Source organism: Lactuca serriola, chromosome 3 (genome assembly GCF_051521515.1).
Source record: "Lactuca serriola cultivar US96UC23 chromosome 3, Lser_US96UC23_V15, whole genome shotgun sequence".
Taxonomy (NCBI): Eukaryota; Viridiplantae; Streptophyta; class Magnoliopsida; order Asterales; family Asteraceae; genus Lactuca; species Lactuca serriola.
In genome coordinates, this window is record NC_136410.1 from 265,450,097 (window position 1) to 265,522,185 (window position 72,089).

Here is a 72,089-nt window from a genome sequence, read left to right on the forward strand (position 1 = left end):
CCTTACTTGTGCCAAGGTAAAGGTGGAGTACCAGAAGCCCTCGGGGTTATTACAGCAACCGGTGATTCCCGAGTGGAAGTGGGAAGGGATTTCTATGGATTTTGTGACCAAGCTACCCAAGACGTCGGACGGATTAGACACTATATGGGTAATAGTTGACCAACTGACGAAATCCGCCCATTTCCTGCCAATCAAAGAATCCTACAAGATGGAGAGACTGGCGCGTTTATACATTCAAGAAATCGTGAGACTTCATGGAATACCAGTGTCTATCATCTCAGATAGAGACAGTAGATTCACTTCACGTTTTTGGCAATCACTTCAGAAAGCTCTTGGAACCCATCTCGACATGAGCACCGCTTATCACCCACAAACGGACGGTCAAAGCGAACGAACCATTCAGACGCTCGAAGACATGCTTCGCGCATGTGTGATAGACTTTGGGAAGTCTTGGGACATCCACTTACCCTTAGTTGAATTCTCTTATAACAACAGTTACCATTCGAGCATCAAACATGATCCTTTCGAAGCACTATATGGACATAAGTGTAGATCACCGTTGTGTTGGGCTGAGGTGGGTGACACCCAGCTAGCAAAGACACTAGCATCGGACAAGGCGCTAACGGGACCGGAGATCATTCGTGAAACCACGGAAAAGATAGTTCAAATCAGAGCTCGATTACAAGCATCGCGCGACCGACAGAAGAGCTACGCTGATAAACGACGAAAGCCCTTAGAGTTTCAGGTCGGGGATCGAGTGTTGTTAAAAGTTTCACCTTGGAAAGGAGTCATTCGTTTCGAAAAACGGGGAAAACTGAACCCACGATACATTGGACCTTTCGAGATCGTTGCCCGAATAGGTCCAGTGGCGTACAAACTGCAGCTACCCGCGGAGCTAAACATTGTACACCCCGTGTTCCATGTCACCAATCTAAAGAAGTGCCTATCAGATGAAACACTCGTCATTCCCCTTGACGAGATTGAAATCAACGAGAATCTCCTGTTCGTTGAAGAACCGGTTGAAATCATGGACAGGGTGGTGAAGCGTACTAAGCAAAGGCGCATCCCGATCGTGAAAGTACGGTGGAACGCGAAGCGTGGACCAGAATTCACGTGGGAACGCGAGGACCAAATGAAGCAAAAGTACCCTCACCTACTATAGCATTCTTAAATCTAGCTTTCAAAAGAATTTCGGGACGAAATTCCCTCTAACGGGGGGATGATGTAACAATTAGAAATTTTGGTGCCTTGTAACCAACACTTCAACCAAATTATGAATCTAAAACATAAGAGCATGTATGATGCATACTCTATAACAGCAAAACTTCAATCAAACACTCCTTGCGAGCAATTCAAATAGTCATTAAGCAATTGGAAACCCTAGAAGTTCTTGTTTAAGTCCATTTTGGACTAGGACTTCCTTATTTGGGCACATTGGACCAACAAGCTTCCAATTTGACCATCTTGGGTTTAGAACTCTTAAATAGGCTCTAATTGGACCCACTTCCATTTAATTCAATATTTTGGGCCATATTGGGCCTATAATGAAATAGATTAATTATATGAACCATTTTGGACCATAATTAACCTAATCTAGCCTAATAGGTCATAAAAATCACATTTATATTTTTTTAGGGCCAAAAATTATCTAACCTAGCTATAATATGGGCTTAAGGCAAAAAGCCCAAAAACCTCCTCCCACCCTCTCCATTCTCGGCCCAAGCCCAAAAGAGTGAGGGGTTGAATTTGTGAGTGCCACCTCACAATTGTTCAAGGGACTTCCATGCAAGAAGACCCAAACATCCATGCACTCACATACTTCCATGCTAGCTAACTATTTTTCTCCCTCTCTCTCTTACTCTCGGCCGAGTCCAAGCACACACACACACACATTTCACTCTCCTTTCTCTCAAGAAAACACTCTCATATCGCATCCATATTTCGAGATCTAAGAAGGATTCAAGGGGGATTCTTACACAAATTCTTCATCTAAGGTAAGATCAAGTGTGGATCTATGTTATAGGTTCTTTGTTTTATCAAAAATCTCCTTCTAACCCATGTAAAAATCATGATCACTCTCTTAGAAACCCTCTAAGTTCGAGATCTTCCAAGTGAGGACACTAAGGCCGAATTTCTTCTCATTTTCTTCCAAAAACCGAAACCACACCCAAAGGTGAGCTTCATACCCCCTCTTTTTCGGTTTTTATAAGTTTTGTGGGGGAGAATACAAGCAAATGTGTAGATCTATGAGTAAATGTATGACTTGTGTGATTTTTATGCTTATATGTATGATCTTATGTGATTGTGATGTTTATATTAGTCAAAAGAACTTAAAAACCGAGATCTACAATGTGAAGAATGAAATAAGTATAACTTATACCATTTCACACTAATCAAGTCTAGGAAAATAATTTAGTTGGTTAATATGAACATTTTTGGACATAAAACCCATTTTTGGTTTCAAAATGCCAAAAATACAAAACTAAGGGGCCCAAAACGACAAAATATAAATTTTGAAGGTTGATATGAGCCTAAATAGTTTCTAATATGTATTTTCTGAATATCAATACTTTTGAAGGTTTAAAATTGTGAATTTTAAACATAATGGGCTAAAATGGGCTTTTCGGCCTAATAAAGCCCCAAATTGCGAGATATTTGAATTAGAGGGGCTGAAACTGCACATTTCTGTAAAACAGGGGATTACTAGTATACTAAATCTATTTCAATGTTCAAAAATGCTTTTCAAATTAAAAAGGGACCAAAGATGCAAAAATTTTCCATTTTGGGCCAAAATTGTAAAAGTTGCGAAATGGAGGTTTCAACCGAGAAAATTTCATTTTTGAAGGACTTAAGCTGTTTATCAAGTAAATTTGTGCTAAAAATGTCTTTCCAATAAGTTTTGATACTAAAGTGTCAAGAAAAATGGTTTAAGGACTAAAATGGAAATTCTTTTATACACAAAGGGTTAAAAGTGTAAATTTTATTCAAGAAGGGGCTTAAAAATATAAACTCTAATTCTTAAAACAACAAATCCCTTAAGATAAAAATACGAGTACTACGCCTACCGGCGAAACGTAATAATAAATACACTTTCAACACCAATATCGTTACCAAACAAATTGATTCGGTCTCGAATCAATAACGAATCAAAAATCAATAAACAATGATACTTCAATACACACGCGGAAATTTACGAGAATTCAATACACAATCTTTGGGCTCGAAAGTTTCAAATCGTGCTTGTTGGGCCTAGTTAGCCCAATGACATGATCTTTAGGCCCGAAGGGAACGCGCTTACATGTTATTGGGCCTACTATGACCTAATTCCGTGTAAAAGGACTTTCAATAGCTTTATTGTGCTGTTGGGCCCCAAGGGTCCTTTGGTACTGCTAGCAAAGTCGAGAAGTCAAATGCGAGTCGGGTCAAGTGCCTTTCGCATTCACGATAGCCTTGAACGACTTATGGAAATAACGGGGGCTTCGTACCCTCTTTTCTCCACGGTTGTGGGGCTATGAGAAGTTAGGGTGGTTGGATTAAGTGAGTAGTACAGACGACGCCTAAGGGATCGTTTGTATTTGGTAGTTGTAAACTAGTCATTTTCATTAATGCGTGATTATAACGACTCACACCCCATAATTAATCCAATGTCACCTGGAATTATCGAAAACAAACGTCGTATCGGAATAACACTAAATAAGCCACGTAATTTGATGTATTAGGAAAACATCGGGTTTTCCTGGGGAATTCAACACTCTTAACTATGTGACGTATACAAAGTCTAACAATTATTCACGTTTACTATAATCAACAAGCATACTTACAGATCTTCACACTTTTTCTTATATACAACATTTTTTTTAGAAAATATCGGATTTTCCGTGGTTTTCAAAATTATACAAATCATTTCTTTTCAAACCTTACTTATGAACTCACCAACATTTCATATGTTGACGTTTTTCCAAAATACTTGTATTCTCAGGTAACAGGTAAATCGAAGAAAAATGTATCCAGTGATGTCATAATGTTTGTTTAATTAGTATCGAACGGTTTATGTTTTGGAAATGTAATGTTTTGAAACAATGTACTGAATGTAAACAATATCGGTTGTAATATTTCAATGCATGGTGATGAATGATGTTATGATTCATGTATAATCATTGTGATGGTATTCAATAGAGTCATAATATCCCTCGGACGTTTCCGCCGTCTAGTTCGGGGGTGTGACAGTTGTTAGTCGCGTGACCAGCTTCGTTAGAAGCAGCAACGGTTGTGTCGTTGATATCGAGTGGACTATGGTTCATGTAGTTCGTGGTTTGAACACCATTTCTGATGTTATTTTCATCAATATTTTGGAAGGGAAAGACACATTCCACGAATTTCACATCTTGTGAGACAATTATTCTTTTGTCTTCGATATTAAGAAAACGGTATCCTATTTGCCCTTGTGGATATCCGATGAATACACAAGGCCTCCCCCTTTCTTCAAACTTATCCTTTATAACTTTATTTTCTTTTACATATCCCAAACAACCGAGAATCCTCATGTGATCATATCGAGGTTTACTTCCAAAGAGTATTTCATATGGGGTCTTAGTTTGTATAGATCGGGAAGGTAACCTATTTACAATATAGGTGGCTGTGAGAACACATTCTCCCCAGAATTCGATGGGGAGACTAGCTTGAAACCTCAAAGCTCTAGCAATTTCCAAAAGGTGTCTGTGTTTTCTCTCAACAACCCCATTTTGTTGTGGGGTATGCACACATGTAGTCTTAAGTAAAATTCCATGTTCTTCATAGAATTTCAGCATATTATTTGAGACAAATCCCCCCCCCCCCCGGTTATCACTCCTAATCCTTTTGATTTTCTTTTCAAATTGTGTCTCAATCATCTTATAAAAAAGGACAAGGTTAGAGCTTGCCTCAAACTTATGTTTTAACAAATAGACCCAAGTGGAACGACTATAATCATCAACAATCGTTAAGAAGTATCGTGCTCCAGAAAGTGAAGGAACACGATAATTCCCCCATATATCACAATGAACTAGATCAAAAGGAGCAATGGTTTTAATATAACTATTTTGAAAAGGTAATCTGGTTTGCTTTGCCTTAATACAAGAATCACAATGTTCTATTTCTCCTAAATTATTCAAAAAACTAATATGTTGAAGTCTAGAATTTGAAGCATGTCCCAACCTTATGTGCCAAATTTCAGTATCAACTTTAACCGCCATTGCCTTGATGCTTGAATCCTCTTCCTCCACGTTGTAGAGACCATTCCTACACTTCCCCATGCCAATCAGCCTCCTCGAATGTAAGTCCTGTATGTAACAAAAATCCGGGAAAAAGGTTACAAAACAGTTGTGATCTTTGGTGAATTTACTAACCGACAAAAGATTGCATTTAAAGTTTGGTATGTAAAGAACATTATCGACACTCAAATTATTTGGCAAGCAAGAACTTCCTATTCCTTGGACAGGAACACTATCGCCGTTTGGAATTTTAACAGGAACGCCATCAGACGATTCCTTCAAGTCAGATAGAATGGATTTGTCACAAGAGATATGCTCAGTGGCACCTGAGTCGATGACCCATGGCCGATGAAAGTTAATCTTACCAGCCATATTTACTTCATGTTTGGTGTTGCTGCTTAACTGTTGCAACAACTTCTTATATTGTTCAGCATTTAGTCTGGGTATTGGACTGACTTCGATCCCTACAGCAACATCTTTCGGTTTTGGTTTTAATGTTTTCTTTTGGTCATTAGTTGTCTTTCGTTGTCTATTCTCCCACCAATCCGGATACCCAATCTTTTCGAAGCAGCCGTCGATTGTATGACCAGTTTTGTTGCAATGTTTGCACTTCAAGCTTTCACGACTAACTCGTTTATCAAAATAATTAGGTTCTAGATTTGATGGTGTTCGTATTTGATAAGCCGCTGCTTCTACCACCGGTTTCCTTGCAGTGCTGATGTTCCTCTGTTGCTCATCTTCTGCAACCAGATGATACACAGTGCCAAGACTTGGCAAAGGTTTGGTGCTGAGAATCTGGGTTTTAATAGTTCCGAAGTTGTCATCGAGACCCATCAAGAACTCGTATATTCGTTCCTTCTCCTTTGACTCCACAAGCCTTTTTCCTAGATTGCAAGAGCAGTTGTTGCATGTGCATGTTGGTAAAGGTGAGACGGATTCAATCTCATCCCATATGCCCCTCATCATGGTGAAGTAAGATGAAACAGAGTGATTTTCTTGCCTCATGGTTGTTAGGGTTCATTTTAACTCGTAAGCCCTTGGGGCACTTTCTTTTCCAAACCTTTCTTGAAGGTCTTCCCAAATTTGTCTAGCGGTTATTGCGTATTTAACGTTGTTCCGAATCTCCTTATCCATGGCTGTAGTGATCCATCCTTTGATGATGGCATCACTATGCAGCCATGTCTTGTACTCTTACGAATCTTCTGCAGGTTTTGGAATGGTCCCGTCTATGAAACCAGCCCTATTCTTGGCGATGAGGAAATCACTCATCTCCCGAGACCAATGAGCATAGTTATTGTTGTTTAAGCTGTCATTCACATGCATTTGACAGGGATAATCTGTGGGGTGAACATAATATGGTGAATCTGGATCAGAGGAGGGGGTTTTGGCTTTGTCTTTGCCACTTCCTTCAACACCATCTGTCGGTCCAGCCATGGTGGCCTTCGAACTGTGATTTTAGCGGATCAGAGGACCCGCTCTGATACCATATAGAAAACGGGTATTAAGCTAACTGGAATTGATTCCAGATCTCATTCATATAATTCCGATCAGGAGAGTATATATACATCTATCAAATAAAAGGATAAGGTAGAATCCTTCCAGGAAACTAGGAACTAAGAAGATAAACATAACAAGATAAACAAGTAGATAAAAACAATTTCCTTCGGTTGATGTATTACGATACTTAACTTGATGGAAACAAGTAAAATAATTTTGGTCGTTTGTTGTTTTATACTTATGGGTTTTAGCGGTAATTGTTTTTGCCTCGTTTATGATTTTATAACATAACTAAATGCTTAACCATTTAAGATTTTATTTTTTATATAAGTTGGTATAAGTTGGCGTATGTTCGTGTTTAGTTGTGTTTTTACAACTTCAATTGTTTGTCTTGAAAGCTAAAACACACAATGTTTAAAAAGATATAATCAATTAAATAACCTAGATTGTAGGTGTTTTATTATCAAATGACCAAAATTTTAATGTATCGTGAAATAATCTTTTGTTCAAGTGAGAGAAATCAGCTGCAGAGTTAATTTGAGAAACTATTTTTCTGGCTATTAACCGAATATTGACAACTCATTAATGACTTAGTGTAACTTTAGGTTTAACAAACCTTTTGTAAAATCTAATTTCTTAATCTTGAATTCTGACATCTTCTATCTTGAGACACATTTTTTCAACAAAAAGTGAAATCACAAAGTAAACAAGTTAGAACTTAGTATATTTAATTATAGTATTGATACATTGAGACGTCACAAGAGATGAGGATAATTGTGTTCGAGTAGCTCTTGTCGTCGAGTAGAGAAACCTTTTATTTTTATTTTTAGTTTAGAGCTAAGTGAATCAGTAGCACATTTTTTGATAACCCTCTAATTTTCGGTTTCTTGACCCACTAAACTGGTTCCGGTCCATTAAACATGGTTCCAGGTTTTTTTTTTTTTTTTTTTTTAAATCCGGTTCTAAAACTCGAAATACCCGGACCCGTTAGACGATACCCGGAATACCCGGAACTCGGATAAAACTAATTTTTAAACCCAATACCCGGACCGTTTAAGCATTTTCCGGTTATACTGGTTCCGGTTTCGGTCCGGTTTTCCGGTTTTACAACTCATCCCTAACAAACATGATCAATAATAGAAATAATTGTGCTTTATATTGAAATATATTTAAGGTAATGTAAAAACATAGATGAAAAAACCATGCAAAATATTATAAATTTCATATAAAAAATGAGGAATAAATATGTATTATCATTAATAAATACTTGACAAAAAAATAAACAAACTTTCATGTCTATTGAGAAATTAAAAAATATATATTTTTTTATTTTCATTTTAGTTTTAACCTTTTTAAACGTCATGTGGTACGATGTATTTATATACTCAAAATAAATATTGATTTTTACTTTTCGTAATGATAAATAATTTTTTTATCAAAATAAATGAAAATGCAATTACATTTATCTAATGACACATAAAGACGGTATTATGAATTACTTGACAAAATAATTTTCAAACTTCGATATCTACTTTGAATTTAAATATATTTTTTATTAGGTTTTATTTTTTGAGTTGCTTTTACAAAACAAATTATCTGTATATTTATTTAAATTAAATAATGTTTTATTAATTTGGTAAGGAAAAAAATTGATCAAAAAATTACAAATATATTATAATTAGATTTATTTGTTGACATATAAAGAATGAATTATGACTTACTTGACAAAATAATATTGAAACTTCGATACATATACTTAGAATTTAAAATAATTTTTATTAGGTTTTATTTTTTTAAATTAGTTATGTGGACCAAATTGATTATATACTTATATTAAATAATGATTTATTAATTTGGTAATGATATAAAAAAAAATTAATAAAAGTAAGAAAACTAATATAATTAGATTTATTTGTTTGAGACATATGACATATTTGGTAAAATAACAATATGTAAATGTTGAGTTATTTTCTATTCAACTATTAACAAAATAAATAATTATTAAATATTAAAAACATATATATTAAATTTTCTTGTGTTTTTTTATCAAATTATGTAATGTTATATTTATAAAAAAATTTAAATTATCAATAATTTAATGTGTATGTTGAATTGTTGATAGGTACAGATATATAAAAAACTGAAAGGGCTAAATTGGTTTTGCAAATTTTTCATTTTTTCATAAACCTAAAAATAACATAAAATAACATAAACAAACATGAAGATCCAAATACCTATCGTTCACCGGAAAAATAGAAAAAGAAAATACAGGACACCGGAGATAGTGGAAATGAGCACAAAATTGGCGCATATGACAAAAATGTTGAAGTAACTGATGCACACAAACGACGAACATAAAACGACATAGATTAGCCGATATATATGAGGGAATACCAACGTTCAGCAGAGGACGGAGGTTGTGGACAGCGCAGGTGTTGTGTCGAGCAATATAGATAAGTACCCAACAGATGTTTATGGTTTTCCCTTTTGGAATTCCCTGTTATTTTTTTTATGTTCCGAGATTGTATTTGAAATCATTTGTGAATGTTAATCAAACTAGGTGTGAGATCCGTATATTATACGGGTTGATTAAAACAAAATGTTAATATAAATGATTAAATGGAAAATTTATTTGAATTTGAAATTTAAGATAACTGAAAATTATGAGAAAAAAACATGCAAAAAATAAATAAATTAAAATTATATGTTTAGTTATCAAATTTGTATCCTAACGGGTAATTATAACAAAATGCTAAACACAAAGGTTTAAACTGTAAATTTATTTGAAATTAAAATTAAAATTTAGAATTTGAAATTTGAAATTAATAGTCATTATGGTAGGTTTAATTTATGGAAGTTATATTAATGATATATTGGAAATAAAAAATGAAGTAAATGATAAATAGAAAATAAATATATCTCAAAATAATGACAAAATGACAAGTGGTCAATTGAATGAGAGAATGACATGTGGCAAAATCATTCTTATTTATTATGGTAGATAGAATAGATGAACCTCCTAAATTACAGGTAATAATTCGAAATTTATATCATATATAATATATAATGTAGATACTATTTTGAACGAAAGCACTGATTTTGTATTGTATTTACTGATTTTAACAAAATTGTCCATGTAGGTGTTTGGTTATTTGTGAATTTAATTGATGAAAAAAGATTGCCGACTCCCCAAATATATAAAGAGCTTATTGTTGCAACATATCTGCAGGCACTTAGCTCTTCTGTTACAAAACCAAGGTAATTTTTTGTTTGAGTTTGAGTTTTCGTATTTTTAAGAGACTAAATGTTTTTTTTTTGCATCCTTCAATATGAGATTTCTTATCACCAAGAATTTTATAATCATAGAATATTTAACCTCTATATATCTATATAAGCACATATGTATTCTATGACATGTAATTTTTCTGCTATCTCATAAGTCTTTAATTTAAATAAATATGGTTCCTAAGTTTAATTATTTAAATACCATGGTGTAGCATAAACTTTAGAATTTTTTTTTTGAATTAAGAGAGAGAAGTATACGTAGGAGCATGTGACTTTTCAATATTCAGAAGAAGCTATGATATAGTATATCAATCATTCATAAATCAAAGAACTTCTAAATTTGAGAGACACTGATCTCATCAATGCCCAAGCCAAATAGTAACATGATAAAAATTATACAAATAATAAATTATTAAATATTAAAAATTATGTCCTTATTCTGATCTTTTGTTCATTATAATCGAATGGCAGAAACTCCTTTTTTCTTCTCAAAATTGAAGAAAACAACTTTTCTTTAACTTACCACATACATCACCCTATTTCTTTTGTTCATTTGCATACTTCCTTTTCATGGGATCTTGATGTTTTGCCTAAATTGCTAATTTATAAAGCAAGGGGCAAAAGAGTCATTTTCAAAAGTCAGATTGAGGAAAAAAAACTACACCACGAGTAAAAAATTATACACAATTAATTTATGTTCCACTTTAATTTAAAGTGCAATGTAGTATTTCATTCCTTTTCATTACAACTATGTGTAATGTATGTGGCTATGTATGTGTATCAGGCACGATGCATATATAAAAACTACATTCCCATTTTTTTGAAAAAAAAGTTTGTAATCCTAAATTCCAAGATGTATAATCACTGAAACTTATAAAATGATCAATGGTTCCCAGTTATAACAATATACTTTGAAAGTATATTGCTATTTGTTGCAATGAACTTTAGGTTTTTATGTTTAACCCTAAAAAACAATGAAAATATGTTGCTTTCTTATAAATAGCAAAAATATATTACACAATTGGTCCCTATAATAAGCTAAATAGAGAAATAGTTCCTTCATTTTAGTATATAAAACATTTATGCTACTTGAATTAATACAAACACACACAACACACGCAAAAAATAAAATTATAAAACAGGTGTGAATGGTGCTTGAATCAAACTAATGTGACAGAAATTGTCTGTAACCATAAATAAGCATGTGTCTTAACAATTAAAACCGGGAAAAAGAAAATCATATAATGGCATCCAATTTATAGCAAAGTACTTTTAAAGTTCATTGCTATAATTGGTAAAACATTCATATGTTTGTATTAAAAAAGAAGCAAAAATATGATGCAAATAAAACACACAGAGAGCAACACACATAGATCAACATACTTGTTTCTAGGATGCTTTATCAGAATTGTAATAGAAGGAGAAGAAGATAAAAATAAACAAAATAAAAGAAAGTATGGAAAAATTATTTTGTTTTACACTAACCTGATGGATTGAAATGTATGAATAAAGATGGTAGTTTGCAGAGATGAAGAAGCAGAAAGACGCCAAACATATAAAAAAATTTAGGGGTTCGGTATTTATAAATGCAATGAATAGGCGAAGAGAATATTGTAATCGTGATTTAATTTCTAATATGATGCATATATATTTGTTAAAAGATCAATTAATTCAAAAACATTGCTGATTATATGGGATATAAGGAGATATGAAATTGAAAATTCAAATCTATTTAAATGTAGGTACAATCTGGTAATCAAATAGCTGATTTATAGGAGATGATGTCGATTCCTAAAGTAAGAAATGGGCGGGAAAAGAATTGAGAATAAAGCTACAAGATTGACACGTGGATTGATCATAAATATAGGATTCATATCAGTCTTTATTTATTTGCAGGTAATTGAAAATGTTTGAGCTGATTTATAGGAGCTGATTTATCGATTTTTTGGTGTAAAGAATAGGCGGTAATTTGAGGCATAAGAAATCCCTGGTAATGACACGTGGCAAGTTGGAGGTGCAAAAGAGGGACACGTGGCGTGCATAGTACTCTTTTATTAAGAATAGATAATTGATTCTTCATTTCAAATTTCACATTCTAATTACATAAAATTAATAACATTAGAATAAAAAATTAAAATAAAATTAATATATATTATAAGATGATATAATTTCATGTATTTATTTAAATTAACGATTATAATTTTATATAACTAAAAAAAATATCTCTTAATTAATAATTTATTTGAAATAATTGATTAATAATTTTAAGTTTTTACTATAAAAGTTTAATTAATTTTATAACCGTGATTCTTATGGGTTATAAACTAGTACAATAATGATTTCATAATACACATCTTTAAAATAATGTTTTTTTTTTTAAATCAACTAAAAAATGATGATCATATGAATTTTGTTAATATTGTCACTGTTTACATAAAACTGAATTCAACAATTACATTATTATATCGTTTGTATATTTAGATTTTCAGAAATAAAATTTAGTTTGATTTCGAATTAGCTTAATTTATAAAATAAAAATCAAATAATAAACTACCATCTATTTATTTTTATATATTATTTTTAATATATATAACTTTATTATATATTACTTCACTTAATTTGTTTTAAATTGATTAAAAAGTTTCACTTTATTATACAAAACCTTTATGTATATATTATTCTTAAAAGTGTTTATATATATAACATTAAATTAAAATATATTTTCCTTAGGTGTTGTTTATGAATATTAATTCCCGATAATTTAATTTTTTATAAAGTTAGCTAATATTTAAGTATGTAATTTTTTATAAAGTTAGCTAATATTTAAGTTATATAGTTTAAAATGTTCTGATTTTGAAAAATGAATTGTACAAAACAATTCATCTGAATTGTAATTAGGATGGTTCAGATAAAATTTGAGTTGTTTGAATCCATGTTTTGAAAACCAAAATTAATTTGAACTTTGTTTGAATGGAGCGATTATCGGGCCAAATTGTTTCTCCCAAACAAACATCCCTTGTTTTTGTAATTTGAGGGGCCTGAAATTTGATTTTGCCTTATGACCTAAGGCTTGGACCGACTTTTCTACAATATAAATCAAGAGAAAAAAAAAAAAAACACTTTAAGTGTATTTGGTTGGGGTGCTTTGATACCAAAGCAGTTGTCTCTTTTTATAAGCTTGGAGCTCTCCCGAACTTTCATTTTTGTACCAATGTGGGATGGGGAAACCTTCTTTTATATGGAAAACTCAACAATCTTTACATTGAAAAAAAAAGACGAAAAAGGAACATTTTCTTCAACCAATAGTTATGGCCATAGAATTATCAGACTCCACTATGAAATATTGTTGTCATTTAGAATAGAGCATTCTAAATTTCACATTCGCACATGTTGAAAAACTTGTTGAAAGTTTACGGTGCAACTTCTTTGACATACATGGAAGTTCATAAGCCATCAACATCGACTTTCAGCACACATCTTGCATTTATGTCAATCCAATGCTTATGTATAAATCTGTGAACCTGATAACAAAAACGCATCCCTTTCTACGGTAACGAACATACTATGAGGATTTCATAACTCAAAAGAAGCCATCGTCGTCAATAACAATGGAGAAATTGTTAGCTATTTTAGAGTCTTTTCACCGAATCTGCTCCATGTGGACAATTTCTCTAGACAAGAACTGTCCATAATTCCAACATACCATATTCTTCTATGAGTTTTTCTTCTTCTTATTCCTACACATCAAAATCGTTCATTCTGATGAAAAATGTTTTTTTTCCAGTAACCTTTGGATACTTCAAGGTCTATTTCTCATACATCATAATAAGCTTCATATGATCATTGGATTATCTTCAACCTTCGCATGATAGCTTCTAGTTCCGACATGATATTATTACGAACACTTATATCACATTTCATGTTGCAACTTGTTTGTTTTTTAGGTAGAACACAAAATTACAATGTTTTATCTCATTGACATTGAACTTAGTAGAGTCTGGGTACAAAACATGTCAAACTGTTATACTTACAATCTTATAGTCTTATACGCATGAAACATTGTATATGTTATATTCTTAGGTCATGTCTTATGCTATGTAATAAAGAAGGGTCTTCTCAAAATCATTCTATCCATCATAGGAATGACAAATTTTGACTCATTTACTTATATGTGACGACTCAAATAAGGGAAATAAAATTCTTGAACTTAATAGAAAACAAGTTGAACGACACCCAAAATCTATTCGAATAATTAAAACCGTTTTATCCCCAAAAATAATGGTTACTATAGTGAAAATGTTGTTTTATGTAATCATAACAGATTAAACAACTAGCCCATTTTCGTAACTATAAGGTCAGATGGAGCGTCATCAAAGGGGGTGCGGGAGTCGTTCCCACATATTGGAACACCGCACTCTCCTTGCGGGAAAGGAGGTGCATGAAGGGAGGGGGGGATAGAGACCTCACATTCTCTCTCCTGTTTTGATTGCTTAGACATTTCTTTTTTATTTTATTTTTTTCAGTTTTTTAATATTTATTAAATTATATATCTATTAAAAATTATATAAAAAAATATATATTAAAATTCATGATTTGTAATTGCCTACAAAATGAGTAATAATATTTGTATGAAATATTTTTTTTAAATAAAAAAATAGTGAAAGATCCTTCCCATACACACCCTGAGTTTTGATGAGGGAAAAAAAAAAGTAAGGAAAAAACTGACATAACAGACAAAAAGAGAAAGATCCTTCCCGCACACACCTTCTAGTCTAACTCATACAAGGGATGAAAAGCTAGATTAGTTCAACCTATAATTCCTTATTATAAGGATAATCACAAAATAACCACGTAAGCTAAAGAGATATAGGAAATATGACCCATCTTTTCATTTTTTGCGAAAATGACAACCTATTTCCATTTGGCTGGTTCAGATTTCAATAATATATAATATGTTCTTGTTATCGTTTGCATAATAAACACTCTTCAAAAACTCTCTATCCCTAAAATTCAAAATGTCCAGTATCATCAAATTTTTCAATAAAATGCTCATGTATCGTATCTACTTCTGCAATATTTAGTTGAACTTTTTGTTTGATTTTATTTCAAAAGATCAATATATATTTTTGAAATTTCAATTTGTTCGTCGGATTTCAGAAATGTATGAAATTTTGGAATAGGTTTTTTTATGTCCTTTTTTTTGGAAAATTTAACCTTTTTATTACAAAAAGTCAGTCCAAAATAAAATGTTGGTCATTTTGTAACACCAAAAGAAAATATGTTATTTCGTGATACTCCCAAATTTCCGATGGACATTTTTGTTATTTTTAATTGCCCAATTTGTTGATTACAACTGCAATAACATAATTACAATAAATTTATTGGAAGCACTTTTATTACATTTTGAAAAGCACATAACATGAACTAAAAAGCATGTTCGCGACAGAATACAGTAGACTTTAATAAGTTACATCTCCATGTCGTGATCGATCACTGTGTGCTTCGCTTGCGAGCAATCTCCCGAGCCATTTCTCTTAATTCCTCTGGTGATTGTGGCCTTGGTCCCTCTGGAGGGTACACAACATATTGTCGCTTCAAAAGAAATACAAACGAAACATTTTAAAATTTTAACCAAAATGTTATAATCAAAACCATCTACATTTGGTTTCAAGGATTTTTATACTTTTTTTTAAGTGTTAAAAATGAAAATCAGTAGTTGTCATTTTTTTTTCTTTTAAGGATATGTTAAGTAAAGGGTTAATGACATAATTGGGTAACCATTAACCAACTACCCAAAGTGTTTTAAAAAATACCATTATACTAAAAAAAATTCTAAGGTAACCAATTTTTTTTAGTACAATGGTATTTTAAAGCACTTTAAAAAGTTTGTTACCCAATTATTTGTTAACCCTAGCTTTTTGGAAGTACAATGTTGTAAGAAAAATGCTATAATAATTAAATCAATGGATAACCGTCACTATTTTCTTTCATTTAACACTAAAGAGAAACAAGAAAACGTTTGCATTTAACAAGAAACAAGAAATTTCTTGCATTTTAGCCTAAAGAAAATAAATAATTTTCAGGTATATTCCTATGTTTCCTATTGAGAATAACTAATGTTTTGAACTTCAAACTATTCATGGGTATTCATTATTATTGTCATAAAACACACACACACACACACAAAAAAAAAAAAAAAAAAAAAAAAAAAAAAAAACATATAACTTTCACATCTACTCATTCTGATCTTATTTTCTCTTTTTCATCAATGTGTCGAACACAAGCTCTCTTAAATTTATTTTTTTGTTTCTGTTTAGCCAACTTTTTTAATTTTACTTTAATATCTTACCATTACAGTTACATGTATTAAAGGATTAGTGGGTGAGCTACATTCTGAAAGGAAATTTGATAACAAGCATATGCTATTTACACATATATATGATCATCACATTACAATATAACGAATATCAGGTTTACAAGATTTCATTATTTATGTTAACTTATGTAATGGATTTTATGATTATTTGCTTTATAACATGGTTTCAATTTAATGTACATTATCTATGTTAAATCTTACTCAGGTTAACCCAAAACCACTGGAAGTTGGTATAAAGCTAGACAGGAGATATTTGGACTGAAACTGATATTACTTTATCTATTTATTTTCCTATTCGAGTGTCTGTAGCCCAATTTTGAGTGAAGACATTTGTAAATTTATCCTATTACTAGGTGTGAGACCCATGTATTACATGGGTTTATTTTAAAAAAAAATTAAATATAAAATTTTAACAATTTGAAAATTTTGAATTTATAAGAAAAATGAGAAAACTTTTAAATTATTAAAATTAATGAGACTTTAATGTATTGAATACATTACATATATAAACCATTTCTAATAAATACCTTACATATATATTACCTTACATATTAAATTTAGAATTTTAATTTAATAAAATGAAAATTACAATAAAATGACAAGTGGAAAATAAAAAATTTAAAAATTTTAGAAAATGCCATGTGTCAAAATGAAGGAGAAGAGGACATGTGGCAAAAAAACCTTCATTTATTATAGTAGATTATTATATTTAAGGTGGATGTCGAGTCCTTTAGAGGTAGCTAGAACTAGAAGTTTCATGTTTTTTGTTTCTAGTTCAATGCAAGAAATTCTTTGTTTCGCTTCAGGGTTTAAATGCAAGAAATTTATTTATTATAGCATTATACTTTACTTTGATTCATAGTCATAGAAGTTTATTCTTTCTCTTTAGGGTTAAATGAAAGAATATAGAAAAATCCTTCCATTGATTTATTTATTATAACATCATATACTTCTATTTTGTTATTACAACTGTGTACTTTGAAAAAACTAGAGTTAATGATTGGGTAACCAACTATCTAAAATGTTTTAAAAATACCGTTGTACTAAAAAAATGTTGTAAGAAGGTAAACAACTTTTGGAAACATGCTAATTCTGATTACAAGGGTGTTTTAAAAATAAAAATTAAGTTGGTTACCTTCTTACAACATTTTTTTAGTACAAGGGTATATTGAAAACACTTTAGATAGTCAGTCTGCAACTATTTCGAGTTAGAGCCCTAATTTGCATCTATCTTCTAATTATTCTAGAAAGCTGAAAGCATACATTCGCCTATAACTACACAATCAAGTGATCAACAACTACAAGTCTAAAAAGAACACCTATGTTAACTCCACTATTCCAAAAATAGACAAGTCTTTGATTTCATTCTTGTTAACTTCAACATTGATATGATCTTTGAACATTCAACTAAAATTACCAAGTAGATCAAAGATATGTAGCAAATACCACGACTGAATGCTGTTTAAAGCTAAAATTGATGAAATTTTCATGAGATACTTACAGCGCCCATGAATTTGTGAAGATTCTTAGTGTTGTTGGCGAAGAAATACATAAGACCAATCGGAACTGTAACGTAAACGGCGAACTTTGCAATCTCCAATACACCTTTAGACGTCCCCAACGATGTCATTGTAAAGGGTTCAGGGAACTGAAATCAAATCCGATTTGAAATAGTGGTTCTTTTAAGCTCAACGAAAACCCTAACTATGTGTGTGTGTGTGGATTAGGATTTTGCAACGGGGCACCGGCTCACTCAAGGTATACTTGTTTGGTCCGACCGGGGACCGGTCCGATTTAATGAATTAGACCTCTAATAATCGGATTGGAACACTTCGATCCGGTTTTTCTCCTTCCCTTAAAAAAAAGTTTACTTGTCTGGTCCCTTAAAAAAAACAAAAGACAAATCAACCAAATTTTATCTTTAGTGTAAATTATAGGTATGTGGTCCCTAGTTATTTTTTTTTAACCTCAACCATCTTTATAGTTTGAATTTGTTGTGTGTTGGTCCCTTACCGACTTAAAATGACATATTTACACTTACCTATTATTTTAATTTTTTTATTTATTATTTACTTATAAAAGAAATTGATTAATAGATGTAGGTCCACCTACACTTTCATATCTCTCCCAGAAATGCATCCTTTTTCCCAATTTCTTCATTGTCACCGACTCTTCTCTATCTCCATATCTGACCTTCGGACGTCACCAACACTTCCAACGCCACTGGTACTCGCAACTATATCTCTCCTATTAACCCCATACACACCAACCCCTTATCCATTTCATCCCTCGTCAGATTCAATCATCACCGCGTATGTCACCAGAGTAAATTACCAACACCTCTGTAACTGGAAAAAAAAAACACCCCACCAACCAGAAATCAAACAAAGAAGAGAAATCGAAAATCAAACTTAGAAATACATCCCAACCAAAAAGGAAATCCATAAATCGAACTTATAAATCAAATATGTTCAAACTCGTAAATCAATAGATATGTTGCCAGCTTTTTATAGCAGAAATCAATTCTACTTTCGACAGAGACGAGATGAGAGTAAAAGAGGTTGATAGACTTGTGAAGGTTGGGCATTGGGTTTTGTTCGTCGGATAAAGCCAAAGAGACAGTGATTTCTGTTGATCGGTGTTCCAATAGGGTAGGGCTTGGGTCTGCCTTCTTTCCTTCATCTTTAATCATCCATGGGGTAACATAAGCAAGAGTTGGGCAAGAGAAGGGGTGAGATGGGAAACAGAGTGAAAGAAGTATTTGTCATTGAACCCTAATTGCTGACTCATGGTATTGATTAGAGAGATGCTAAATGTAGCGACTAAGGATAAAGAATAATAGAGGTGATGTTTGTGTGTTCTTCAGGTAAGGCTTGCCTTCTCCAATGACTTCGTAGTTCAATATGACGACGATGTGTGTGGTAAGGTGAGGTAAGTGGTGCGACATGAGATTCTAGAATGAGAAATTGAGTGGGAAGCCATAAAGGGGTGGGGTGGGCCCATTTTCACTATCTTTATGTAACACCCGGATTCCCAGGTATTATTTTTATTCTTTTATTTTTGGGTGATGTGAGGAGACTCGGCAAGTTGGAGTCTAAACTCGCCGAGTAGGATCGCGGTTTTGCACACGGGTTCACGTCTGGACTCGGCGAGTCCACGTTGTTTAATGAAACCCTAATTTCCAGGGTTTGAGACCTATTTAAAGGGGCTTATGGCCGTCATTTGCGGCCACCAACCCCAGAGAGAAACCCTAAAGAGATCTTGAGCATTTTGGGAGAGAGAGAGGAGGCCATTGTTAACCTTTGAAGCATTGTTTGGCAAGGCAAAGGAGGTTCTAGCTAAGAGGAGACAAGGGAGGTGGACATCCTTCGAATTTGGAGCTCAGAGCATCACTTTGGAGGTAATATTTTGGCTCCCTTTCTGTTGTTATGATGAACATAGGGGTTTAGGGTTTCTTGACCCTTTTGTTGGTTAGATTTGATGTCCATTTCGTCCCTATTTGTGATGAGGCTTGAAATGGGATCCATAGAGGTCCAGAGAAGCTTTATTCCTTAAGCTTTATGAGGATTCATGGGAGTTTTGACCAAGGGTTATGAGATATGGGACTAAAACATCATATAAGAGCAAATAGATGTTGTTTGAGCATCAAGGTTTGGACTTTACGTGATTATCATGCTTGGGGAGGCCAGATCTATGATTGTATGGAACAGATCTGACCTCAGAAGTGGGTTTGAGTTTATGCATGGCATGAACTCGCCGAGTCTGAAGAACAGACTCGGCGAGTAGTATGAAGTTTGCCCGTAACCACTTAGTGAGTGGTCTTGTCGAGTTGAGGGAACGACTCAGTGAGTCAGGGTGAGTCGGGGGAACTGAGTCAAGCCGGAACTCGCTGATTTGTTCTTGAGACTCGGCGAGTTGAGTCGTGATGGCCCCGCGATTCATGCCAAGTGGAACTCGTCGAGTCAGGGAGGTACTCGGCGTGTCAAGAGAGGATCCAAGAGAGTCAGTGGACACGTATAGACTCGCCGAGTTGCCCTAGTGCACTCGCTGAGTCCGGTCAAAGTTGACCGTTGACCTTGTTGACTTTTAGGGTTGAGTGTAGTTGTATTTATGAGTGTATTACTTTGTGTGATTAGGCGGAGGCTAGATCACATTTATTCCAAGACAGATATTCACCGAGACATCGAGGTGAGTCTTCTCACTATACTTACCTAGAGTGGTATATTGTGTAGACCAGAGGGTCTTATGTGTTATGTATGAGATTATGTGCTATGTGTTATGTGTATGTTGTATGTTGTTATAGACCGGACCGAGGGGTCCAACGATACAGACCGGGCCGGAGGGCCCAACGAGCTATGACCGGACTAGAGGGTCCAACGAGCTACGGGACTGGAGGGTCCCGCTGAGACATATCGACCGGAGGGTCGTATTATAGCCTTGAGTGGCGTATGTGTTGTATGCGGTATATTTGGGGAACTCACTAAGCATTTATGCTTACAATTGTTGTGTGATGTGTTTCAGGTACCAGTGATGAGCGCGGGAAGGCGCCGACATGATCCGTACACACTTGAGGAGTTTATGTTTTGGATTCTGGGGAGATGTCTTTGTGATAAATACATTTGAAACAATATGTTGATGTTATTTTGTGAAAAATGATTGTTTTGAAAATGAAAATTTTGTTTTGAAAATTTACGTTGTTACACTTTATTATAAAAAATAACATAAAAGAAAATCAAAAGCAAAAATAAAAATAAAATAACAAAAAAGTTATAATTGTCTCTCTACATCGATCAAGGACCAAACACGCAATAAAAACAAACAACATGGATGGTCCGAATAAATAACATCTGTTAGGGACCAAACACGTATATTACCCAAACCATAACGACAAAATCGGGTAATTTAATGTATTCATTATTTATTAAATTTAAGAAATATAATAGTTTTAAAAGTAATCAGGAATTTTGCAAAAAAAAAAAAGGTGGGGGGTAGAAATTGTTAACTATGATGTGAAATTGTAAAATGAGTTTCGTAACATCCCAAAATTTGTAATAAATTTTGAACTTTTTAAAACAAACGTAAGTATAATCAAAATCATGACATTTATTAAAGAAAAATTTCAAAACCAACCCCCAAGATCAAAGTAATTCCAAAAATATAAATTCTAAAATCAAAAGAAAACATAATCCAAAGTGCCATGAAAAGTCTATCGATTTGACCCAAGTTAATGTGTACTGTCACACCTTACAATCTTGAGTACCTGTTGATCAAGAAACATAATTTTTAAGGGAAAATGGGTAAGCACAAAGCTTACTAAGTTGTGACATCCCCTAATTTTCTAACCAATTAAAACTTTTTATTTACTCTTTACTTGATTGAGATACGAAAATACCCAGTTAATTAAAACCTATTGAGTTAACAAAAGTTATTTTGTTATATTAAATTCCGAGGATGTCATCGTTCATATCGAAACATACATAACAACGTAAATATACATAAAAGCTCATGAATACTATAACATACACATCTTTTATTTCACTCGACATCCTAACTAAGCTTCAACAGCCTTACATCCACTACCTGTGATGCACATAAAATGAGTGGGTCAGGTTTGGAAAACCTGGTGAGATACATAGGGTTTTCAAGCCCATAATAATTTAATGATAATAAATCATAATATCATTCATGCAAAACAATCATTAATAGATAATATAGGTATATAAAATCTGAGATAAATATCCTTAAAGACATTATACCCAGCCCAACTAATTCTCACGAATCCTAAGTCAATAACTATCTGGAGGAATCACCCTACCTAATAAACCATTTGAGTGTTTGGTTGACTACACAGCTAGGGGAATCCATGGCCAGTGTAAGTAATATAATGGCAACCAATGTTAAGAGTTATTGATAAATATTTTATCTATGTTTGTGGGTTATAAGTCCATATTAGCAACGCACTTCACTAGACCGCCTAGAATAGTCAAGTTTTGTCATCTACTCTAGTTGATGAGCCATACATACTTGCTAGCTGTCTGATTTAGACCCACCATTTATGGTCATCCAAAAAACAGGAGGACACTCCGCTCTGATCTCACACTCTACCCCAGAATGAAACCTAAATAATGTCCAACTTATTGGGAACTAAACACCTTATAGAAGTCTTATTATAACTAAATTAGACTCATACTAAAGGAAAACGGATGTGTGTGAAACGAACTAGTTTTAATCCTACTAACTTAAACACAAAGACAAACACACGAAAGGCAGTGTACCTATCGATTAACAGTTTAGTTCAAGTAAGTAGGGTATCGAACACAAGGAACGGTAAACAATTAAAATAAATGTTAATATTATCTAAAGAAAACAATTAATAGAAAGGTGGTTTTCTCTAGTTTTTCAAGACTAGAAACTTAAACAATTAACTAAAATTTAAACTAAGAAACTAAGAACTAGATAAACAAAGATTCAACTAAATTCAATAACGAAGGGAACTTCTGTTTAGTTCAACTCAATTGATCCTATGGTTGATATTATGGTAATAGTGCAATGGATTAATTCTTCTATTGGCTACCGATTCAAGTGATTAGATTCACGTTCGCTGCACTAATCCTTAGAGAACAAACTAACTCAAACAGTGGCCAGTTGTCTAATTTAATTCAATTCACTAGGTTATTTATTCGGGTTAATTTAGACTTGTAATGGTTAACTAATTTGGTCCTTTAGTTAACCTCTTGTTGATGGTCATCACACAAGCTCACACATGAATTTACCTATCTTTCTTATTAATTCTAGTTTCATGTTCATTAATCCTAGACATATGATAAAGTGGTCACATAAACATATGAGGTTGACAATTAAAAGATGTTCATACTATTTAATTATCTACCTATTAACAGAAAAATAGTTATCATTCACACATAAGGTTCTTTAACAAGCTAAAATCAACAAAATCACCAATATTAAATCAATCCTACCATAAATCAAACCATAATCACAAAATCATCTATCCTAAACAGAAGTTATGAGTTTTTAGCTCATATCTACAACAAATAACAAAATAAAAACATAATCTAATGATTGAAACATAGTTTATGCAAAAGATTAAAGATAAAAGTAGTGTGTTATTGCCTTTGATCTTCTTCCAATTTGATATCTAGGTTGAAATCTCGAAAACCACAGCTTCTAAGAACCCTTCTGGCCTCCAAAAATCGTCCTAAACTTCCCCCATTCGTTTGGGTTCGAATGAGAAGCGTTTCTATATATATTATGAAAACAGGGGCTACTCGGAGAGTCCGGTGACCTACTCGCCGAGTCCATCACTTAAAATCCCGTGTACGGCAAGGCAAAGTCAAGAATCGCGAAACTCCTGACCAACTCGTCGAGTTGATGGCCTACTCGCCGAGTTCGTTTGGAATCAGCATTTTCTCAAAACATGAAAGTCGTATGAAATTGTGTATAGTTTTCAGAACATTTTGAATCTCGTCAATCAGAGTTACGGTTCATGAGATATGGCCAAAACACTGACGAAGGGTCAAGCTGTCCAACAACATCATTCTTTCTTCAAAATCCAAGATCCAAGCTTCCAATAGCTAGTTTCGCTTCCTTTTCCATCCGAGCATGTCATTTTTGATGGAAAAATGAAATTATAAACTAATTAAGCACCTTTTTTTCATTAAATGAGACAACAACAACATAAAGTATTAAGATAATGCATGAATTATATGACTAAATATGCCCATATCAAAATACCCCACACTTGACCTTTGCTTGCCCCCAAGCAAAACTGAATTTTAGCACACCAATATCACATACGATAATCCCAATCGAACCCAGTTATTATGCCAAGACCGCAACGCATGCATTTGTGTCTAAAGTTTTTCCTAAGGACCCCCCTTAATCCTAAATACTCACAATCCTCATAAACACTCACCCACTTCTTTTGAACAACGCTCATTTTATGCATCCCTCCGAATCCATCCGCAGAAAACTTCCTAACCTCAAGGTATTTTTGGTCAAGCAACCCAAGCATATATAATCTAGAAAATTACAACTTTTCGATACCACTATGGAGCTCTTTGGAATTCTTCACTTTCTTGATAATTTGATCTTTGATTTCTTTGAATTCACCACCTTCTTTGATTTTTGGTATCGTCACTTTTTTTCTATAGAATTTTGATCTTTTGATCTTTACTTTGATTGCTCCAAAATTCTTCTAACTTTTCTTGTAATTCTCTTTTTTTTTTATATGTAACTCGCTTTTTTTTCACTCAAAACTTACATGCTTAAGCAAGGGCGCTCAACTTCAACCTTTATTGGCTAAAGATAATAATTTTCCTGGATACATTTCTGGTAGACGATGTTAAACATGTTGCGTCCCTCAAACTAAGCGAGTTTGTGTTTTTGTCCCATGATTTCACTAGAATAAAGGGGGCCACAAATGCATTATAACGTGTATAGGCTCAACTAAACATTTAGGTCCTCAAGGAATCATCAAACACAATACTAGCATGAACCCTAATTGCTTTTACCAAAATTTTCTAATTTAGCCCTAGAAATTTTAATGCAAAAATTTCAAAATTTTCAAAATTAACTAAAATTTTAACTAATATAACCAACCCCTTACCCCATACTTAATTTATGCAATGTCCCCATTGCATATTACGCATGATAAAGAACAATAAAATAAAGAGGGAATTGGAACAAAATCCCCTGGTATAGTAGTTGCGAGGTTGATCTTCTTCATTTAAAGCTCAATCTTCAGCTGCCTTTAGACATGGGAACAGCTCATCCATGCCTTCGGTGTCATTCGTCTCGTGTGGTGCAGTCTTTATAAAAGCTCCAAATATAAGGGAAAAACTCTTGGAAATGCTCAGAAAATGATCTTCAAAGAATAGAACCAATGCCCATATCAAATGTCATCAAATCTTCAGCTCAAAAGTAAGAAGAATGAGTGAATCGTCGAGTAAGTATGTAGACTCGCCGAGTTGAAGCGTAAATGGTAGAAGAATCGTGAATTTTCACATGGACTCGGCGAGTCCATAAGATGCACTCGGCGAGTAGACCGCTGTGTGACAAAAATTTTATTCTGCCCAAGTCCGTTTATGATGTATGGGGGTTATATAAACTAATAATTTCCCTCATTTTTCTTCAGGGAATAAACACTCTATAACCCTTCTATCAATTGGACTCATAGCTTGACTCAAAACTTCGTTTCCTCTCTCGCCTAGACTCGATTTCTCACTTCGTCAGCCTTGACTCTAGACCATCACATGCAATCCTAAGCTTCAAACTGAAAAGATCAAAACAACACACAAAGTAATAGAAAAACAAAAACAAACATCAAAATTAAAATCCTAGATTACCATAATAAACTAGAAGTTTAAAGAAAAAGAAAAGCAAACTCTAATGACGGGTTGCCTCCCGCAAGCACTTCTTTTTGTGCGAGTCTTTAGCTGGACTCCCAACTTAATAAACTTCTAATAAATTCGATGCCCATCCATCCATTGCATTAAATATTTTCTTTGGACGAATTTGTAAAATTTGGCTCTTTTCTTCTAAAATTGGCCAAACGAGCTTGAATACATAAAACCCAAGAATTCTGACAAGGGTTGGGACCGGTCGGGTACTAATTAGAAATGGATCGCGCTTCAGAACTTTCTCCAAAGTTGGAATCATCACCCCATGCTTCGAAACACAAACCGGAAGAACAGGGGACCATGTCGTGGTAATGGTCAAACCATAACTTGGTTCCTACAATTCAGTTTGTTCTTGTTCTTCGTCTAACCTCTTTGCTAGCAACCTTTCCAGCTCCTCCAAATCTCTTTCTGGATTAAATTCTTCATCTTGTAACTTTAGCTCTTGTGACTCAAATTGTTCTTGATCGTTAGACAAGATGTTATCTAACCATCTATCAAATTTCTTCAAATCTTCATCCGATCCACACTCCGCATCTTCTTGCTCAATTTCCTGTACTACTTCCTCAAGAAAAGCATCAAAAGCATCGATATTTGGAAAATACATAATAAATAAAAATAAAAATAAAAATAAAAAACTAATCAATAAAATAAAAATGATAACAATTAGCAAATAAAATTAACTATTTGAACCGTTCCCCGTCAACGACGCCAAAAATTTGATGTGTGTAAAATGCATTGGTTTTATTCCCACTTTTAATTAATAAATTTAGCACACAAAGGCAGTGAACCTGTCTTTTAGTGGTATAGTTGGATAAGTAGGGTGTCGAACTCAGGGAACGGAAATTAAACTAATAACTAATTTTAACTAAGCAAGTAATAAAAGTAAAAGGGTTTTTCTCTAGTTTTACAAGACTAGAAACTTAAACACACCACTTAAGCACTTAATTAACTAAATAACTAAAACAGGTAACTAATTCACCAAATTTGATAAAGATGTTTCTGTTTAGGTTCAACCAATTCACTCCTATCGTTATTTTGAATTTATGATAGATTAATTGTTATTGGTTACCAACTATAGTGGTTAGGTTCGTGTTCATTACTACTAACCCTTAGACAATTAATTAATTCAAGCAGTGATCAAGTGTTTAAACTAATTAATTCCCTAGTTTAATTATTTGGATTAAATAAGATTTGTAATTGGTTAATCAAATTGGTGTTTCAATTAACCTCTTGTTTGTTGGTTTCTCAAACAAGCTCACACATTAATTTACCCATTCTCTTGCTAATCCTAGTTTCATATTCATTATTCCTAAGCATATGATAAAGTGTTCACATAAACATATGAGGTTAACAACTAAGAGATGTTCATGCAGCTTAATTGTCTTCCAATTAACAGAAAATAGTTGTGGTTAATGCATAAGGTTCTTTAACAAACTTAATTTAATAGATCACCAATAAACAAACAATCAAAAAGTAATAATTAAACCATAGGATTTACTTGGTCTTCCCAAACAAAAACAAAAACGAATTTAGTTCATAGTTGCAGTAAAAACAAACGCAAAAACAAGTTCAACTAAGCTAAACATGATTAATCTCTAAGATTAAGTTGAATGTATCACCTAAATTGGCTTAATTCTTCAAAGGATTGAAAACTAGGGTTTCTCAGCTCCTCAAAGGGTTCTTCAATCGCAGATGCACCTTCCAAAAAGCCAGAAAGTCCCCCAATTCGAATAAAGGCTTGGTATTTATAGTTATCACAAAACAGGGGCTACTCGGCGAGTAGATCACCCAACTCGCCGAGTAGAAGCATGGAATCCGCGTTTGACCAGGAGTCTTAGCTTATCTTCGAGAACCTTCTTGGGTACTCGCCGAGTACTCTCGTCTACTCGCCGAGTAGGAGTGTGTTATTCCTTCTTTCTTCAATCTTTGGTCTCTAATTGCTTCTCCTTGCTCCCTTTTACTTCCAAGCATGCCTTTTGGATTGAAAACAAAATTTAAACATTATTAAGTACCTTTTGTCCACATTATGCACATAATTAGCTAAAAATGAATAAAAATGTATGCTAACATATGACTAATTATGCAAATATCAAAAACTATGTCCAGTACTATAACGTCCCGAAAATCCAGGGTAAAATTTTTACTTTTAAAAAAATAAATCATACAAACGAGTTGTTCCAAAATGGATCAAAGTGAATATATTACTTAAACATCATAGTAATATCATTAATTGCCAATGCGGAAAACTCCGAGGGGTGTTTTGCAGTCACGTCGGGCCCTTCCCTTTCGAATCGAAAGTACCTGAAACCATAAATATGAAACCATAAGCACAAAGCTTAATGAGTTCCCCAAAATACCACATACCAAAACATACAAGTGTCATGGGCTACCCCTATGGTCTTTCCTTGCAGTGCCAAGGTCCAAATCCCGGTCTTACATACGAGTGCCAGGAGCCAGATCCTGGTCTTTCATATAATTATTAGGGGCCAAATCCTAGTCTTTCATACAATTGCCAGGGGCCAGATCCTGGTCTTTCATGCAAGAATCACAAAGACAACTAACATTCGACAAAACAAGTAATGGGTCGGCATTTGTGCCTTCAACCCATGGATATAGTGAGAAAACTCACCTCAAACCGTTGAAAATTAGATAAACGCTCGGACTGTTGATCTGGATAATCCCCATGCTAACCAATCAAATAAAACCCCAATTAATAATTGGGCCATAAACCATAAGTAGGAATATGATTCATTTGTCCAACTCCCAGGGTAAAAGACCATTTTACCCTTTCCTCGCTTGGCCCAAAAACTGAGGCCCAACCCAATGGAACCAAAAGCCTAATATGGACCAAATTCCTAAATGATACCCAAAGCTCATCATGGGCCAAAATCCAATAAGGCCCAAAGCCTAACAATGGCCCAAAGTCAGAAAGACTAGTGGCCCAACAAGGCCAAAATCCCTAGTAGTCCAAATATAGCCCAAGTCGTAAAAGTGAAAAAAAGTCAATGGTTGTAAGTCCCTAATCTGCTTGTGTATCAATCAGATCCGTTTGATGGTGCGGAATCCCAATCAAACGGATGATGTCAGATCAAATAGAAGAGAAGGAGAAGAAGAAGATGATGATGAATCTATGTATGATATGATTAGAATGAAGATCCGGATACAAAAGATTCACACACAAAACTTCTCTCTAGTTTCTCTCTCTAGAACACCTTCAAATGCACACACTTAAGCTCCTTTAGTTTTCATCACCTTTTGCCTCACACCCCTCACCCCTATATATATATATATATATATATATATATATATATATATATATATACATGAGAATATGGGCCGTAAACAGGGTTTACGGCCGTAAACACCTCCCTGGCCGTAAACACATATAAGATATTACATAAAAATACAATTTCCTAGAAAAGCAAAGTATAAACCATAATATTGACCCAACAATCTCCCCCTTGGTTTATAGCTTTCTTTTCTTTTCTTAAATGACCCAACAAGCTCCCCCTAAAAAGTAGCTGGCGTTTCTTGTTAATCTTCATTGGGAACTCGGCTTCAACATTAATCTTCAAATTCTTCACGACTTCATGATGAACATGATGAATCTTCAATGAATAACTTCATCTTGAGCGGTTGGGCTTTTCTTCAGAATTTGGCTTTGAACGCACGTCGGGTGAGGAGGCTTGATGTACTGATTCTTGAAAGATAAGGCTTTCAGCTTGAGAATCTTCAGAGAGAACATCAGAGAGAACTAAACTTCTAGATTACTTCAGCAGGTACAAAGATAGCAGAAGACTGATTGAGGAGGCTTCAATGCAATCCGTCACATATTCTTCAATTTCAGCTTCACCTTGCTTCTAGGGTTGAAAGATTGAATGTCGAAAGAATAATCTTCATTTCTTGCTCCTTCGAATGCGAATTCTTCGATGCTCACAGATGAAGCCTTGGCTCAGAAATCTTCGACAAAAACTTCCATGAACTTCATCTTCACCTGAATTCACTTTTCAAGACAAAACAAAACTAAAAGAAAATTTTAGCACACAATATTTTTGGATTTTTCATATTATCTGAAAAAGAAATAAAACAGAAATTGATGAGTTAAAAACTAACTTGAAGATCGATTAGATCTTTAAAACAGGTAAAATAATAAACGAGTAAACAGCAAGAACACAATAATGGATCAAAGAGTGTCAAATGATTAATCAATAATCCTCAGCAGAGCTCGATAAAGAACTTCTACTGTAGAGGATTTAGGGTTTACAAGAACGATGAAGTAATAATATGTGATCTATCATAAATCTATTGTCTTCTAGATCGTTAACCTAATATGCATGCAAGCACATTAATTTATACTAAACGCTATCAGCTCACGGTTGGACAGGCCCAAACCGGAGTAACAAAACTTGGACTATTAACTGAGCCCAATGGACGCAATACATCAAAAAGTTACTCTACCCAACAATCTCCCCCTTTGCGTCAAATTGGAGCGAGATTACTTCTTCTTGCTTGGGCCAGCAGCGGGAACCTTCTTCTTTACAGTTTCAAACAGACGTGAGATGAGTGCGAGGATTGTCTGTCTGAACCGAATGTACCAATGTATCATATCGTCAAAATACTTGATATCATCCGCTGTATTTTCTTTGCATCTATGGATGATCCCCAACACATGCTCTAGACAAGCAGTGGTATAAAGATGTTTATCAGCTAAGGCAAAGAGACATTTCTGTCCTTCACTCCTAGTGAACATGACTGAGTTTCGCCTCGGGTCAATTTTTCCCATCTTCATCTGGTTTAGATCACTGGCCGAGCCAACAGGAGAGATCTTCGGTTTCTTCTTGAAGACGGTTGCAATCTCCTGATCCATCAGTGCGACCTCCATGATATAGCACACCAACATCCTTTTAAGATGGTCGATGATCGGACCATATTTAGCTTCATTGGTCAGAAGGATGTTGTGCAGAACAATCCAATCATGTGGATTGAGGTTCGGTAGATCTGCTAAAGAAATGGCATGTTCGGTTTTTGCAGATCCCCTGAGCACCTTGAACCGAACGTTGATAAACTTCCCTTCAGTGTACGGTTTCAAGACCCGAACGTTGATGATCTTCTGAGCGCTCCAGGTTTGGTATTGGGGTTGAGCAGCCTTCAGATAGAATTCAATCAAATCCCGATCAACCTCCGAATGAGGATGAGGGAACTCAGCAACGTTGGCGAAGGCGTGAAAGATGAACGCCTTTCGGGTAAGTGGCATGTTGAACTGAGAGTCGACAGAATTGTAGCAGTCAAATGAGATAACTGGTTCAAGCCACAGGATGCTCGGGGTGTCGATTTCCTCCTTTATCATTCTCTCTCGAGTCCAAGCAGGAAAAAGAGTTTTCCTACTCTCGAGGAGGTCGTGGGCTTCTTTCTTTTTGCGTTCAGCTTCTTCAGCTTCTCTTGCCACACGAACATTATCATCTTCATCATTGCGTCGACTTTTGCGTTTCAGCAAGTCAACAATGGTTTCGTTGTCTTCTTCCTCTTCTTCCTCAGCAATTTTCTTGCCTTTATCCTTCACACCCGAACCAGAGGCTTGGCCTACAGGAGGAGGTTCGGTTGTGTGAGTTGCCTTTGAGGAATGAGGTGGTTGCGATCCAGACTCCTTTTCTCCCCCTTGTTTCGGATTGGACACGAAATTGGGTATCCCTTCAATTTTGCTTAACAGATCCAGGGCAGGAGCGAGCTTTTCTGCAAGGGTACGCCTCACAGAATGATTAAGGATCGGATCATGTGCTTCGAGGATGTTAGATATTGCTGAGTGGACATCCGAAACACACGTCTTGATAACCTCCCTTTCGGACCGAAGAGTGTCAATCTGTTGTTGAGAATTGGAGAGTTGAGCACTCTTGACCTTCAGGGCAGTGGTCTTCTTTGCCAAAACATCCATCAACGAGTTCTCAGCAGCCAGATCCTCTTGGAGTTTAGAGAGACGCTCGTAAATAGAGGCACGAAGGGTAGAGTTGTCGTCTGTCAGAGATTGACGAAGTGTGGCAAAGGACTTCAACTCTGTAGAGACAAACGTGGCCAACTATTGAAATTGGTTCCAACGTAGTCTTGGTGGCATCTACACTCTCCTGTAAGGACTTTAACAGGGTAGAGGCATCAGAGAATAGTTTATCGACTTTTTCGGTCGCAGCCTCACAGGCTTTCATTGAGGCATCGATGGCGGCGGTTGCAGAAGTGACCGAATCTTGCTGAGCCCTTGAGAAGGCATCAACAATCTTCTGAAGAGCGGCTTCAGAGAGGGATGATTGAGAGGTGGAAGAAGAAGCAATGAGCAAGTCGACCTTGTCATGTAGCTTCTTAAGATGCTTCTTTGTGACCGGAGCGTCATCGTCATCGTCACTCTGCACTTGAAACAGACTGTAATAGACCGAATCAAATGTCATGTTTTCCCCGCCAAGGAAAGGGTTATCTCCGTCAGAGGCATGACCAGGAGATGGTGGTGGTGGTGAAGCTGGGGGTGTAGTGGTATGAGTAGGTTCAGGTTGGGTGGTTTCGGGTGTAGGTGTAGGTGTAGGTTCGGTTTGTTTTTGAGTAGGGGTAGGTTCGGGTGCTGTTTGGGTTTCGGTTGTATTTAGGGTTTCGGTTGCATCGGTATGAACCCCCGTATCAGATACGTTGGTTGTAACCTTTGCAGTGGATGTTGTTGTAGCATCGGTGAAAATAGGTGGTGGCATAGGGATTGAGGTGTTTGGAATGTGGGTAAAGGGGTTTATGGTGGGAATGGAAGTAGGAGTTGTTTGAGTAGGAGAGGGAATTAGAGAAGTATGGATTTGCATTTCGGGGGTAGGTGATCTGGGTGGTGTGTTGCCCCTTGGAGGTGTGTTGCCTCTTGGAGAGTCGTCAGAATCCGAACTCTCACCCTCCAACTCACTTGAAGAGGAAGCGATAATCAGCTTTCGCTTTGGTTGTGTCTTTCGCCTCTTCTGCTGCGGGGACTGAGCAGCTTTAGTGGGTTTCCTCTTCCTAGGAGAAGGGCCTTTAGCCCCTTTGGCCACCTGTTTCCCTTTGTCTGCCTTCTTGCCTCTAGTAACAGGCTTATCGACATCGTGAATTGATTTCAGCATCTCCGGCGTGAGATCCCTCGGACCAGACCGCTGGAACTCTTTGTAGGTCTGGATGATCCTGCTGTCAGCTGGAACATCAGCGTACATGGTTTCCGGAATGGAACCATTGAATGGGAATTTTGAAGCATCTGAGACGATGATCTTCGTGGTATGAAAGGTACCAATCGAAGACATCGGTGCGCCGGCGACAGTGGGGATATTGTACTTGTCCATCCCCCACTTCGTGATCAAGGTCCAAAACCTGGCATACGACACCCCTGAATGCCGTGAAGAAGAAGATAAACTTTGGATGAGTTGTTGCCAAAGAACAAACCCATAGTCGACATTAATGTCGTTGTAGACCCCATATAAGATGGACAGGAACAGTCGACTGGAACCATCTGAGCCAGAGCTCCTTTCAGAGAGACCTTTGAATAGCACAGTGAACATCCCGTTCCACTGTGGCGGCAAGCATGACTTCTTGAACTTAGCGACGGAAGTAAGCACCTCCGTGTATCCCATATTATAGAACATATTGAACAGGTGCCCCAATGGAATCATCTCTGGATTAACCCTTGTTGGATCAGCTTCAAACCCTAACAGAGAGCAAAAGCGTTGCTTGGAGATAGACGCTTTATGATGAGAAACGTCAAAGAAGATCCTATCGACCACTTTGTCGTAATGAGCCGTCGCATAGATCTGCGACAGGAATTCCATGGGCACTGATTCCACCCGTGATAGTGCAGGAGCAATTGGCGAATACTTCAAGCACTCGATGATAGCAAACATGTAGGAATCATAGACATGAAGGGTTAGATCGATAATGAGGCATTGTTGAGGGCGAATAGGAAGAATGTGGGAAGTGGCGTGCACAGAGGATGAATCTGCCATTGTTGAAGAGAGTGAAGAAGATGATGAACAATTAGGGTTCAGGGAATTCTTGCGCTCTGGGATTCTTGATTGTAGTAAAGAGGTAAATGGTAGATGATGTCGCCTTTTATACTGGGGTTTAAGGAGAGAGAAAAATCTTCCCAAATCTTCTATCGAAATACGAAGGGTTTTTCCGGGATTTTACTGATGCTTGACAGTTAAGGTAAGCGATGATCACGCATGAGAGAGAGTGTCAGATTCCTTAGAACATGCCTCCCATCAAGCGCCGTTTGGATAGAAACCGTTTCAGATTCACACGCGCCCTTTCTGTGCTTTTTAGAGAAGAACCGTTTCAAATTCGCACACGCGTCTGCGACGTCATTTGGAGATTGGACGTTTCAAATTCGCATGCGTTCCCTTTTTACCGCCGTTTGAAATCAAATCAATTAGACTCCCGCCTGAGTCAGCAACCCTTCATCTTATCCCTGTAACGACATCTTTTGAATAATACGCCCACGTGGATTAAAATTGACCACAGCAATTAATCAACCACCAATCCAATGAAAAAGCCTGTAATTATTAGAACCAGAATTTTGGAAAATCAAAGATTTTCGTGCTAAGGGTGTAAAAGAAAAAGAAAATAAAACAAATCTTTTTAGGAAAAATTGTGATGTCAATAAAGACACGAAACAAATGATCCCGAGCACGAATCTCTTCCTTCAAAGTCAAGAGGGACCTTAAAGTGTAAATGTGGTTTCCCGTTGAATAACGATCAAACACCTTTTAAGAAGTGTTGAAAGGCTTCTTTTAATTAAGCTTTTTAGGGTGGCTTAGCTTTGATTCAATAGTCCTAATCTTGAAATAAGATAGAAAGTGAACAAAGTACTTGTGAGACCGGTGTAGTCTATTGAACAAGTAGGTTTGAAATAATTTTAAAGTGGCTGGTAAATATAAAATCTCAACAAAAAAAATAAAAACTGGATCCCAAGGGAAGAAATGTTATGGTTATTAACAATTTCATAGGAATCACACAAAAGAAAATTTTGAGATTTCATAAAGATACGTCCGTCAATTCATTAGTGAAAACTAGAGCAAATTAATTGTTCACCGTCAATTCAGATTGGGTATTGAATTTTGGGTTTCACTCAGCTCGTAGTGGCACGAAACTAAGATCATAAACGCAGTTTTTGAGTAACCATAAACCTCAGTGGTAATTTCTGAGAGTCTCAAGGGTTACGTTTGTGAAACGAATTTAATGGAGAAATGCAATAGAGATGGTGTAAGAAATCAAAGTACCTCTGCTGTGAAAAATAGGACCAAGCAGAAAACTCTTATCTCATGTGAGAAGAGAGTTAGGTAGCTCACGATTAGAATAAATGTGATAGCCTAATTGGGAAGACAAGGTTTGTATATACCAAGTCATTAAGGCTATTATTCAGAATCTGATGAGGCTTTGGGCACATACAACAGCATGCTTCTAGGGACACTTAACTAATGCAACCATTTCCCCACACAATAAAAGAACAAAATATTTTTGGAGTTTTTGATATTAAAAGAAAATATAAATAAAAATAATAAAAAAAAAGACTGAAAAATAAAAAAAATAAAAAAAAACTTTGGAACCGAACCCGAGCGTTCGGTTGATTTCGGTTTTGAAAAATTTTGAAAAACCGAACCCGAGCGTTCGGTTGGTTTCGGTTTTGAAAAATTTTGGAAAACCGAACCCGAGCGTTCGGTTGATTTCGGTTTTGAAAAATTTTGGAAAACCGAACCCGAGCGTTCGGTTGGTTTCGGTTTTGAAAAATTTTGAAAAACCGAACCCGAGCGTTCGGTTGGTTTCGGTTTTGAAAATTTTTGAAAAACCAATGAACTTAGACTTTCAAAAAGGAAATGCGTTTGACAATAAGATAAACAAGTTTGTAAAACAATTGTACATGTAATTTACAACCAAGAAAACTACCTTTAGTGGATGAGCGAGAGGCAGATGATCCAACCAAACCCGAACGTTCGGTCTATTTCGCTTCTTATGTTTGTGATTGAGAGGTAGTTTGTGGTACTTTCGGTTGATGAAGTGCGTTCGGGAGCAGTTTGAGACCTTAGCTCCCCCTCAACATGTGAGCTCGGCTGTGATGATGATGGTGGATCCTCCCCTTCGACTGAAGCATTGTGTTGTGGAGGGTCGTCAGAACTCGATCCTCCTTCATTCATTCTCTTTGCAGCATCATCGATAAGTTGTGTCAGATGATCTACCTTGTTGTCAGCTGCGTTGGCTTCTGAGAGAGTTGCCTTCTCTGGTTCATCAAATAACTCGACGAACTTCTCAAAGAGGTTTGCGATAGAGGCGGTGACTTGTCCAGTTTGAGGAAAAATTTCTCCAGCTGTGTCTTCGTTGGCCTTTAGCTTTTTGACATAGCTATCATCAAAGGTCACGTAATAAGTTTCTTCTATTTTCCTCGAGCGCTTGTTTAATACCCTGTATGCTTTAGAAGTTAGAGAATATCCCAGAAATATCCCCTCGTCGGCTTTGACATCAAACTTGTTGCGGTTTTCTTTAGAATTGAAGATGAAACACCATGAACCGAACACATGGAAAAACTTGACGTTTGGCTTCCTGTTGTTGAGGATCTCATAAGGAGTGAGAGTGAAGCGCTTGTTGAGATATGACCTGTTCTGTGTAAAACAAGCAGCAGAAATAGCATCAGCCCAAAAATATAAGGGTAAGGAAGCGAAACTTAGCATGGTTCGGGCTGCTTCACACAAAGATCAGTTTCGTCTTTTGACAATCCCGTTTTGTTGAGGTGTGTAGGGAGCTGAGAAGTTGTGACTAATTCCCTTTTCTGCCAGGAATTCTTCAAATTCTTTATTTTTGAACTCCAGTCCATTATCGCTCCTGATGTTGCGAACGACTTTCTTCAGCTGTACTTCAATCTGCTTGATGAACACCTTTAGCTTATGAGTCGCTTCAGATTTAAGCTTCAGAAAGAACACCCATGTAAAACGTAAAAAGTCATCAACAATAACAAGAATGTACTTACTACCACCGATACTTTCGATAGATGATGGACCACACAAATCAATATGAAGTAATTCTAGTGGTTCAACAACTTTAGTGTTTATTATAGATGGATGACTTTGACGACTCTGCTTCCCCATTTCACATGCAGCACACAAATGTTCTCTATCGTACTTGAGCAATGGAAGACCTCGAACATGACCTCCAGTGACAAGTTTGTTGATATCTTTAAAGTTGAGATGAGAGAGTCTTCGGTGCCACAACCAGCTTTTGTCAGATTGTGCTTTGGATAACAGGCAGATTGCTGGGTTCCTTTTGATAGGTTTGAGGTTCAGGGGAAACATTTCACCTTTACGCTCCGATTTGAGAATAACTCTTTTCATCTTCTTCTCAATTATTTCAGAACCCTCATCATTGAATGAAACTTTGAGACCGGTACCTCCAACTAGCTGAGATACACTGATGAGGTTATGTTGTAGTCCTTCCACATATGCAACCTTCCTAATCGTGAAATCATCATTTGTAATCATTCCATAGCCTTTTATGGTGCCGAAGGAGTTGTTCCCGAACTTAACATTTCCACCGTTTGAAAGAGACCTGAATTCCCGTAGCTCTTCCTTCCTTCCAGTCATGTGACGCGAGCAACCACTGTCAATGTATCATTCTTCGTCGAACTGCTCGTCACTGATAACCTGCAAAAATTAAGCAAATTTAGGAACCCAAAGTTTCTTGGGTCCTCGTGAGCCTTTCATAGGAACAGGAATAGTAAGAGAGATGTCAACAAGATATGTTATTTTTATTAGTGTTGTTTCATCTTTCTTTTTGATGGTGAAAACCTTAATTTTATTGGGATTCGTTGCTTTTGGTTTGGACTCTAGTTTAACTGATGAAACCTTCGATTTTCCTCTCGCTTCAGTTGATGATTGAGGTTTTTGAGAATGAACAGAATAGAATTTAGAACGAGGTGGTGAGGAATTAGAAGAGTTGGAATGAGAGAACTTAGACTGAGATGGTTGCTTGACTTGAGATTCTAGGTGACCTTTTTGCTTTTGACCATTAGTGGGATTGAACCTAGAATTTTGATCTCTTTTGTTCTCCAAACCGAACCTTTGCTTTCGGTTGATGTTGTCCTCTGAACCGAACCTTTGCTTTCGGTTGATGTTTTTCTCTGAACCGAACTTCTGCTTTCGGTTGAAGTCTTTTTCTGAACCGAACCTCTGCTTTCGGTTGTTATTTCTCTCTTGTGATTCTACATGACTTTTCTCTGACTTTAAGTTCCTGTCTTGATGTGAAAAATAGGCATTCTGAGATTGCCAAAACTGTTTTCTCTCAGAGAGATTCTTCTTGTATCTCTGATTCCTTTGTTGTTTTTGATTTCTCATCTGCTTCGGTTGATGATGAATATTGGCTTTTGATTTCTGTTTTCCTTTAGCTGGTTCACTCTGAACTGATGATGTTTCGCTTGGAGGAGTGACTTCTTCTGTAGGAATTCCTTTTTCTTGAGGAACATCTTTCGTACCACTAGTACTTGGCACATCGAAGCTATCAGGCTTATTAAAAGGTTCTGGTACATATCTGCCTTTGCTTTTCCATGAAGTCCTTTCAGACAGACCTACCGTTTCATCAGCATTGTCAATTGGAGCTGACCAGAAGAACTCGTCATAGCCATCAGCATTATCTTCGTTTACAATGGCTGTGAGTTCAGCGGTCTGATGTTCGGTTACGCCTGTGACCTTGTACACCTGATTTGGAGTGGTCCTGACCTTTTGATATACTACTGCCTTCTCTGCAAGAATCGGGGACTTTTGTTGGGACATACAAGCGAACTCCACTGAATTTTCTGAAATGAGATTCTTGTGGTTTTTGGGTTCGCTCTTGACAAATTCTGAACAGTCAACTGTGTCCTCTACAGAAATTTCACTCATATTGTCGTCCTCATTAAGCTCAGATGCATTTTCAACATCAATTTTATTTTCTGAGCTCAAGTTGGCATTCAATGAGTCAAATTTTTGTATGGTTTCGGTTCTCAGTTTCAGTTTATCATTTTCATCCAAAAGGTTTTTAAGCATGTCCTTATGGTCCTTGGACTTAATAAAAGATTCGATTTTGTCCAGTCCATACATATACATCGGATTAACTTCTTCAGATGAAATAACACTTTCACAATTATATGCTTCAGCATCAATTTCATCCTCCTTAAACTCAAGGAAGGGTAAAATCATGCGATGAATCTTTTGTCCTATTTCACAATCCAAATGAAGCTGAGTGATATTAGTGTAAAGACGTTTAGCAATCAAACAAAAAACATTTCGCTGTTTTAAAAGCTTTAAATTGTCTCTTTGCAAATAAATTTTTTCATCTTTTATTTTTATTAACTCCGACTCCTTCAGTTCGATCCACATCCTCCGTTCCTCATTCTTCGAAGACACCCTGCTTATTTGGTCAGTCAGGTTAGAATTGGTGACTCGAGTTTGAGTTAAACTACTGTCTAGATGAGAGATTCTTGAATTAACACTTTTTAATTCTTTTTCGTATGAGTATTGTGGGACTTTGAATGAAACAAAAATGGATTGTACCTTCTTGATCAGTTCATCAAGCTCGTTGAACTGTACGCTGAGCGGTTTTGCAATGAAGCACAAGTCCTCTCGCTCCTTTGCGTCTTCAATCCCATCATCCGTGTTGTATCCCCTCATCTGAGAAATGTCGGACACCATCAAGCATTTTCCACCACTGCTCTCTTCTTTCGCCACATAAGCCTTTCCATGAGAAGGCTTCCTTACTTCATCATCTTCAGAGTCGGTTGACCAGACCTCCACGCCACCGAACTCATCATCTGCTACCGAACCCTGCACAATTAAAGCATTCATAGAAGGGTTAGCAGTAGATTTCTTCTTTCTGATTTCATCCAGCTTTTTCAGCAACAAATCTTCTTCATCCTTTTCATCATCCTTTTCTGCCATTTTCTTGAGGACGCAATCTTTTGCATAGTGGTTCTTTCCCCCATAGTAATAGCAGCTCACTCCCGAATCTCCTTCAGCTTTCGGTTCCTTCCTTGATTCTTCTGCCTTCGGTTCATCTTTGAACTTTTCAGAACTATAACTCCCCTGCCAATTTCGGTTCTTGTTTTTGGTGAATCTCTTCTTGATGAACCTCTTGGGGTTGGACACCATCATAGCATAGTCTTCAGAAGTGAGGTCATAGTCCTCCAAGTTGAGGTCTTCTTCTTCCATCACTGCTTTGCTTTTGGACAGGAGGGCCAACGAACCCAGGCTTGAAACCACATTTTTCTCCTGTAACACGATCTTTTCTTGGGATTTCAGGATGCCCACCAGTTTCGCCAAAGAATAGGATTTGAATTGCTCATGCGCTTTAACTGTGGACACTACTGCTCTCCACTCAGATCTGAGACTGTTCAAAAACGTAACCTTCTGCTCAATTAGCTTCCTTTCAATGTCATGTTTAATCATCTTGCTAAGAAGATGATTGAAGCGATCGAACGTTTGCGTCACAGTCTCTTCGGCTCCTTGTTTGAATTCACCAAATTCGGACAAGAGTAAGGTTTGAATGGAGTGTTCAAGATCTTCGTCTGTAGAGTATAATTCTCGTAGCCTGTCCCATATTTCTTTTGCAGTCGTGCATGAACTCACCAGTCTGAAAGTATCTGATTGAAGAGCGAATCTGATTAATCTCAATGCTTTGATGTTGCACTGAAATTTATCTTTTTCGTCTTGAGCAATATCTTTAACGTCTTTCAAAAGATCATTATACTCCTTTTGAGTTTTAATAATCCTTGAAGTTGCTGAATGAGAAAAGGGTCCAGATATGATTGCTTCCCAGATGAGGTATCCATTGTCCTCAGATCCTATAACATAGTCTTCAAAGTGATGTGCCCAGACTTCATAATCATGGGTGTATAGGATGGGAATCTTCGTTGTTGATCCAATGCTGTTCGAAATATTAATGGGATTGGATTGCAACTCGTCCATGCTTGATCGAATAACCTGTTAAAAGATCAGACTTGTAATATAATAGATTAGGGAAAAACAATAAATATCGAGTTACGTCAATTATGGGATGACGGCTCAATAAATATCAGTAAATGCGGAATAACCCTAATCGAAACCTTTCTCACAGAAAAGAAGTGTATGATTTACACAGCCTCCTGCTCTGATACCAATTGATGAGTTAAAAACTAACTTGAAGATCGATTAGATCTTTAAAACAGGTAAAATAATAAACGAGTAAACAACAAGAACACAATAATGGATCAAAGAGTGTCGAATGATTAATCAATAATCCTCAGCAGAGCTCGATAAAGAACTTCTACTGTAGAGGATTTAGGGTTTACAAGAACGATGAAGTAATAATCTGTGATCTATCGTAAATCTATTGTCTTCTAGATCGTTAACCTAATATGCATGCAAGCACATTAATTTATACTAAACCCTATCAGCTCACGGTTGGACAGGCCCAAACCGGAGTAACAAAACTTGGACTATTAACCGAGCTCAATGGACGCAATACATCAAAAAGCTACTCTACCCAACAGAAATTACACTATTTTTGGATTTTTAATTTTCTGATTTTTGTTTGTTTTTTTTTAAAATTTTTTAATTCTCCCCTAATATTTAAATTAGAAGAAACTATGAACAAATTTAACAAAAATAAAATGATATCTAACTTTAAGAGTGATTTGGGATCAAAGTTTTTAGACAACCTTTATCCACTTGTCGGTACCTTTCATATTCACATCTTTCTCTGGTCGATCGTCGGTATTGTGGTCCACTTAAACACGAAAAATTGTGACAATTTTAGGACATACTATTTGTTACAAGACAAAGTGAACTTAAGTTTCTAGATATTATATCTGATCCTAAGTTCTTAGATACTATATCTTAAGGACCATTCAGCTGACGACGACCAGGGATATTGTTGTCCACCTAAATTGAGCAGTGAGATCTATAGACAATCTTTGAGTGTTCAGTTTTAATTGTACTGGAACATGTTTCCCGCTTCCTGATATGCCCCAGTAATCAAGAACTTCCAGAGTACTCCTTACATCGGGTGAGCAGATAATCATTAGGAGAGAAGATAGATTCAAATTATTATCACTTATAGTTTTTAGAGGGATTGAGAAGTAGAAGGATGCATATGCTGTGTACCAGGTCGGATTGTTAGTCACGCAAAGGAGACAACATATGGCTAATAGATAAGAGGAATTTCATATATATAATATGTAGAGAAATAGATTTGCATATGTTGCAGTCCAGGTCGGATCTCTTCCAATCACACAAAGGGTGCAACATATGACTGATAGATAGAAAGAAATAAAATAATTTTCTACAGACCTAATTCATCGGAATTTACCAGTCGCCCCATCAATACCGGAATTAAGGAAAAAATCCGCACATCGAGGAAAAGTTAATCCACGGTTCCAAGTACGAGTTCATTTAATGTGACGAGTGGATTCCCATATATATCTCCCTAGTCAACCTATCCGAGCGTCGTATTGTCAGGCTGAACAGATCTAACTAGGTCAAGATTTGTCAAGACTAAGAATTTATTAAGTTCAACTCTGCCTAGTCAAGTCCATTTAGAATCTTTTGTGCCTACCGACGCATCAAACCAGAGCAAAGACTCTTCAACTTTGGGTACGTTACACAGACTCAGGTTGCCTATTATCACATGATTATATCACTTCCCAAAACATCTCCCTCAATCACATTTCATAACCAACATATTTTTTTTTGATTTTTTGATTTTCTAATGTTTTTGGATTTTTTAAAATTTTCTAATTTTTGTTTTGTTTTTATTTCTCCCCCTAAATTTGTGCATAGGAGAGAAACGAAAGTAAATGAGCAAATTTAAACTATCCTAAAACAAAAATTAGTCTTTAAAGCGAATCAGCTTAAGAAAAAAAACTCAGGAGTATAGAGAAGAAACTCAAACCGTAAGTCACCGATTGAATTTGCATCAAGAAGGTCTGAGAACAGCACGCTTAATCTCAGAACAGATCCGAAAATTCTTCATGTCATTAAGCACAAACCCCGTGAGTGATCACTTCCTTTCTTCCCTTCCCGCAAAGGACACATTCTCCCAAACAATGTTCTAAGTGTTGTACAGTTGAGAGATGTCTCCTATCAAGTGCCAGGAACAACCACTACCAACAAACCAAAGTTTGATGATATGCCTCCATAGATGCTCCGACACAGAGCGGGATCAGTTAGTCTTTGGAACCCAATTCATTTTGAAACTGGGCTGACCTTTGTCATCCTTGCACGGTACTTTCTTCCATGACATATCCTGTTTATCACAAATAGAAGATATAGAAATATTATAATCGTTAGAAGATTTGGGAGATTGAGCCTTCAGAATCCATTTGTAGTTGGGTTTAACCCATTTCTTTTTCAATCCGATGGGTGGCACAGTACTTGCTTTGGAACTTGATGTCGGACGTTGAGATGACTTTGATTTTGGCTTCACAGGAGCATCTCTTGGATTGGACTTCTTGGCCGACATTCTCTTCTTGCCCTTGGGATTTTGATTCTTGTCCTTCTGCGCGCTCCAGTCATCATGGTCTGAACGTGACCTTGAGGGGTTTCTTTTGGAGTATCTCCCTCTTGGCGCGTTCTGCCATCCTTGTGCACAGTAAGGAACGTATGCGCGATTTGGACAGTTTCTGGCAATGTGTCCAGGTGTTTCATAGTGAAAAAAAGTCTTTTTCTTCACTGGGAAATTGCTTCTTCCTGCCCCTGGTGGCGTATCCTTGCCTTGTCTCTTGTTGTTCCCACATGTACACTTGCAACAAGAAATCTGCTGCGTTGGAATTGGTGGCATGTATTTCTCAACGGCAGGTTGATCAGAAGCAGATGAGTTCGAAGCAACAGATTCAGAGCTCAAGGAGATGTTGGTTTGTTCAGTGGTGTTCTCCTTGTTCTCATCTTCTGCTACTTTACTTGCATATGAAGTAGATGTGCTAGAAACAGGAACATCAGTATTTTCAAACAAAAAATTTAACTCAAAATGATCCGATGCAAAAGCATCACAGGCATCACAAGATGTATCATCAACTTTATCATCAGAAACAGAAGGTTGTTCATTGGAAACAGAAACATCAGGCTCAAGCTCAATTTTGTTATCAGAAACAGAACCTTCAACTCTGTGCTTTGACTGGTCTAAGGGCTGATCTTCAGGGGAAGTAGAAACGTTAGTACTTTCAACATTAATAAATCCGCCTGAAACGAAACCAGATGGCTTGCCATAAACCATAAATGGTTCGTTGGCAATCTCCTCCTTGGATAGGGGTTGATACAGATATGTATGATTATAAGGAGGAGATACACTATCATATCCTAAGCCCTTTGACTGATTTCTTTTAAAATCCATGCAATGATCGATCATGTTGGCAACTACCTCGCTTGATCCATCAAATTTTCTAAAAGCAAAGTTTGCAGAATCAAATCTTTTCTTCAATGTATCAAGCTCGGCAGTCAGCGCATCATTTAACCTTTTAACATAATTGTACAGTTCACATTTTTCATTGTACTCTGCCTGAATTCTTCTAAAATCCTTTATTTTTGTTTCTAATTCAGCCTTCAGGGGTTTCTGTCCTTTCCTGAGTTGATATCCTTCATATCTCAGGTCCTCAACTTCTCTTTTTAATAAATCAATTTGGTCCCAAAGAAATTTAATTGTAGTTTCACAAGATGGAGTACATGAAACTTTAGTAACTGGAACGTTTGAAGAACTCATTTTTTTTAAATATGCCCTTTAACTAAAAACTCAAAAGCCAACCTCAAAAGTCAAATTTAAAACGTCAAACTTGAAAAGTCAAACTTAAAAGTCAAACCGAAAAGCTAAATTTGAAAACTTAAAAGTCAAATGAGAAAGTCAAAGTTTAAAGTCAAAGGTCAAATTTTAAAATTCAAAGGTTAAAAATAAAGTCAAAAATTAAAAACTAAATTTTTGGGTTACAAATGGAATTTTAAAATAAAGTAAATTGATTTTTGGGCTGAATTTGTCAAAATTGTGAAAGTTGGATTCGAAAAGAAGTGTTTAAGAATTAAAAACGGGAGGATTGAACAAAGGCGCAGCTTGAAAGAGTTGGTAAGACGCGGGTTCGATCCTCGTCACCCCCAACTTCGCGTCCGTTTTTATTTGAAGCTGCTGAGCCAAGCTGTGCTTCAAGCCGATCACCGAGCCGCAATCCACCGTCCACCGAGCCGAGGCCGCAAACTCCGGTGAAACGTTTCCGGCCGTAAACTCCGGCGACTCGTTTCCCACCGTAAACTCTGGACTGTAAGCCCTTCAAAGACCGTAAACTCTTCAGAAATCGCTGTTCTTAACGAAAAACAACGTTTTTTCACCCTTTTTGCTCCAAAACTCTATCAAAAACTCGTTTTTAGGAAAAACGCGAAGAACAAACCCCCCTTATTTTTGCGAGATCTATCCAAAAGCGTAAGAATCTTTCCAAAATAAGATCAAATCGGCTCCAGATCTGACAAAGATGAGTGATACAAACCAAGATCTGATATCAATTGTAAGTCCCTAATCTGCTTGTGTATCAATTAGATCCGTTTGTTGGTGCGGAATCCCAATCAAACGGATGATGTCATATCAAATAGAAGAGAAGGAGAAGAAGAAGATGATGATGAATCTATGTATGATATGATTAGAATGAAGATCCGGATACAAAAGATTCACACACAAAACTTCTCTCTAGTTTCTCTCTCTAGAACACCTTCAAATGCACACACTTAAGCTCCTTTAGTGTTCATCACCTTTTTCCTCACACCCTCACCCTTACATATATATATACACATGAGAATATGGGCCGTAAACAGGGTTTACGTTCGTAAACACCTCCCTGGCCGTAAACACATATAAGATATTACATAAAAATACAATTTCCTAAAAAAGCAAAGTATAAACCATATTATTGACCCAACAATGGCAGGTGAGTACGCCCCGTGTACTTAGACTTATGCCATGTGTACACCTCCTTTGGCCATTACGCGTTACGTACGAGTTGGGTACGCCCACGTTGCAGTCAACCCAACTCACCATTAAGTGTTTAATCGGTTAAGCCATTATGCCAAATTCTCATATTTGTTCCTAAATGATGTCTTAACACATAAAGTTGGCAACTTTACTCATTTTCATGTCCTAATGGGACCCAATACTCAATAAAATCCGTAATAAGCACCCAAACTCATGCATGGTCCAAAATAACTCATCAAGATTATGCATAAGGAACATTAGAGAGGCTAAGATCTAGCATTTCCAACTCCTGGAGTGACTCATATTCATAAGGAGGACTTACAGGGCCAAAACATGCCAAAACATACCAAAACAAAGCCCTAAACTAGATCTAGCAATTGGAGTTACCAAGGTAGAAGCTTTATACCTCAAAAAGCTTGCAAAGTTGATGAAGATTTTGGATCTTCAAGCTCCAATTCCACCAAAGCTTCACCTTCTTCTATGTAACCAAAAACACCATAATACCACAAAAATGGCTCACAAACATTCAAAGGGAGGTTAGGGTTTCATTCTCAGGGTTTTGAGAGGTGAAGGCTAGTCATAAGAAACTCGCAAAGCAACTTAAGGTGTTTAAATATGGCACAAACCCTAAAATTTTTGGGTTTTCCCCTATTAGCCGTACGCCCCGTGTACTCCCACATATGCCCCATGTACGTGGGCGCCTACGCGACCAAACCATTGATAAAGTATGCCCAGCATACTCATAGAGTACGCCCAGTGTACTCAGCTAGGAACCATAACCACCAATCTTCCGAAGGTCATAACTTCTTCATTCTAAGTCTGATTTCGATGTTCTTTATATCCAAAAAAAGGTAATGAGAAGCTCTACAGTTCTATCAACTCTTCTTTGACTTAAATCTTCCCTAGCTTAAATCTAAAATTCATAAAAGGCCCGAACTAGGACTTTACGGTTATACCCTTAGGCTCCAAAACACAAACCGAACTCTCGGATCACCTAATCTATATTATCCACATCCAAGGGGTCTAAATCTCTCCTTCCCTAAGGCCCATAGCCTTATGGTAACTGGTCTTCAGTTCGCAGCCCCGAATTAGGAAACGACTCGAAACAGGGTGTTACAAGTACAGTTCCTAGTACGCAATACTATTTTAGGTATACAAGTAGCATAAAGTATAAATAAAACGTATAGAATTTAATAGATGCTTTTACTAAATTATTTTCTTGAAAGTAACTACGTACTCACTTGACAAATGTAGGTGTCTCGGGGTTAGGTCAATGCTTCACCTTAACACTTCTCAAAGTCCTAAACGTATAAAGCACTAAGTCTAAGTCTAGTTTCATAATCATGGAGACTATTTGATGATAGTCTTGTTGGGTTTGAGCACTATAACACTCCTATGGTGTGCATGTAACCCTAAATGCTTTGGATCTATGTTTTCTCTAATTACACATGCATATTTTCAATTTTCCAAAGCATACATCCTAACTAACATACAAATTGTCAAATGAACAATACAACTAGTTAGATGACTTACCTCTTAGAAAGACTTGTAGTTCTCGACCTTTGAAAGCTTGAGCACCCCAAGTGTGATGCCTCTAATGGTTCACAAACACCAATATGCAAGAGGAGGCTTGAGAGAATAAGTTACTTAGCACAAAATCTATACACACTCTCCAAGAATGTTGTAGCTCATGGCCAACTCTTCATCAAAATTGACATTCAATTTAAGCAACCGGTCCACGAATCTCTGCATCTTTTCCAAGTGGGCCGTGATGAGCTCACCATCCTTCATTTTGGTTGAGATCATTGAGGAAATGATCTCATACCTCTCATGTCGAGCACTTTGATGGTATCTTTCCATCAAATCATGATACATTTCATAGGGATAGTAGTCCTGATAGGACTTATGTAGCTCTGCAGTCATGGTTGCAATCATAAGACATCCCTCTCATGATTAGTGTGTTCAACGATTTGTTCAGGAGTAGCAGTGGTTACATCAATCTCCTTTAGCTCTTTATCAAGGACATATTCTTTCTCCTCATAGCGAATAACCATTATGATGTTTTCAATCCAATCATTGAAGTTCGAGCCATCGAAAATGACCCTCCCACATAGGTTCATGAGGGAGAAAGAACCTGAAGAAATTGGTGTGGAAGAATTGTTTGGAATAAACATCTGAAAAGAAGAAGAACAAAGTTTAGATTAGATGATAATCCTTAATATTACACCCGATATGAAATATTAAGGATAGGACCCAACCCAATATCCTACAATTGCAAAGAGGGATGCCGTAATCCAATTGTAGAATATTTGAAGGTAGGTAAATGACGATTTACGAATTTCCACCATGAAAAACGAAATAGTTTTAATTGGTTTGAAACTCCTAAATCTTTGAGATTCATTGAACTTTTCAATGGCATGTTTAAATCTCGGTGTACCCTTCAAGTTTGTGAATGGGATGCCGAGGATCACAAAAAAGGTATGAATAACCATGCAAATTAGCTTGGTATACCCAATGTTACAGATCACCTAATCAACGTGACGGTTAACCACACACGCTCCATTGATCTATGATTAACATAGGGTTACCCTTCGCCACACATTGTCAGTTCCGGATTCGTGTGCCGGTTAACCACACATGCTCCACTAATGACTTAACAAAGGTACAAAGTGTAATTTTATGGATTAGTACCATTTTCACATTTTTCCTAAAGTAACTAAGATTGGGAATTTAATAAATTTTAGTTACTTTATATTTATCATTATACTTTTAATGAGGGAGGATTAATGTCCATTAATGTCCTATCCTACCCATTCGGCTAACGACCCTCCACCAGTCAAGGAAGCAATGGGTGACAGTGGACACCCGTTAAACCACCATTTTATAAGCAGTAACCTTACACCCCACTTATAGACCGACTTCGTGAATGAGGCCTACTAACGGTAAGATTGACATGCTCTTATACATACATATATATATATATATATATATATATATATATATATATATATATATAATTAAACTTATAATATTATAAAGTATAAGGGTTGAATTTCAACTTTTAAAACTCTAGGGTTTGGAATTAAAGTTTCATTTAATGAGACTTTGCAAATTCCAAAACTTGAGGGCAAGTTTTGAAACTTGTCAAGACTCTTCACATTCATAACCTATGAGTTTAATTTGATTTTAATGAAGAGACCTTTCATTTTCCGTAACTTGAGAACAAGTTATGGAGGTCATTAAACATCAACTAGATCATTTTTTCTAAAAACTAAATTATCACATAATTCATGATCTAACTAAACTCATAATCAAGACAATTCTAAATCAACAATTTTAAAAGCAACTTTGTTTATCACATAAAAAAACAATTATTTTAAAAACTTAACAATTACTTTGTGGTTGGATGATTACAAACACTACCATATCATAAAAAACATTTCCAATGATTCAAAACAGTTTGTGGTAGTGTTCCTAATCCAAACCAGGCCAAGAAACTCGAAATTCTACAAACATGGCCTTCAACTCGTCGAGTGTATGAACTGACTCGTCGAGTTGCCCTGTTTACTGAGTGGACTCGTCGAGTCTGTCCATGTACTCGGTGAGTTCACCAGTCGGAGGTAAAATTTTTAATTTTTTCAGCTTTGAAAAACTAGTAAGCATCAAATATAATAGAAAAGAATCCTAGGATTTGATACCATTGTTGGGTTTTGAGCACTATAACACTCCTATGGTGCACATGCAACCCTAAATACTTATGTTTTCTCTAATTATACATGCATTTATTTTTCCAAAGCATTCTCCCTATCTAGCATACAATTGAAGCTATATAATACAAAACTTTAGTTCGGATTCTTACCTCTTGAGTAGGGTAGAGTTCTCTCAAAACTCCTTTTGCATTTTGGTGTTTGTGATGCCTCTATTGGTTCACAAACACCAAAATGCAAAAGGAGGTTTGAGAGAATAAGTTGGTTATCTCCAAGATATAGTGTAACCTATTTTGGCTCTATAAGGGTTCTATTTATAGTGTTGCACATGCTAGGGTTACACTTTGCAAACCCTAATAACCCATGACTTTCCATATTCTCATGCTCCATGGGTTTAACCTCCATGGACTATCCATGGATTAGTTTAGCCCACCTACATGATCATGGATCATTGGCCCACACTACAAGAATGATTGATTTACATAATCAATCCCCCTATATTTAATTAGTTTGTTTTGATCACAAAATTAATTCCAAATTAATTTTTGATCAATACTAATTAAATAATATGGTTACATATTAATATATTATACTTGTAATATATTAATAAACCATAAACAACCTTATTTTCAAAATCCATCCTATCAGGTTGCACTGGTGAAGGCAACCCAAAAAGGACCATGCTACAATCGGGTCAAGTACTTCCCATTTATAGTTATGGGCTTAGACACCAAATCCAATAGAAGGCACCAATGTTGGCCTCCTGTATTATGTTATAGGATGAAAGTTGTCTTTGTGATACTTGTTGACATGCATGTATGTGCTTGTTGTGTAACAACCAAAAATACGACCCAAAAATTTTTGTTTTAATAATAATAAAAATCTTGTACTGATCGTCACATCATAAAACCATGTGTCAATATCTCAACTCATAATAAGATGTCATGAACATTTGTATCAAATCAAACTATGAATCAACAAACTTCCAGGAATAAGACTGAAGTTGTGGTGTGTGCAATGCCATTATCCCGAGCTCTTCCCTTTATTTGCGGAAGTACTTGAAACCAAAACTGAAACTGTAAGCACAAAGCTTAGTGAGCTCCCCCAAACTACCACATACCATACAATAACATATAACACATACTGGCCCCTTGCCCACTGCATCGGACCGAAGTCCGGAACTATCTAGGGCCTTGCCCTCTGCATCGGACCGAAGCCCGGAAACTGCATCGGATCGAAGTCCGGAACTGACTGGGACCGCATCCCCTGCATCGGATCGAAGTCCGGAACTGACTGCATCGGACCGAAGTCCGGAACTAACCAGGGCCTTGCCCTCTACATCGGACCGAAGTCCGGAAACTGACGTATCATAGCATAACATAGACATATCAACTAGCACATAATTGCATACTGCATCGGACCGTAGCCCGGAACACCCAACACATAAATCCTGTCTGTGCCACGAAGGCATCAAACATACTAACTACTGCATCGGACCGAAGTCCGGAAACTACTGCTAACTAAACAGACCGGCATTGTGGCCGTAGACCCGTTCCTACTGGAAGGAAACTCACCTCGTAATATAGCTGCTGGAGGAACTGCTCCGGAATCTGTCTGCTGCTGCTCCGGTTTCACCCCGGCTACAATTTCCGTAAGTACCATCAATCAAACACTGATAATAACACTGAGGGTACAATAACTATCTTACCCCTAGCCAAAGTCAACCTTTCGGTCAAAGTCAACATTCAGTTGACCTGACTCGTCGAGTCAGGTCACCAACTCATCGAGTCCTTACTCTCACTTTATGCTTCTACTCGCTACTACTCGTCGAGTTTTGGCACAAACTCGACGAGTTCCTCTTTGTTACTAACACTCCGACAATCTGCATCCGACTCGCCGAGTTGTATGAACAACTTGTCGAGTTCTCCTTCATCAGATGAACACACTATCTGTGACTCGCCGAGTTGTATGAACAACTCGTCGAGTCTGTTATTGAGGCATGAAGATTGCCTTGGACTCGCCGAGTCAGGGCATTGAATCGCCGAGTTCTTCCACGAATGAGTTTAACCCTCTAGCTCACCGAGTCCTTCTCTCACTCACTGGTTCCACTCGACATAACTCGAAACAGGGAAAACAGGGGACTCGCGACTCGACTCGCCGAGTCGCATGCATGCAAACACTATATACTCGATTCTGCTTGAAACCAGTCCATTCCATTCATAGATCTAGGTTCTTGGGGCTTGATTAACACGTAAAGTTTCCAACTTTACGTGTAAATAACATCAAATGAAGGTTTTAGGGTTCAAAGCACACTATAAGAGTAGATCTAGAGCTTTCATGCAAAAATGGCTCCATAAAGGTACTAGATCTAAGCTTCTGGAACTCAAACCTAGCTAGATCCGAAGGCTATTCATAACAATGAGTCCTCTAAACTATTACTAAGCCAAGAAATGGTTCAAGAATAGCTTTAATGGCTTTCCAAAGGGAATTAAAGCATGAAAACAGAAAAGGGACGAGTTATACCTCACTATTCTCTAAAATACCACAAAGATCCTGGATCCCCTTCTTCTCCTCTTGATCTACCTTCCTTCTTCTCAAAATCTTCAAATAAACCCACCAAATCACACAAAATGCTAAAAGGGTTCTAGGGTTTCGAGTATGGTGCTCTGAGGGGTGATGGGGGCTGACTTGAGGCCCCAAAAGTTGTTTAAATAGGGTGCAAACCCTTGAAATTAGGGTTTTATCCAGATTGGCGGACTCGCCGAGTCCAGAATATGGACTCGTCGAGTTGCCAACTTACACGTGCTCAAAGTCCCGACTCAAACTCGACGAGTCTGGCTACTGACTCGTCGAGTTCCTTCTGAAAACTTGAAAAATAATTATTTAAATGACATACCAAAATTGGGGAGTTACATGTTGTCTTTGTGACTCTTACTGATATGCCTATATGCTTATGTATGTGGGGTGAAATAGACCCGGGGGTGAAATAGACCCCTTCGGTTGGAAAATATCGATTAAGTTGAAATAGACTCGGGGTAAAATTGACCTGGGGTGAAATAGACCCGTACGGTTGAAAAATACCGATCGAGTTAAAATATACTCAGGGGTGAAATAGACCTATTACAGCTTCAATCTGATATGTATGTATGTTATACGGTATAATGGGTAACACACTAATCTTTTTTCATACGATTTCATGTTTATTGTTTCAGGTACTTTCGGTTCCAAGGGGAAGAGCTCGATGTCATTGCACCGTATCCACCGGTGTTTCGTATTATATGACTTGTTTTTTACTCTGATAAATATATGACATGTTTCTATACTATGATGGGTTTCAGAATGAATGAATGGTTGTTTTTTATTGGGTTAAATAAAAACTATCACTTAGTATTTTTGGAACGTTACAAAAAAATGAAAATTAGGATTTGCAAGACACAACCGAAGTATGAGGTCTATACAGGAAAGACAAAGTACATTGCTTAAATAACCAAGTCTTCAATTATAGGGTTAAGGCTTCAACCAGTACACCAAATTCTTAGAGTTCAACCACATGGCCAGTGGTGGCCATGGCCGAAGGCCATGGTGGCTTATGGCGGTGACAACGAAATCCAACCAAAAGAAATAAAAAAGATATATAGAAATGTGATGGTTCCATTATTGATAGATAACAGTAACTTCGATATGAGACTTCGATATCCGCAACACTCAAAAGATAGTTTCAAAATTTTAGGTTCTTCACAACAAAATCAAAACTCTACATTCTCTCCTTTTGTGAAGAACAATATGATCATTTTAGAATGAAGGTAAAATCTTTACAGCTTCCAAAAGGGTCTTCCTAATCTCCATGTACCATCCAAGAATCTTTTGAATCTCCTTTTTTTCTTGAAGCTTTGTACTTCTTCATCGATGACTATTAAAAACCCAAAAATCAAATTGGTCATCTCTAGCTAGTTATCGACGAGGTATGCTATAAGGGTAAGGTTCAATGGTGTTAGGGTTTAGTGGATCTCAAGGCTTCTTCTCTTGATCTCCAGTAAAGAAAACTGGTAGAGGTAGCCTTTGGGGACAAAAAATAAGGGAGGAGGTGTGATAGTGTTCATCTCCTCCATATACAAGTTCAAGTCCAGTGCAAGTTGTTGGGCTTTTAGTGTTGCGTCATGGGCTCGGTCCTTAGCCCAGTTTTGGTATCCGGTTTGGGCCTGTCCAACTGTGATTATTTTACTCTAGGGTTTTAGTATTTAAGGTGCATACATGCATCCTTTGTTAGTAATGCTTTAATCATTTTCTCATTAGTATTGTAAACCCTAGCTCGCCTCTACAGTGGAAGTTCTTCATCGAGCTTTGCTGAGGCGTGACTATATTTGAATCATAAGCTTTGCATTTATTCCATACCGTGTTCATAATCTTATTGTATTTGAATTGTTTGTTCTTCATCTATTTACCTGTGAAAGATCTAAACGATCTGAGATCTATTCTCTTCAATTGGTATCAAAGCAGGAGACTGTGTAATTCATACACGTCTCTTCTGTTGAAGCAGTTATTAGGGTTTTTCCGCATTGATTGATATTAATTGAGCCGTCATTCCATATTGGCGTATCTCATTAATTGTCGATCTTACTCTAACGATAAATTACAAGTCTGATCTTAAACAGGTTATTGATCAAAATTCATCACAATGTCAATGGATGATTCGCAAACCAATCCAATCAACATCTCCAACAGTATCGGATCTACGAAAAGGATTCCAATCTTATACACTCAGGATTATGAGGTTTGGATGCACCACTTCGAAGATTATGTGATCGACTCAGAAGATAATGGGTACTTGATCTGGGAAGCAATCACAGTTGGCCCGTTTGCTCATTCAAGCACCTCAAAGATTGTCAAAACTCAAAAGGAGTACAATCAGCTTGTGAATGATGTGAAAGACATTCCTCAAGATGAGAAGGAGAAGTTTCAATGCAACATCAAGGCCTTAAGAATGATTAGGTTTGCTTTGCAGTTAGATACATTTCGTTTGGTGAGTTCTTGCGCTACAACTAAAGAGATATGGGACAGGTTGAAAGAATTGTATTCCACTGATGAAGATCTGGAACATTCGATACAGACTTTGTTGCTTTCTGAATTTGGTGATTTCAAACAGAAGCCTGAAGAGAAACTTGTTCAGGTTTTTGATTGATTTAATCATCTTTTAAGTAAGATGATAAAGCACGGGATCGAAAGGAAGGTTATTGAACAGAAGGTTACATTCATGAACGGTCTTAGACCCGAATGGATGGCAGTAGTGTCCACAGTAAAGGCGCACGAACAGTTCAAATCATACTCTCTAGCGAAACTGGTGGGAATTCTGAAGTCCCTTGAAAGTGCATTGTCAAAGGAAACGAACGTGGTTTCCAGTTTGGGTTCATTAGCCCTTGCTTCAAAAGGGAAAATTACAGTTGAAGAAGAAGAAGAATTTGATCTTGCTGACTATGATCGAACCGGTGAAGAGTATGACCTGATGGTTTCCAACCCTAGAAAGTTCATCAAAAGAAAATTCCCAGCCAACAAGAACCGAAACTGGCAGGGAAGTTACAGTTCTGAAAAGGCTTAGAGGGAATTTCACCCAAAGTATCTTCATAATCATCATCATCATTATCTGTACCATCTTCACCAACTTCCTTTTTTCTTTTATCCCTTTTACTGACCAAAGCTTCATTATCCTTCGGTCCTCAGAGTGTAAGCAACCGAAAGAATGGTTTCGGTCCTCAACATAATAGCAACCGAAAGAACGGGTTCGGTCATAAGTTCAATCAGACGAACAGAAGGGAAGAGTGTTCCCGGTCACAACCAAGGAGGAGTAATAATCAACGATCTAATACAGCTTCAAAACCCTATTCTTCTCTATCTCATTCTAATTCTTATCCTTCAAAATATTAAAAGGGAAAAGGAAAGCTCTTTCCAGAAGACAATAGATGCCCGAAAGAGATCCAAAAGAAAGCAGACATCAAAATCTCAAAACCTACGTCTAATGAACCTAAGCCAAACAAAATTAAAGTTTTCACAATAAAGTGAAAAGATCAAACAACTCTAATTAAAAGAGCTTATTTAGTTGATGTTTCTCTTACTATTCCCTGTCTTGTAAAAGGCTCACAAGTACCCAAGAAACTTTGGGTTCCTAAATCTGCTTAATATTTTGCAGGTTATACGTGACGAGCAGTTTGACGAAGAATGGTATATTGATAGTGGCTGCTCGCGTCACATGACAGGAAGAAAGGAAGAACTGAGAGAGTTTCGATCTCTCAAGGATGGTGGAATTGTGAAGTATGGCAATAACTCGTTTGGAACTATCAAAGGCTATGGAATGATTACGAATGGTAATTTCTCAATAAGAAAGGTCGCATATGTTGAAGGATTTCAGCACAACCTTATCAGTGTATTACAGCTGGTAGTTAGGACCGGAATGAAGGTATCATTTGATGATGAAGGCTCCGAGATTGTCGAAAAGAAGTCAAATAACATTCTATTGAAATCGAAGCGAAAGGGGGAAATGTATCCTTTAAACCTCAATCCAATTCGAGGGAAACCAGCAGTCTGCTTATTAGCGAAGGCTCACGCAGACGAAAGTTGGTTATGGCATCGAAGACTCTCTCATCTTAATTTCAAGGATATCAACAAGCTGGTTTTAGGAGATCATGTTCGAGGTCTTCTAGTTCTCAAATTCAACAAAGAACATCAATGTGCAACTTGTGAAATGGGAAAGCAAAGTCGACAAAGTCATCCTTGTATTATCAACACAAAGGTGATAGAACCATTGGAGTTGTTGCATATCGATCTATGTGGTCCCTCCTCTATTGAAAGCATTGGTGGGAACAAGTACATTCTGGTCATCGTTGACGACTTCTCTCGCGTCACATGGGTGTTTTTTTAAAGAAAAAATTAGAGGCTACTCCTAAGCTCAAGCTCTTCATAAAGAAAGTAGAGGTTCGAATGAGGAAAGTGGTTCATAACGTAAGAAGTGACAATGGCTTGGAATTCAAGAACAAGGATTTCGAAGATTTTCTAGCTGAGAAGGGAACGACTCATAATTTCTGGGCTCCATATACTCCACAACAGAATGGAATCGTTGAAAGGCGAAACCGATCTTTGTGCGAAGCAGCTCGAACTATGCTAAGCTTCGCTTCCTTGCCTCTATATTTCTGGGCTAATGTTGTTGCCGCTTCTTGTTACACTCAGAACATATCATATCTAAACAAGCGATTCTCTATTACTCCTTACGAGATCTTGAACAATCGCAAGCCTAATGTGAAATTCTTTCATGTGTTCGGTTCAAGATGCTTCGTTTTCAACTCAAAAGAGAATCGAAACAAGTTTGATGCTAAGGCTGATGAAGGAATATTTTTGGGATACTCCTTGCAATTGAAGGCATATAGAGTTCTGAACAAACGCTCTAAAAAGATTGAAAAGACATACTATGTCACTTTTGACTATAGCTATGTCAAGAAGATGAAGTCAACTGAAGGTGCAATGCAGGAAATCTTTCCAAATACTAGTCAAGTTACAGCTCCTATCTCAAACCTTTTTGAGCAATACATACTTCTTTTTGATGAACCTGAAAAGGCAATAGATTCTGAATCCAAGGCGGAAGATAACAGAGTTGACAGTCTAAAGCAAATTATTGACGATGTTGCACAGAAGATTGTCGCTGATCAACCAAAAGCAACCGAAACGCCTGGCTTAAACCAACCTTCTGGTGACTGTCCTTCTGTCCAGGGGGAGGGTCCGTCTCTACCAAAGGATCAAGGTCCTTCATTCCAGGGGGAGAATTCAACGTCACAATCATATAGCTCAACCGAAAGTCCAAACAAAGGGGAACAATTTGATCCAGTTATTGAACTCGTGTCATCATTTGAGCGGGAGAATACACATGTCAATGATGATGATACACTATCAGAATTAGAAGAAGAAATCAATGCAGAACTGGATCCCTCTTGTGATCCAAATTACCCACCTCTCATTAAATGGACCAAAGACCATCCTCAAAGTCAGATCATTGGGGAATCTTCAGAAAAGGTTTTAACTCGATCTCAGATCAAAGCGAAACAAGTTGCACTATTCTCTCAAGTAGAATTTTGCATGTTCCATTCTTTTTGTTTCCGAAGTTGAACCGAAGACTGTTAATTCAGTTCTTTCATAAAGTTGACACATTTATGGATCCTAGTTGTCTCTTTGGGGTTATATGTGAGGGATCTGAAGATTTATGGTATATTTGGTCCCATTCTTGAGTTTGAGTCATCTTCATCCATTTTTGACCTAAAATGGAGGAGACATGCATGTCCATAAAGCACTTATCTTTATGACCTTTGTGGTGAAGGAAAACCTTGTAGAGAGTTGGAGCTTGTGTTATTCTGGATCTAGGACTTATTGGTTAAGTTGTGCTCCTTATGGACTTAAGGGAAAACTAGGTTTTGAGATCTTGGTCTTTTTGATGTGTCTTAATGGGTTGGAAACTTTATCCATTAAGACCTTGGGGAGGTGTTGATCTATGAGTTTGAACCCTTGGAATGAAGCATAAATGACTTAATCTAATTAAGTCATTCGGACTAATCTCCACAACGTGGCACTAGGCTGCCATGCCGTGGCGATTTAGGGTTTCGCGACTGGTCAGGTTGGACTTGTGTGCCACGACATGGCTAAGGTATGACCACGACGTGGCAGTCGGATGTGAAGGAATATTGGGTCTTGGATGTTGAATGTTGACCTTGAGGTTGAATTTTTGACCTGGTTGACTTTTGGGTCAGTTGTATGTTAGTAGACTAAGGATTTATCATGTTTGGTTGATTAGGTGGTGTTTGGCACTCGATTCTAGTTTGTGAGAGTGATTAACTTTTGTTTGGGATAGCGAGGTGAGTCTTCTCACAGTATTTGCGGGTCAAAGGCACCAATGCTGACCCATTGGTTATGTTTATAATATTCTAGTTGTTTGTGTGACTCTTGCATGTGTGTATGTGGGCTAGTCCCAAGTGCATGTATGTGGGTTAGGCCTGAACTAGTATGGTATGTGGTATTTTGGGGGAAACCCACTAAGCTTTATGTTTACAGTTTTGTGTTTTCATGCTTTAGGTACTTCTAGTTCAGGAGATAGGAGCTCGATATGATTGCACTGCATCCCCCAGAGTTTTATTTTCCACATTGGTTGTTTACTCTAATGTTTTGTGTAACATCCCGAAATTCAGGTAAGCTATTTAACCCTTCCATTTTATCAAGTTGTCAAGATTGGTACCTTGAGAGAGTTCTTGTAGCAGATGAGTACGCTGGGCGTAATTGGGAGTACGCTGCGCGTACTCATGCACTTAATTTGGACGCGGACTCGCCTGGGTACGCTGGGCGTACCTAGGGTTACGCTGGGCGTAACGGGTCCAGATGCAAACCCTAAATGTTTGGCTTGTGCACTATTTAAAGGATGCTAAGGCTCATTTCTCAGCCTCCATATCAGAGGGTGAAACCCTAAGAGAGAGCCTTCCATCATCCTTAGCTTGAGTGTGCGTGTGTGTTTTGGAGCTAAAAGTGTCTTGGTGTGTTAGTGAAGAAGAAGGAGAAGAGCTTGTGGAGGCTAGGGATTGAAGTGCAAGTTTGGATCTGAGTCTACAGAGAAAGGAGCTTCATCTAGAGGTATAAAGTTCAAAACTTTCCTCTTTATTTAGTTTGATGATTGCATGGACCATTTCTAGGGTTAAAACTCCCAAAGGTGGAGACTTTATGAGTGTAATGTACTCCATGGACCTAGATCTGTCCCATTTCAGTGATATTTGTGTTATAGATCCATAAAGTCTCCATCTTGGTTGTTGTTATGAGGTCATGCTTGAGTTATGAACTTTCTAGAGTTGGGAAATGGAATGTTATGGGTGTTAGTGACTTGTCCAGCCATGCAAAGGCTTAAAGTCACCAACTTTATGGATTAAGAGGCTTAGAAATGGTCAGATCTAGAAGTTGGACGTAAGTCTTAACTGTTTAAGACCTCAAGAGCTTAGAGTCTGAAATTGGGAGTTACGCGGGGCGTAATCTCAGTACGCACGACGTAAGGGGTCGCACACCCCGTTTCTGTGAGGACGCCGGGTACGCCCAACGTATATGTTTGGTACACGCAGCGTAACCCGGAGAGTTGACTTTTGTTGACTTTTAGGGTTTGGTCAACTTTAGGGTCTTTGAGCCATGAGAGGGGTAAAATGGTCTTTTACCCTTCTGAGAGTACTAAGAGAAGGAATAGTCTAGCCTTGAGAGATGTATTTGATTTAGAGTGTTCATTTCATATGATTAGGCGGAGGCTAGACCTGATTTTATAGAGTTCGAGATTACCTAGTTACCCGAGGTGAGTCTTCTTACTATACTTTACCTAGAGTGGTAATTAGAGTCATGTGACAGAGTATTTTGTATGCTTTTGCATGATGTGATTTCTATGTGATTTATGCTATGTATGTTACATAGTTTTCAGAGTTAGGACCGAAAGGTCCACAGAGTTAGGGCCAGAGGGACCACAGAGTTCTGGGACTGGAGGGTCCCACTGAGACACATTGACCAGAGGGTCAAACAAAGTTATAGCCTCGAGTGGCTAATATGTGTTGTGTGTAGTATTTTGGGGAACTCACTAAGCATTTATGCTTACAGTGTTGTGTTATATGTTTCATGTACCAGTGAGGATCGCGGGAAGGCGCCGACTTGATCAGTACACACATGAGGAGCTTTTACATTTTATGATCTTGGGATGTGATGTTATGAACTGATCATGTGATACAATGATATTTTTATAACAATTATGAATGAAAGTGTGTTGCTAAAATGTGAAAAAATATTTGAAAATTTTGGATGTTACAAGTTGGTATCAGAGCCTTGGTTTGAGGGATTCGGGTGCACCTACGGGCATATTTGAACTCAAACTGAGGATTTGAGAGATTTTCAAAATAAAATTCACAAAATATTTCTCAAGAGTAAAAAGTTTTTGAAAGAGCAGAGTAGAGCAGTGTGTACGATCGGCCAGCGCCCGAACGGTGATTTCCCAAAATACCCTTACATTATGAGTTATGAGATATGTTATGATATGATATGCATGCTAGAGTAGGCTAGGTATTCTTATTAGGACTAGGGTGGCCTGATTTGTGATGCCTTAGCCTAGGGATTTTGCTGCTAGGAGATGCTTGAGAGTGAATAGATAGCAGCGAGGAGCTTATGAGAGATCTGCTAGAGGGTAGACTATGTGCATAGAGAGAGTAGAGTACTTGGGATATGGGATCCTAGGAGGAGGAATTGGGGTGAATATTGATGCGGTGTGGACGGTAGTATTGGGCCCGTACTACCGAAGGCACCGGATCAGTGCACAGCCCAAGTAAGAATCCTTAGGGTACCAGGGATCAAGTAGGATTGGGATATCGAGTGTGTGTACACTCGAGCGAGTCTCTGATATCTTGTGTTGTATTTCAGAGAGACATCATGGTGGGGACACGCCATAGGCCAGGGACTAGCGAGGGGGTGTGAGCGATGAGGAGCTCCGCCAGACGATTCATGATGAGGTGGATGCTGCCATCCGCGCTGAGATTCCAGAGATGTTTGGGTCTATCAAGACCACATTGATTGAGACTTTTGATGCGCGGTATGCTGCTCTTACTGATGTTGTTGTTGCTGTAGCCACTGCGGCCGTTGCTGCTGCCAGGCCGCAGGGGGTGACGCGTTGCTGTACCGGGAGTTCGGCAACACGAAGCCACCAGAGTTTGATGGGACTCAGGATCCGATAGCCGCGATGAGGTGGATCTCTGACATTGACAGGTGCTTCTACACATGTTCATGTCCGGAGCATCTGAGAGTTCAGTTCGCGCTGAACTAGCTTCGCTTGGGGGCGAAGGAATGGTGGAAGTTTGTGACAGCACACTATTCTTTAGTAGAGCTTGCTGCGGTGACCTGGGAGAGGTTCACCGCTATGTTTCGTGATGAGTACGTTCCCCCGGTGGAAAGGGAGCGTTTGGCCTAGGAGTTCTTGACCCTTAAGCAGGGTACTGAGTCTGTTACTATGATCACCAGGATGTTTCATGAGAGGGTGATGTTCTGCCCTGAGCACGTGTCTTTCGAGCAGGCACGTATGAGTCGGTATTTGAGTATTTTGAGGAGAGACATCCGCGAGTTCATGGCGAACTCGATGTACCGGACATTTGCCGAGCTTCAGGAAAATGCCCGGAAGAGGGATATTAAGCTAGAGACTCAGGCCAGGGAGGAGGCAGAGTCTCAGGGGAGGGATCGGCGACCGACACAGTCCCACCTGGCTACCAAGCGGGCTAAGACCACCGATTCGAGATCAGGGAACCAGAAGGGCCGAACTTGTGGCAAGTGCGGAAAAAGTCATGAGGGGGTGTGCAGAGCAGGGTCTTGCTACAAGTGTGGCAAGGAAGGGCACATGGCCAAGGATTTCCCCAAGGGGTTTGCAGTTTGTTTTGCAACCAGACCGGACACCGGAAGGCCGAGTGTCCGCAGTTACGAGGGTCAGCTCAGGGAGCTTCTCAGGGATCTGTCCTTGCTGCTGTTCGAGCTAAGGAGAGTTGGCCGGTGAAGGCCGAGGCGCCGAAGGCTCGCGGGAGAGCCTTCCAGTTGACAGCAGAGGAGGTCCGCGCAGCACCCGATGTTGTGGCTGGTATGTATTCTTTCATATGTTTATTTTGAGTTTGTGGTGTTATGCTTATATTGTGATATGCGTAGGTACATTTCTTTTGTGTTCTGTACCTTCTTTGGTGTTATTCAACTTAGGTCTATCAAGACCACACTGATTCATGATGAGGTGGCTGCTGCCATCCGCACTGAGATTCCAGAGATGTTCGGGTCTATCAAGACCACACTGATTGAGACTTTTGATGAGAGTTATGTTGCTCTTACTGATGCTGCTATTGCTGCAACCACTGCGGCCGTTGCTGTTGCCAGGCCGCAGGGGGTGACGCGTTGCTGTACCGGGAGTTCAGCAACACGAAGCCACCAGAGTTTGATGGGACTCAGGATCCGATAGTCGTTTGATAGTTGCTAACTAAATTAGAAATTGACTGGGTTAGAAATTCTGATTGAGTTACCTTCTGACCGAAACCACGTTGTTTGATTATATGTCTCACTATATTTACAACACATTAGTTTATCATACTAATTTTCATAGTTCGATTTGTTTTTTTTTTGTTTTCTTTTTGTAATATTTTATTTAACTTTTACCAATTAATTTTTGTAATTGTCATTCTTGTCAATTTCTTTTTTAATTAACTTATCATTTATTTATGAATGAAGAATCTAAATAAAAAATTGTTTAAAATCAGAGGACCATAAAGCAAAAGTATCCATAGCGTCTCTTTTGTTATAGCCTACATGTCCGGCTTTAATGAAAAATAAAAATTATTTATTTTGGCTTCCTTATTGCAGCTTTATTCCCAAGTTTTCTCTCTTACGTGTGATGCTGTGTTCGTGGAACCGGATCAACGAGAATAATGATAGAATTAAAAATGAGGTCGGAGTATAAGGTTTTGATCGAAGGGTCTCACTACTTTCTCTACCTAATATCGCTCTTTCTCTGCTGCATTTTTTTAGCAGCGTAAGGTTATTTATGGTTTTGTTTTGCTCCTAATTCAATGAAGAATTGCTTCAAGGACAAGGGGTAAAGCGTGTAATTTGGTACCGACTAAAAGGCAAAACACGGTCAGGAGGTTTTGAAAGGAGGACCGAGTCATCAACTATTTTTGGACCGAGTCCTTTCTTTTGATCGAGTCCGACAATAAATAGGCAAAATCAAACACATCAACTCCAGATTGAGGATCGGGCCCCTCCTTCTGACTGAGTAAACATCAATATCAAACAACCTCTAAAAATGATACATTAAAATAAAAAATGGAAGAAGATGGGTAATATATGATTAATTTGCAATTAACAAAAAATGTAAAATGTATATAAACTTTGGTTTTCGGTATTTTTTGAGACCGGTCTAGGATCAGTCTTAGACAGGTCTTTTGTCGGTCTCGAAACAATTCGGTTTTTTCGAACTTGACCTGAATAGTTTTAGACCGGTCTTTTTTCGGTGTGTAACGACGTAAAAATCTAAAACAAATTTTCATTTTAGAAACAACCATAACTCATATAATAGTTCTCAAAATCTCATAATGTCAAATGTCAAAATAACAAATCCCATAATCTCAACAACTCTTCTTCCAGTGTGTACAGATCATGCCAACGCCTTCCCGCGATCCTCGCTGGTACCTGAAACACATATCACACAAACGGTAAGCATAAATGTTTAGCGAGTTCCCCAAAATACCACATGCAACACATAAGCCACTAAGGGCTATAACTCGGTAAGACCCTCTGGCCAATGCGTCTCAGCGAGACCTTCCAGTCTCGTAGCTCGTTGTACCCTCCGGTCCGGTCTGGTTGAGGACCCTCTGGCCTCGTAAGTCGTTGGACCCTTCGGTCCGGTCTAATATCACATAGCATACATAAATCACAAAGCATATAATATCAAGTAAGCACATAACACGTAAGACCCTCCGGTCTGCACATAGATACCACTCTAGGTAATGTATAGTGAGAAGACTCACCTCGATGAAGTCGGATAAACTCTCGTGCTCGAATATCCCGACCTATCCTCCTCCTATCAACATGATAACATTTATAATTAAAATCCTATCATGTTCTCATCTCTAATAATGGGTAGAAGACCATTCTACCCTTCTCTGACCTCTCTTGAATCAGCTTGACCAACACCCCATGGTCAACTCTAGTCAACGGTCAAACTATGACCAGACTCGTCAAGTGCACATGGGTGAATCGGCGAGTCCAAGCGTGTCCTCTGAATCATTCTAAGGTCTCACTCGACTCGTCGAGTGAACCTTCCACTCGACAGGTTACCACTGGACATGAATCGCGGGGCAACCTCGAATCGACTCGTCGAGTTCTCTTATGGACTCGGCGAGTTCCTTCCATAGCCACACTCAAATGACCTTCTGAGGTCAGATCTGTTTCTCTAACTTATAGATCTGACTTCCCAATGCTCAATAATCACATAAAGGTCCGATCTTGGGACTCATCCAACGTCTATAATGCTTCTTTTAGCGAAATAGCCTCTAAAATGGTACCCTAGGTTCATACCTCTAATGGAATAGCATAAAGCAGAATGGTTGGGACTCTCTGTACCTCTTAAGGTCCAAATCTAAGAGTTATTCCACCTTGGGACCTCATAAGCTTCGAATCCAAGCTAAAGAAGGGGTAAGAAAACCTTAGATTCAAGTAGATCACCATAAACACGAGATTGAGCATAGATCCATACCTCTAGTAGCCTCTTCTGATAAGATGGTAGCAGATCTGAGCCCCTTAAGCCATCAAGCTTTCCCTCCTTCCTTCTTCCTTGCAAAAACACACCAGGGATGATGAAAATGGCTTCCTCTCTCTCTCTCTCTCTCTCTCTCTCTCTCTCTCTCTTTCTCTCTACGCTCTCTTGTTCTCTGGTGCTCTCAAGGGTGAAGGTGGCCGCAAATGAGGGCCTTAAGATCCCTTAAATAGGGCACACGCCGAAGGATTTAGGGTTTATGCCCACAGTGCGGACTCGTCGAGTCTACTCCCCGACTCTTCGAGTCTCTTCATTAAATCCAGTCAGCAAATCGCGATCCTACTCGATGAGTCTAGGCGTCGACTTGTCGAGTCCCTCTTTTGACAAAATTAAATAATTAAAATATGATACCTAGAATTCCGGATGTTACAATTCTCCCCCACTAGAATCAGACTTCGCCCTCGAAGTCTCGTTCTGCAAACAACTTTGGATGTTGCTCCCGCATCTCCAATTCCGGCTCCCAAGTCAGTTCAGACCCTCTCCGATGTTGCCACTGGACCTGAACCAGGGGCACCTCCTTGTTCCTCAGAACCTTGATCATCTGATCCAGGATCACGATCGGCCTCTCAATATAATTTAGGCTTGCGTCCACCAGTATATCCTCTAGTGGCACTACCGCTGACTCGTCGGCTATACACGTCCTCAACTGAGACACGTGGAAGGTATCATGTATCTGGATCAACTCCGCAGGTAGCTCTAAACGATACACTACCCTGCCCACCCTCGCGGTCATCCTGAAAGGACCAATGTATCGGGGCCTCAGCTTGCCCCTCTTCCTGAATCGGATTACTCCTTTCCAAGGAGATACCTTCAGGAGTACGAAGTCACCAACCTGAAACTCGAGCTCGGATCGTCGCCTATTCGCATAACTTTTCTGGCGACTCTGAGCTATCAGCAACCTTTTTCTAACCTGCTATATCTGCTCAGTCGTCTGAAGCACTATCTCAGTGCTACCCATCACTCGCTGTGTGACAACCCGAAATTTCCATTTTGTACAAACTATATCACTTCAATAGAAGTTATAGCAGTCACAGTTAATTTTCAGACTTTTTCGTGTAAGTTTGTGTAATTCAGGGTTTACACTTCAGGAGATATCAGGAGAGTGGATGCACTAGGTTTTAGTGCAACACTGTTATTCCAACACTCTGTTATATTAGAAATCATTTCTGGAATAAAAATATTTTCTGCCAAAAATATCTCAGGACTATAAATAGAATTATGAACCAAATTCATTCATTATTCGCATTTCCAACTAGAGAAAAGCCATTTTCTCTCTCACGGATCTTCGGGTTTTTATACCAAAACGTGAGTAACTCTTTCTAGTAGTGTTAGAAAGCTTATTATGTGTTTATAACATGATTTAGATGGCTAAATAACTAGATTTAGGAGTTTACTCCCCAAGGTGTTCTTGGGCGGTAAACTCCCGAAACAATGCCTAGACCTTCCCTTATGATATGATACTACCTTGGACTCATATATATGTGTGTTAGGGACAAGAAAACAACCAAGAAACACCAAAATATGGGTGTTCACAGCCCAAGATCATCTTGGACCGTGAACTCCAAAATCTTGGACAAAAGGGTGCTTTTAAGGCACCTAAAGCCTTAGACATTTACTAGCAATTGTTTCCACTTAAATGAAGGACCAAAACACATCAAAGAAACCCCTCAAAGTGAGTTCACGGCCCTAATAAGGTTCTTGGGCCGTGAACATCAAAGAAGGGCACCAAAGTGTGCCTAAGGCCTTCATATGCTTGGGATAAAAGTTTGAGACCTATACTACATGTGAATAAGACTTGAAAGCATCAAAAACACCCATCCTTAAGAGTTTACGGCCGCAAACTCTAAAGGAAATGGACTTAAGGCCGTAAACTCCTCAAAGGGGTGTTTCTATGCCTTAAACCCTTCCAAGGATTTAACCACCAAGTTGGAATAATTCTAGGAATCATTTAGAACTTCAAAACACAAAATACCACCAAGTTTGGGAGTTTACGGCCGTAAACTCAAGAGTTTACAACCGTAAACTCCATGTGTGATTCTTTATGGAGAGTAAACTGATATATGGGGTCCTTTGGAACCCTAAAACCCAAGTACCTTGTCCCACAATAGCTTAGATGCAATCCTTAGGGCTTAAAACACTTATATAAAGTGTTTATTATGTTCTAGGATGTCTTAACATTATCAATTAGTAATTTGAGACTAATTGAGTGCATATATGTGTGATTATATGTTCATTAGGATCGTAGTGTGTGTACAAGTCCTCACTTGACACCTAACAATCCTACACCGTCCAGTTCATGCAAACCACCATCTACAGGTGAGTTCATACCCCTAATCAATGTTTAAATGATTTTAAATGCTTTAATGGGGGGGGGGGGGGTAATACAAGTAGAAAACAACATGTTATTAAATCATCTATATGTATTTTATAACTGTGTTTTCATTCAACAGATTTCACATACTACAAAATGTGATGCATGAAATGGTTTTCTATCTTTAAAATACTTTGTTATCAAATGTATTACTTTTGAAATGTTTATCAAAATGACATCAAGTCACTTTTATATTTGTTCAACACCATTAGATGTCTTACAAAACCATTTTACATTCTTGAACTAAACTATGCATATACACTTATATTCTTATATATGTATTGATGTTATAGTTTATATCTTTCATTTAGTTTCCCACACCCTTGAGTAGTAAGAGTGTATAAACCTACTTGAACAACCAATTACCTTTCAGTAAATTATCATAGAGATAATTTGAAGATATCAAACATTATTCCTATTACAAGGAATCACACAAGAGTCAGTTCATTCATGAGTCTACACCAGTACATTACCTGATACATGAGTACATATACATATGCTTACCTGATACATGAATATGTTTACATATACTTACCTGATACATGAACACACTTACATGAATACCATACATGAACACTGTTACATAGGTGCATTATCCTGTATTCACTTACTTGGATACTTGTACTTAGAACTACGAGGAAGATTTATTCGTACTTTCTGTGTAAATTTTCCTGCCTATCCCTGTTCAACGGGATGTCTAGACGGGACTAACCATTCCGGAACCCAGCTGTTAGCACCACTGGGTGATGAACATCTACGGATGTCTAAGGTTATCACTTATAATAGATAGATTGATATCGGAACTAACCATTCCTCCATCCTGCTGTTGCAACAGAGGATGAGATGAAAATCTTCGGATGATCATTAGGTTACCACTTATATTAGGAGTCGGCTACGAGACTAACCCTTCCTCCAACCTGCTGCTGCTACAGAGGACAATTGGACCATCTTCGGAGGTTCATTAGGTTATATATGTCGTGTTAGCCCTAGTACCTCGGGATAACATTTACATACGTTGTGTTAGCCCTAGTACCTCAGGATAACACTTACTTTGGTATATTTTCCTATTTACTTTATTTTGTGATATATTCACATAAACGATGAGTTAGACTAATTACTGTTTGTAGTAGTCGAAAAGAAGGAAAAACTATCATTTTGCTAACAAAACATTCGGGTCTTGGTAGAAGACTACATTATCATAACAAAATATCCGGGTCTTGGTAGAAGACTACATTATCATAACAAAACATTCGGGTCTTGGTAGAAGACTACATTGTCATAACAAAACATTCGGGTCTTGGTAGAAGACTACATTGTCATAACAAAACATTCGGGTCTTGGTAGAAGACTACATTGTCATAACAAAACATTCGGGTCTTGGTAGAAGACTACATTGTCATAACAAAACATTCGGGTCTTGGTAGAAGACTACATCTCAAACTAATAGAAAATAAGGGATTTTCTAGGGCTTTTCATACTTACATCAACATTTTCATTTAAAGGTTTACATGACTTTTAAAACAGCTTTTAGTAAGCAAGACAATGACACTTAAATACTTCTGAATTCATTAGCTTTAAAGCTGATACTCTCTTTCAAAATAACTTGTATTATCAGGTCATTAGTAGACAGGTACGGTGGCCAGGTTTTGAGAAGACGGAGAAGACAAGTCTCGTCTTTTATTTTGATTGTATATTTTTGGTGTCTTATTACAATGAAATAACACACATGTATTAAAACTTTACTTATAATGCAATGGATGATGTTGTTGCTTGTTTGCTATTTTACACTGTTGTGATACTGTACATGACGTCCTCCACCCCGGAACGTTTCCGCCGTTCTTGGTTTTGGGGTGTGACACACTGCCCTACCTCTCCCCAGCAGATGGGAGTTCAACACCTCCTCCCATACAACAACTCGAAGGGAGACATACCAATACTCGAATGGTGGCTGTTATTATAGGAAAACTCAGCCAATGGTAAGTATGTGTCCCAACTTCCTCCGAGGTCAAACACACATGCTCGAAGCATGTCCTCGAGCGTCTGAATCGTCCGCTCACTTTGTCCGTCCGTCTGTGGGTGGTAAGCGGTGCTAAAATGCAACCTCGTACCCAACTCCTCATGGAATTTCTTCCAGAATCTGGATGTGAAACGTACATCTCGATCCGACACAATCGAGATCGTTACTCCATGCCACGATACCACCTCTTCTCACATAAATCTCTGCCAGCCTTTCTGCGGAAGAGCTCTCACTGATAGCAAGGAAGTGAGTGCTCTTCGTCAGCCGGTCAACGATCACCAAAATTGCATCGACACCCCTCGCGGTCCTCGACAATTTGGTGATAAAATCCATGGAAATCTGTTCCCACTTCCACTCGGAAACCGTAAGTGGCTGCAACTTCCCATGCGGGCATTGGTGCTTGGCCTTAACCCTACGACAGGTCAAGCACCTCTCAACAAACCATGGAACATACCTCTTCATACAGGGCCACCAATACTCTCTCTTCAGGTCCAAATACATCTTAGTGGCTCCAGGATGGATCGAGAACCTCGATCTGTGCGCCTCCTCCATCAAGATGGTACGTGCCCTGCCCGTAAATGGCACCCAAATCCGACCCTGAAAGGTCATAAGCCCTCGGCTATCGGTAACATACTCAGATACCTGCCCATTCAACCGCTCTCTTTTGCGGTTCTCTAGTCTCACAGCCTCTGCCTGGGCCTCTCGGATGGTATCCAACACCGGATTCATCACCGTCATCCTCATACAAAAATCTCGTATCAGGGCACTCTCCGCCCTACGACTCAGGGCATCGGCTACAACGTTAGCCTTGCCCGGGTGGTATAGGATCTCGCAGTCATAATACTTTACCACATCCAACCATCTCCTCTGGCGCATGTTCAGGTTAGGCTGATCCATCAAGTACTTCAAACTCTTGTGGTCCGTGTATATGATACACCGAACCCCATACAAATAATGACGCCATATCTTGAAAGCGAACACCACGACCCCCAACTCCAAATCGTGGGTGGGATACCTCACCTCGTGAGGCTTCAGCTGCCTAGATGCGTATGCTATCACGTGCCCTCTCTGCATAAGCACCGCACCCAACCCCGATATCGATTCGTCACAATACACCATGAAATCCTCCATCCTTCTAGAAGGGCTAACACCGGGGCTTCGCATAGTCTCTGGCGAGGAGTCTCAAATGAGGTTTGCTGCTCTGGACCCCACGTAAAAGCAACGCCCTTCCGGGTCAACCTGGTGAGAGGCACATCAATCTTGGAGAAATCCTTGATAAATCTTTGGTAGTAGTCGGCCAACCCCAAAAAACTCCTGATCTGGTTGGGGGATCTCGGCACCTCCCAGCTCATAACTGCCTCAATCTTGGCCAAATCGACCAATATCCCATTCTGGTTGACGAGGTGTCCCAAGAACTGGACCCGTAACCAGAAATCACACTTGGAGAATTTGGTGTAAAGCCTCTCCGACCTCAATACTCCGAGAATCTCTCTCAGATGCTCCTCATGCTGCTCTCTAGATCTCGAATACACCAAAATATCATCGATGAACACAATCACCAAAATATCCAACATCGGTTTGCATACTCTGTTCATGAGATCCATGAATGCTGCTGGTGTACTGGTGAGCCCGAAAGGCATCACCACAAACTCGTAGTGTCCATAACGAGTCCTAAATGCCATCTTCTGGATATCCTCATCACACCCTCATCTTGTGATATCCATACCTTAAGTCTATCTTGGAGAACCAAGATGCTCCATGCAAATGATCAAACAAATCAGCGATCCTCGGTAATGGATAACGGTTCTTGACCGTCAACTTGTTAAACTCCCGGTAATCAATGCACATCCGGTGTGAACCATCCTTTTTCTTGACAAAAAGGATCAGCGCTCCCCACGGCGAGCTACTCAGTCGAATAAACCCCTTCCCCAACAGATCCTGTAGCTGCGAGGATAACTCCTGCATCTCTGGCGGCGCAAGGCGATAAGGCGCCTTGGCGATAGGCGCTGCCCCCGGAACCAAATCGATGTCAAACTCCACCTGCCTCTCAGGAGGCACACCCGACAACTCCTAGGGAAAAACATCCGGGAACTCAAACAATATCGGAAAATCATCAACCGAACCCGGCCTCTCAGCGGCCACTCGTGTATCCATCACATAAGCTACAAACCCGCTGCAGCCCTGTTGTAAGCTCTGTCTCGCTCTGGCAGCCGAACAAAATGCTGACCCACATCGGGTACCCTCACCATATACACCATCTGCCGCTCGCAGTCTATAACTGCCCCAAATCGGCTCAACCAATCCATGCCCACTATAATGCAAACGTCCCCCACGCAATCGGGACCAGATGTATCGGGAACTCAACACCGAAGATCTCGAGTACACATCTTCGAATCATGTCAGTAGCATACACCACTCGCTCGTCAGCTATGGAAACTCGTAGAGTTCAACTCAATGCCTCTCGTCGAATACTGATGTGCTGACTAAACGCTAACGACACAAATGATCGACTCGCACCCGAGTCAAATAGCACCAAAGCAGGTATAGAACTCACAAGAAAAGTACCTAAGCATAACATAATATAAGCACAATATCTCAACTTAGCATAAATAGATGAAAGAATACATACCAGCCACGACATTGGGCGCTGCACGGACCTCCTCCGCTGTCAACTGGAAGGCTCTCCCCCGATCCTTCGGTGCCTCGGCCTTCACTGGCGATCCTCAGTAGCTCGGGCAGCAGGTTCATATCCGTTGCCGATCCCTGTAGCAGCTGTGGGCACTCGGTCATCCGATGGCCGATCTAGTTGCAATGAAAGCAAACC

The 72,089-nt window shown here is 38.0% G+C and overlaps 1 protein-coding gene and 1 long non-coding RNA gene across 2 annotated transcripts; one reads left to right on the top strand and one right to left on the bottom strand.

Annotated features, from left to right (window-relative positions):
• Positions 1–9,543: 9,543 nt before the first annotated feature.
• On the top strand, positions 9,544–12,144 carry LOC145094882 (uncharacterized). Its single transcript, XR_013703627.1, has 3 exons — positions 9,544–10,004; positions 11,774–11,827; positions 11,928–12,144. It is a non-coding gene; the product is annotated as an uncharacterized LOC145094882 (long non-coding RNA).
• A 3,246-nt stretch (positions 12,145–15,390) lies between these two features.
• Positions 15,391–18,183, bottom strand: LOC145093964 (uncharacterized). The gene is made up of 2 exons (XM_079032212.1): positions 17,909–18,183; positions 15,391–15,623 (listed from the first exon to the last, which is right to left on the bottom strand). The coding sequence occupies exons 1-2, from the start codon at positions 18,035–18,037 to the stop codon at positions 15,522–15,524; spliced, it is 231 nt and encodes a 76-aa protein (XP_078888338.1). The 5' UTR covers positions 18,038–18,183; the 3' UTR covers positions 15,391–15,521.
• Between the last annotated feature and the right edge of the window lie 53,906 nt (positions 18,184–72,089).

Bases quoted from the DNA above. Each gene is read 5' to 3' on its own strand.
- LOC145093964 (XM_079032212.1), bottom strand. From the start codon at position 18,037: ATGACATCGTTGGGGACGTCTAAAGGTGTATTGGAGATTGCAAAGTTC. The intron at 15,624-17,908 runs GTAAGTATCTCA...TTTCTTTTGAAG, and splicing joins TTCACAAATTCATGGGCGCT to CGACAATATGTTGTGTACCC.